This window comes from Rhipicephalus microplus, chromosome 4 (assembly GCF_043290135.1).
Source record: "Rhipicephalus microplus isolate Deutch F79 chromosome 4, USDA_Rmic, whole genome shotgun sequence".
NCBI classification, from domain to species: domain Eukaryota; kingdom Metazoa; phylum Arthropoda; class Arachnida; order Ixodida; family Ixodidae; genus Rhipicephalus; species Rhipicephalus microplus.
Genome location: NC_134703.1, coordinates 71,921,121 through 71,993,209, shown reverse-complemented (window position 1 = coordinate 71,993,209; position 72,089 = coordinate 71,921,121). Strand labels below are relative to the sequence as shown.

Genomic DNA, 72,089 nt, shown 5'->3' with positions numbered 1-72,089 from the left:
TATGTCCTGAATTTTTCCCATGTTTTCGGCACTACCCTTAGTTTGTTCATTACAGGCCCAGCGGATCGTTTCTCGTTATCACGCTATACGCATTGACCGGTTTCCTCTGTGTATCGTTTCCTCTCTTTGTATAAGAATTTCTATGCTTCTAACTCGCAGTTTCTGGGCACGTACGACGGTGCTCTAGTGGTTTAAGTGCTCGACTTTTGACCCGGAGGCTAACACAAAGAAATCCTAGTGCATGTTTATGTTGGCGGAAATACGTGAGGCCTCTTTATATAGATAGTTGCGCACGTTAGATAACCTCATGTGAGCAACATTTCTGCAACTGCATGAGACATGAGGATGTCATTCTATCAATATTATGACAAAGAACTTCTTTTACCGTGTACTTGAAGATATAAGGGGAAATTATGGAAAGTAAATACGTGCTAGTAAATGCACGCCCTGTCCTAAAAAAGCTTGAAACGATATTTGGTTTAGAGATGAAGAGTGCTCTGCAATCGAAACGCTATACTCCTAATAAGCTGGTATAAAGTGGAACACGGTGAGAGCGGAAACATTCACAATGTATAGCGTGCAATTCTATCCACGATTTTATATGCAACACAAATTGATTGATTGATATGTTGGATTTCACGTCCAGAAACAAACATATGACTATGAGAGACGCCGTAGTGCAGAGCTCCGCAACTTTCGACCACCGGGGGTTCTTTAACGTGGATCCCAATCTGAGCACACGAGCTTACAGCATTTTCACATCCATAGAAAATGCAGCCACCACAGCTGGAATTTGATCGCGCGACCTGCGGGTCGGCAGACGAGTACCCTAACCACTAGACGACTGTGGTGAGGCTGTGGCACAAAAGATGCTGTGTTGCATATAGGGCTTCGCAACAATCAATATCTATTTAGGGAAGCAAAATTTAGGTCGAAAACAGTTGTGTGGCACCATTCAAATTCACGTTAAATTTACTGAAGTGGCCCTAACTAATTTAGGAGGCTTCATATTGCGACAGAGCTCAAGAACACACACACAGACAGAAAAAAGAAAACAAAGAACAAAATACGTGGTACAGAATTTTTAACGGAATCCACCCCCCTCCCTCCTGCTTTCACTTGGCCGGTACTAATAGTATGGTAACAAAACTTCTATCAAATGTGCTGAGTTAGGTGTGTTTGTACTACATCAGTTATGATTGAAGCTGGCTTGATGCGTCAAATTAGGTAACCTTACGTGGTCCACAATAAATGAGGTTTCTCTATCTATTCTTTTGAAAGCAACAAGAGAGAATTTAACGTAAGTCGCAGTTTATAGAAACAGCTCACAAGAAATATTACAATTCGGTTTCTCTCAGCAGTAAAAAAAAATATTAAAGTCGTTTACTGATGGCGACGACCAAAACTCAGTTTTCTACCAAATAGTATATTACTTGAAGTCTGTGACATTCTCGGAATAAATGGCGACGAATTACCTATTTTAGTGAACACTTGGAGGTAAAGATAAACGACAAGTACGTCAAAAGACTCCACCATTTCTTCTGTTTATAGCTCAAAATACCGACTCACAAAGATGCCAAATAAGAGACAGGCGCAAATTCAAGACGAGAATCCATTTATTCTTTATGTAATTTTCGCGGAAGCGAGCATATTATCTGTACCCACTTCCTCTTTTGTACCAAGATGTTTTTCGTTACTTCTCTTAACGTTTTGAGCTTACAGCGTTCATCTAGCGCCACCTTCCACATACCTTTATTCCGGCATGTAATCACTGGCAGCTCGAGCATCTTTGACATTAGGCTGAGCTTGTTAGGTTTCAAATGCCTCCAAAAAATATGCAGATTGATAGAACTGATAACTACTTTTACGCTATCAATGTGTCCATTGAAGAACTGTAGGTTCCACAGTAATTAAAAAAAAAGTGATCAAATATTACAATTGGATATATTAAGGTTCTATTTATTGGACGAGCTTTACTTATTTAAAACAAATTGTACACGGTTTCACAAATGCAGAGGAAAGTTGGTGTCTGTGGAAATGTTAAACATTCTTGATCTTTGTAGGCGTTTATTTAAATAATTATGTGCTGTCAGAAAAGACATAACGTTAGCGGGAAAGAGCACTGTTCAGACGATGTTTAAGCTATGCGAAAAATTTGGCCACTAAACATCACTTTGATCCTGCAGAAATCATTAAAAAGTATACTTACAAGTGACGAATCACGCTTTAGGACTCATCGCTAGAAAAATAAAACGAAGTGAAGCCCTCAACCGCAAAAAACCGAACCGCACATATGAGGGTGTACCGGTAAACTCGAGGCTCATAGCTCAGTTTTTCAAGCACACGCACGTGCAAGAAAATAGAACCGGCGTTAGGCGTTTGTAATCGTATTCCTTGAAATCCGAAACCCCCAGGCCCCTTGTACGCACCCATAGAACACCTCAATCCAAGAATTCAAAAAAATAAACATACAGGTGACTATAATAGCAAAAAAGAAAAAAAAGCTGAAGGTTGTTTTCTTTTTTTTTGCCTTGTTGTCGAAGAGCGAAGAAAACACCGAGAAGCAAGAATTTACCAGGACTCGGTTGGGCAGGCGCAGAAGTTTTGTAGTCGTCTCCTAAATCCTTATTCTCCGAAGGGATTAGATTAAGACACACGAGGTGTGGAAGAAAGCGAGAGTATTCACATGCGAGTGTTTGTTGACTGAGCGGGCCTGAATGTCCGCAAGCGTCGAAAGCGACGAGCCATCAAGTAAATTGCCTTTGTATGGTAAGTGCTGTGCCTGCGGCAGTTTCTTTTCTTGTATACGTGATTCGCACAAAAGAAGCCGGCAGCGTCAGACATTCTCAAACGCACTAAAGGTATTGATTGATATGTGGGGTTTAACGTCCCAAAACCACTATATGATTATGAGAGACGCCGTAGTGGAGGGCTCCGGAAATTTAGACCACCTGGGGTTCTTTAACGTGCACCCAAATCTGAGCACACGGGCCTACAACATTTCCGCCTCCATCGGAAATGCAGCCGCCGCAGCCGGGATTCGAACCCGCGCCCTGCGGGTCAGCAGCCGAGTACCTTAGCCACTAGACCACCACGGCGGGGCAAAACGCACTAAAGGTAGGAGCTTGGTCACTGTTATGACAGGGAAGAAGTCGAAGATAAGCTGGCGTTGCACGCATTTTCAGCTAAGAATTTCTGGGGCTGACGGCAGCGCTATAGACATAAATTGGAGCAAATTGATGAAACTTTGCCGTGACATCTCGTATTTTCTTGTTAAGGAAATATTTTGCAATGGCTGAAGCTGTCCAGCAACGCTTGCTATAGATCTTACAATCTCGAAGGGAACCTTAAACACGGCCAATCTTGGGCTCGAAAAAGCTTAGCACGTACATGTACATATGCACAAGACATGAACTGTAGGTCACTGATATGAGAAATGTCTTGTTTTTCTGGGACCTTTTAGTAGCAAGAGTAGGTGATGGGATAATAAATGAAAATATTGGAGTGCCATTTTGCCAGTGCCATTTTGCCGAACCACCTTGCCTCGCAATTTAGCCGGTATGCACGTACTAAGTCTTAGATTGTTTCACTTGATATAGTTGTGGTAAACTAGAAATAATTTTATATTTAGTTAAGCGGGAGAAGGTGAACAAGGGCTCGGTCAAAACCAAACGAAGTTTGAAAGCGTGTGGCTGACAGCAAAATTTAAAAAAAAATTATGTGAAGAGGTAGGTCCTCTTCACATCAATTTAGTGCATGTTGCCAGCATGCCGCGGGGCATGCTGGCAACATGCACAGTTTACTGTCCGTTCAGCTATCAACATGCACAGTTTACGCACAGTTTACTGTCAGTGCAGCTATCACGACAATTTTTCTATGGTCCTAAGCCAAGCGATTTTTTTTTTACTCTCTTTATTGTGATAAACATTGGTGTGGTGTATATTTTTGTATTTTTAATTGTGAGAACGTAGTGATAGCTTAGCTAAACTGAAATTATATTTCCCTACTTTTCTGGCTCCAAAACGAAATAACGGCAGCCGGTTGGCTACTTTACTTTGGCGACGAAATCCTGAACCTTTTCCTTTGCCGACTCCGACCTCTAATACGACACTTTCTACGTCCTCGCAAATGGCACCCATTGCATCTGCTGGTTGTACCTTGGTTAATTTTCTAGCTCTTTTTCTCTTCGAGGATCTTGCAACCCTCATTGCTAAGCTGTTCATGCATCGCTGAGCCTTAGGTACTTAATAGGGAGCTTACTAACTGCTGCTGTTCACCCTTGAAACAGCGCACACACTCTCTCATAGTGTGTTTGAATAACTTTGTAATCTTACTGAGGGTAACAGCACAAAAAACGGGACGGAGAAAGAATAAACACATGACACGAGCGTAATGTTACAGTCAGCGCAGCGTCCCTAATCTCTGAAAGTTAATCAAAGTGCCTTACTCATAAATATGAATTCCATGAATGAAATTTTCAGCAAATATTACTTTAGCTTGGTGAAATCCAAAACAAGGACTCCGGCATCTTGATGCAATTTAATACAAACTAGTCACCGATGCATCAGAAGAAATAAAAACAGAGCGTAATGAAGCTACAAATGTTTGCACATATTTCTCATTGAATGAATGAATAAACTTTAGTTAAAGTCCGGCAGTTTTCACTGGGCGACATGGGAGAAAAGGGGATTAACCCTTTTCCCTTCCCATTCTCTGTCTATTATGATGGTGGTGCCTCAGGTGACCGCTCGAATTCCTTGGACATGGGTGGCATCTTCAGCTTGCCGGACGGCCCAAAGCTGGTCGGCAGCTCATCGCTGGTGAGTGCCGGTTCCCAGTGGCAGTGCAGCTGACACCGTAGATCGGCAACAGTGGCCGCAGCCGCGGCGGAGTTCAATTTTTTTTTTACTTCTTAGTGAGGTAAAAATTCATCACCGAAAGCGGACACTTTTCGGCAACGTCTTGTGGCTGTGTTCTCAAGCAAGACTGATAGTTTGGCTTGTTGGTGATACATTAAGGGCAGTAACAGCGCACAAACATTCGAGACGAAGAGAAGCAAAAAAAAAAAGTTACCTAAAGCGCAAAGAACCTGTGGCAGTAAATGAACCTAGAAAGTCTGTCTAGAAGTGTAGCCAAAAATCAGAGGTCACAACTGATTGATTGATATGTGGGGTTTAACGTCCCAAAACCACTATATGATTATCAGAGACGCCGTAGTGGAGGGCTCCGGAAATTTAGACCACCTGGGGTTCTTTAACGTGCACCCAAATCTGAGCACACGGGCCTACAACATTTCCGCCTCCATTGGAAATGCAGCCGCCGCAGCCGGGATTCGAACCCGCGCCCTGCGGGTCAGCAGCCGAGTACCTTAGCCACTAGACCACCGCGGCGGGGCCAGAGGTCACAACTGAAAGCTTTCTTATCGATAAAAACCCACAAACCGGAGCAGCCTCTTCGTACTATTGTTTTCAAAACAGGCACAAGGCAATTGATCGCATCAGCCCTTTTTGCAGAAGCAACTAGAAAAACTAAAAGCGCAGGATCCATTCATAATAAGGAACTTGCAGGTAATCGTTGAAGAATTACGTTGTGCAAAGTTTGAAGGATGCACGGCATTCAGTGTCGACGTAGTAGATTTATATTATTTCCTTCCACAGCGGTAGCTATTGAAATGTGTGAAAGAATGCGTTAGGGACCACAACTAGGAGCGAAATTTCCGAAACGAATGTGGTTTGAAGGTGGAAACGTTTATAGAGTTTTTGATGTTCTATTTGCAATCAACCTTCATTGTTTGGGAAGGGAAAACGACGGTTCAAAAAGCGGGGGTCTGTATTGTATCTAGGGTGGCACCAGTTCTCAGCGACATCTTTCTCAAAAAAGTTGATTCAAGACTCGAAAAGAAGTTGGAGGAGAAGGTGGCCCGTGTCGCCCGTTATGTGGATGATTACTTAATAGTAGGGCTAAAAAATGAGCACATTAATGTTAAAAATGTCCTGCAGATCTTTCAAAAAACTGGGATGGGGCTAAAATTCACCACCGAAATGCCTTCACAGCATACCTTACAGTTCCTAGACTTGAAGACAACTTTTGCTAATCACTACCCTTGTTGTGCGTATAACCTAAAATCAGTAAAACCGTTGCGTATTTACAAGTCTGGTCGTTAAAAAAAACGGCACCGTATCTTCATGTTTCACCGCAAATGTCGTCGAAAGACGTTTGGAGAGAGTTAAGAAAACGTCCATTTGATGTTTTGCGTGAGAAAATCGGTGGATTGTATTCTGGAGGCGCTGCGTTAGAGAGTCTCGATCCGTGCAGCAAAAGCGAACTAGCGCATTGGGGCACGTTAGACACGAGCGCTATCTGGCACTTGTATCCGAAAACGAAGGAAGGCGTGTGGTTGCTTGTCTTGGAGGCGATAAGGTATAAAACGCAAAGCGACGATAAGGTGCCACAACCGTATCGTCTTAGCGAAGTGTTGGAAACAGTTGCCTTTTCGAGCATCACGTGGCAATGTCAGCGCAGCCTGATAAATGCTATAGTCTTTAGAATTACTTATGTATCACTTCTCTAGTATAAAGCCACACATAGAAAATATTGACGTGTTGTTATGGTGCATCAGATATGCGCAATAATTGATTTTATATTTAACAATCGCACAAGTATGAACGCTGAAACTTGTGCAATATTGGTGGGCGCTGCGGATGGGGTTGGCCGGTTGGGGTATCGTTTGGTGCCGTTTGGGATATCGTTACGGCTGACAAACAGAAAAATGGACAGACAGACAGACGGACAGACAAACAGACAGACAGACAGACAGACAGAACAAAACTTTTGCGTCGAAGGTCGCCGAGAAAGGCTGTCGTCTTTAACAGTGAAGAAGAGCATCACTACGTCTAGCCTCGGGGCTCCGATTCAGAAATCGTGCAGGCACCAGGTAGAACAAAGCTTCTATGAGCAGGTGTGTCGCCTTCGGTCAGCCGGCTTTCCGACGCCTGTTATCACTTCTGTTTGCGAAGGTCCGATACATAAGATCAAGAAAGGGGAAAAAGTGTTCATGAACAAGCGAGGTAAAAAAAAAAATGTGCCACCATGCCCTACAAGTATAAATTAACCCATGGACTCAAAAGTGTGGCATCGCTATACATAGGTACTATTCTCAACAAGAAACAAATTAGGAACATTGTGCCCTATTGTGAACAAAAAGCATGATATGAAGAGATGCAGCTATAATAAGTACGGTGTAAAACACAGGCACATCTTACTACACTGCGTACTGGGGGTAGTGTACAAAATTCTCTTAACATGTATTGATTAATTTTTGCGGTTTAAGTTCTAAAACCACCATATGATTATAAGAGACGCCGTAGTTGAGGGCTCCGGAAACTTCGACTACCTGCGGTTCTTTAACGTTCACCCAAATCTGAGTACACAGGCCTACAACATTTCCGCCTCTATCGGAAATGCAGCCGCCACAGCCGGGATTTTATCCCGCGACCTGTGCGCCAGTAGCTTCTCTTAACATGTAAAAAGTGTATATCAGGCAAACAGGGCGTTGTCTCTATTACGGCTAAAAGAACACTCCGGAACCTTCAAGACCTGCACGTACGCAAATCTGCCCTCGCACTGCCACACGTGTGGATGCACGCTTTTGTTCAATTACATGACAGTGCTCTTCAAGCATAGTGATCAGGTGACAAGAGAACTTGCGCAAGCATTTTATATCAAAAAAAGAAGGGAAGTCCTGCATTAGTCAAACATCGGTATCCTTACACGAAAATGAAGAAATCCTATTCAGTAGCATGTTTGTTTGATTTGATTTTTGACTCACTTGTGCAGATACCCGCAGCGTGAAATTGTTAATAACATCGACATGATGCCTCGCTGGCCCCTCTGCACATGTTCTGTATGTTTATCTGATGTGTTCAGGTAATTTGTACAATACAATAAATCTTCGGTGAAGAGCCAGCGCTTGTTTGCTTCCCTTCTTTTCGTCCCGTGTGTTTGCGTGCTGTTACCGTCCATAATTGTTCTCACTCCATTTTCTAGTATTTATTATGAGACTCCCCGACCACCGTGCTCTTTTTCACAGACTTTCCTTCCACCCTCATTAAAAATAAATCGCAATGTTTTACTGTGCAACACCGATTGCCACAGGCACACCCACTCCCCCCTCCCCCTTTCGCTTGACCAAAGAACCTGAATCGACTACCTTATGAATGCCTAAAGACTACTCTAATTGAAACCATCGATTCAAAAATAGTTTTCCTCCTCAAGTTAAGGCCTTGTATACTACGCTATCTTTGGCTTGCTTTATTCATATCGTCCCTTTGATTCTCTGCCGAGTTAGTCTCTTACAAATTGCATTTTTTTTTATTTGAACGTTGCAGACAGTGCACATTTTATATGTTACTTTTTCTTTGTTAGTTGCGTACATGTTCCATATATCTAAAAATCACGGCAGAAAGAAAAGTACACAAATGAAAATATTTAAAAAAAGAAATGAAGAAGCGAGGAAAAACATCCCTCCTGGGATTGTTTGCTTTCATGGGTCCTATGTTTAATGGAGCGTGAACCCAAATCGAGAAGGTTCCGGCCAGATTGCACACCACTTTCTCCATCAACTCCTGTCATAGGAAGGGAATAGGTTTCCCGCACGAACTAGGCCAATGCGATCTTTCTAATAAGCCTCACTGCATTGACTCGTCTGTTACCCTGGCCTCTAGAACTAGTTGGCCCGCACATTTCCTGCGTGCAAACATATAAAGACGCCTTATTTGCAGCTTGCCCTCTACGCATCTATTTTCTTCCAAGGTCGTGTCTTATAGGCTGCTGTTCACAGCAACTACCTATATATTTTATTATCAGTGTAAGTGTGAGCCGTCGTATCATTTAAAGTATGACTTAGACATCCTCAATTCACACTGTAAAGCTTGAGTTAAAGTAACTGCATAGTAATAAAAGTTGGGGGATAGCTGAGCTTTCCCTTTAAGAGTTGAACGCGATTGCAATATTCTGTTTTTAAGGTGCACTTCAATAACTTAGTGCATTCTTTTTATTAGTTGTTGTTACTCTTGAAATTTTATTTATTTATTTGTTTATTTATTTATTTATTAGAGTACCCTCGGCGCCACAAAGCATTACAGAGGGTGGTTACACAATACATAATTGATAATAAAAACATAATTACAGGTTTTGTAACAAGACAGAAAAAAATAACAATGTAACAAGCATTGGACTCCAAAGTAAAGCATTAATGATGACAACAAAATTATAGGGCACATAAAAGCATAACAAGGAGAAGAAGGCAGAGTTAGAGGTGATGATAGCAACAACATTAGTAAGATGATTCCATTGCGAACTTGTGCGGGTGGGAACAAGTGTTCCTAAACGACTCAGTTCTGCACTTGTATTCTCTAACTTAGTTAGAATGGTCAAGTCGTGTTTAGTGTAAAGTGGTCGAAATGTGTACTTATCTCTATATATACCTATTTTGGAATTAAATATTTTAGGGAAAATTTTTAATCTTAATTTGTCCTTCGCTTTTCCAGAGTTTCCCACCCTAAACTCTCTTTCGCAAGGGATACGTTAAAGTGCCATCTATAATTATAGACACCTTACGGCTAAACTTTGTACCCTTTGTGTCTTGGTGTCCTGTTTTAACCACGGACCCCAAGCTGTGCAAACATACTTGATTATAGACCAGATGTTTATTTGATACAGTAGTTGTTTTGTTTCTATCGGAAAGGGTGTTGCGTTCCTACGTATTCTCTCATTGGTGTATTGTGGTTGCCATTTAAGTTTTAATTAAACTCGTTAGTTATCTGATTCCTTGTAAATGACATCTTTATCATCTAATCATAATATATGACCATTTTTCAAACGTCGCGCCATAAACGACCTCTCCAAATTGTCTTGCAATGAAGCACAATCGTTTGTACCATGAATGATTCTGTACAACACGCAATCATCTTCAAATAATTGCACAGAAGACGAGAGACCATCACTGATATCGTTTTAAAAATTAGAACAACTAAGGGTCCAGAACAGAGCCTTGCACAACTTCATATGTCACATCCAACCTCGTGAGAGCTTGTGTTAACAATAACCCTCCGACTACGTGCACCTAGGTAATGTTTATCCAAGTAATAACTGACGTGTTTTTGTTATACAATTCCAGTTTTTCTATCAACCAGGAGTGGGGTACGAGATCAAAACCTTTCTTGAAACCTAAGGAGACCGCGTCTACTACAAGTTTGTTATCAAGAGCGCTTGATATTTCGTGCCCAGTTCTGTTAGTTGCGTCACACAAGAGTGACGCAACTAGAGAACTAATTGTATATTACTGCGATGTGATCGATAAAGTGGAAAGTGGCTTGTGTGAGTGAAGCTTTCACACATCATGCCACAATTAACACGGAATTCAGCCATATATTGCTGCATTCCGTGCAATGTGTAGCACAATTTAGAGAACGAACAGTTGTGCGCGCGAATTCTTTTCAAATTTTCATTGCATCCACTGCGTGGTCTTCAAAGAATACGCGTAGTAACGAGTGTACCTTTACAAATATGTGGCCGGCTTCAAGCCACAAAGTCACGTGTTCACATTGTGATAATGGCGTGTTATGACGCCCGATAACAATGCACGCTTATACCACACAATGTTACTGTGATATTACATGCTGTATTAGGAATCCTGTATACTGAACTCGTGTGTTTGTAAAACGTGAACGTAATTTTCACTGGATTGGCAAACAGAAATATTATGGACCACCTCCCGAAGAGAAACCTGATGGGTTCCGCAGCAACAGCAATGTACACGGCGTTGACCTGATTGAAACAGGCGTCAACGTGGGTGCGGGAAGAACGGCTTGAAGGGAAACTAAATGTAGCGTTTACTCGAGCAAACTTTTGTTTGAAATGCGAAGACACGGGAGGCGGGTTGGGTTTCGTGTAAGTTTCATCTCAGATAAACGAGCCGAAATAGCGTTTCCACTCGACGTGTGGTCGAGAGTTGCGGGCGGCCGAGAGGGTGAAGTGAGTGAGAAGTGTGTTGCGAGTGGGCGGTGGAGCCGGCAGCCACGGGCGCTGCGGCGAGCGTGTTGCGGGGGACGGAGAGAATACCTGCCAGGGAAGCTTTCGAGGAAAGCATGACGTCAACACACAGCTGCGGCGTAACCTACTTGGCACCGCTCCAACACCTGCGCTCAGGGCCACGTTGCGGCGCATTCATACGGACACACATACGTATGGCGTTACAAATGTGAGTGAATGAGCTGCTTCGCATCTAAAAAAGTTTTCTTAACAGCATTTCTAAAAAGACTCCTGGCTGTGGGGTAGAACACCTGCTTGTTACGTGAAGGATCTGGGTTCGTTTCTCACTCGGACCTCGAAATTGTTAATGTTTTTTTTTTTCATTTATCTCTAATTTTTGGTTTAGCTCAAAATGATTTTTCGCTTACAACCAACGACCCCGGCTCCGGCACCATTTCTGGTACCGATGCCGGAATTTCTGTTAAACGAGCTCTTACCCGTTATCGTGTCAATATTAGGGGCAAAGCTCCTTAAGGCGTGGGTCTGTACATCCTCCGATGTACGTAGCCACCAGTGGCACATACCCGCTCTAGAGCGAGTATGTACAACAGAGGATGCGAGTTGGGATATGTCGGTACTTGAAGTGTTCACTAAATGGACGTGCGGACAGACGGACAGACAGACTAGCAGACGGATGGACGAATGGATGGATGCGCAGAGCGGGTATGTGCCACTGGGGATGCGAAATGCGTGATGGCGGTACTTCCAGTGTTCACTATAGATGGACGCACGAACGGACGGACAGGCAGACGAGAAGACGGCCGGACTGATGGATGGACGCGCGGACGTAAGGACGGATAGACGCACGAACGGGTGGACAGACAGATGGACGAACTTACGGATGGACGCATGGACACACAGATGGACGCATGGATGGGCGCATAGATGGTCGCGCGGACGGACGGAAGCACGGGAGGGCTGACAGATGCTTCGCCCCACTCATCACCATTCACTCCGTGGATATGCTGTGATTTTTTCATGTATCTGTTTAGCCGATCATATCATAATTGAAAATGAACAATATTCACACTTCAAGAAACCCATAACGTAGTTTTATCTCCCGCAAATAAACTAATGCGCTCTTTTGCCGCTTGACAGCGATGTTTAAATAAAACACAGGCATTCCAGGCTGCTTAACCATGCCTGCACACACTTCACGCGTAGTGTGCGTGTGTAAATGTGTATGTATGTGCAATGCATGCGTGTATACGTGTGTGGCTCGATGCACACTCGTTTCAGTGCTATCTGAGTTTTATGGACTTCTATAAGTAAATGCATTTCGTATGTTCAAGTACCTTCATACATCCACATTTTTTAGCCTGGAATAAAAGAATTTGTTATAGAAAGGTGTTTTATGCCGAGATCTGCGTGCTTTTTGAGAGGCTCTACGAAGCGGTAACATCAGACGAATATTCGCTGCGTTAAGTTGTGTTTATTAGTGCCAAATTTTCGGAGAACGGCCAAAATCTTTTTTTTTCGGCAACAATTGCCTTAAAGAAGGCAGCTGTGAAGAGAATGACGATCTAGCACGACTGCCGCTTTAATAGGTCATAGGAGAAAGCACGTGATGGGAAGCAATGATTTCTACTCCGTCTGCGCGGCGTTCTTCTTTTCAGACCTCTCACTTTCCCAAAATGAATGCAGTAATGTTTTTTTTTTGCGTAGGAAAAAGTCATTTTGTTATAAGGTATCACAATGCCCCGTGTTCGGTGCGTCTAGTGTTCCGGCTTTTTTTTTAATGTAGCTATACATATTACGTTGAACACAGTCGTGTTTGAAGAGAATTCAGTATAAAAGATAATTTCATTTGCCCGTGTTCGCCACTGTTGTGCTAGGCTGTACAACCAAGCAATAACTCCGCTTCGTTTGTAGCTACTTCTTCAAATAAAAAAAAGACTGACATTTGTTGTATATAGGTTTCACCATCTCTGATAATGCTTTATTAAACGCTCTAAGGTCGGCGCGACAAGTGGCTTTCATCCACTCATTGTCATCGGGTCAGAATTAAATTACTTTGTAATGAAGATGCACAGTTCTTCACCATGAGTTACTTTTCGATGCTTGTCCCGCTGCGGTGAACTAGTGGCTAGGGTACTCGGCTGTTGACCCTCAGTTCGCAGAATCAAACCCGGCTGCGGCGCCCTTATTTTCAATGGAGGCGAAAATGCTGTAGGCGGGTGTTCTCAGATTTGGGTGCACGTTAAAGAACCCCAGGTGGTTGAAATTTCTGAAGTCCTCCACTACGGCGTCTCTCATATGCATGTGGTGGTTTTGGGACGTTCAGTGTCACATATCAATCAGGCAAATCAAATCAAATTTTGATGCTTAAAAAACATCAGTTTTGATGCTGTGATTTGTCACAAAGATATAAGTTAGCACACATAATAGCCCAATAAGTAGCCATATAATGTAGAAGCTATTTATGTGCTTTTGTAGGCACAAAGACGTACTAGGTACAGGCAAAGCATTCACGACTATACTTATTCCAGGCTTTGCCCGGGGTAACAGCAGCAATGACAGTTGCGTAGATAAACTGCAATTAAGAAAAATTTTATTCGAGACCACTAAGAGACCTGAGTTTCACTTGTCGTGATGGAGAAAAAGACAATCTACTGGCTAAATCTAGCTGTATTTTTTAAAGACGGTAGTCTTTCTTGGGGACGTTCGACGCAAACATTTTGTCTGTCTGTCTGTCTGTCTGTCTGTCTGTCTGTCTGTCTGTCTCTCTGCATATTTGTCTGTTTGTCCACCCTTAACGGTACCCTTAGCGGCACTAAACGATACACCAAACGGCCGACCAAATCCAAAGCGCCCACCAATCTCCCTCAGGATTCAGCGTTCATACTTGTATGGTTGTCAATTAAAAAAGGAATTATTGCACATATCGGAGGCACCATAACAACACGTCAATATTTTGTATGTGTGCCTTTATACTAGAGAAGTCGCACATAAGTAGTTCTAAGGACCATAGCGTTAATCAGTCTGCGCTCACAATGCAACGCGATGCTCGAAAAGTCAAGTGTTTCCAACGCATTTCTAAGACTACATGGTGGTGACACCTGCCCGTCGACCTGCCTTCTACACCATATCACCTCCGAGACGGGCGCGCACGCCGCGCGCTTCGTTTTCTAAAATAACTGCCGGATAGCGCTCATGTTTCACGTGACTTGATGTGCCTTGATGACGTGACTTGATGTGCTCGTTCGCCTCCGCTGCACACCCGAGGCACTCTAACGCAGCGCCTCCAGTATACCATTCACCAATTTTCTTGCGCAGAACATCAAATAAACGTTTTGTTCACTCTCTCCACACGCAAGACTATCGTCTTTCGACGACGTTCGCAGTGTAACGGGCAGATACAAAGCCATTTGTTTTATATTAGCGCCGTCCTCTCTGTGTGCTTCACGCACGACACAAATGTAGACAACACAGCGGAATGAAAAAAGACGCTTTGCCAAAGCGCTCAAAACTGGATCAAAATGCTCGTAAAATTGACATTTTGCGCTGGTGCCACGAACCAATGTGCCTAGGTATAAATAGCACTGCCAAAAAAAAAAAACGTCAATACACTGATGTAGCTGCAGGGCTACGTTCGTTACAAAGGTGAAATCGATAGACATCTGCTACTAGTCTGCTATAAAGCTTGTCGTGGCTCATTGAAGAAAGGCTGCTGTTTCTCCTTCAGAACCATTACTATATTGATTTCTCATTTGTCATTGATATAAAGAGAGACCTGTGGCAGAGTTAGGCATACGGCTTGGCCTGGCTGCGGCCCAAGCGCTACGAGCCAGATCGATGGAACTGTGTATATTGTAGTGTGTTGTCCGTAACGACGCCTTACCAGACCAATAAACGGCATTGTAACGCATGCAGGACAGCTTATGATCCGCAGGAAATTCGGCGCTCACGTTAAAGAACAGCTGTCAGTTTCATCGAAGTAGAACCCATGGTGCCTGCGCTGATGTGTGTATCATAAGCGAGTTTCACTAGCGTATCCCTACAGGTTCGATAAACCCGGTTCTGTTGCTTGCCGACTCATAATGGTACGTACGAATCGTTTAAAACCTGATGTGGGAGCGAATAGGCAGAAACCAACACTGATGTTAGACAACTAACAACACTACAACAGGTGCTAAACAAGTACCAACTCAACTTTTGCTGTAATACGTTTATTTGCGATCTGTGCAGTGTGGTTGGTTGGTGAGGGTTGTTGCAGCACGTTTGTCTAAGTTTATCTGATTCCCTGCTGTGTGGTGTGTGCCTTCATATTACCAACTATCAAGCTAGAGATAGTCAAACGAAATGGAAAGGCAGGGAGGTTAACCAAACGAAGTTAGGTTGGCTCTCTACACAAGGGGGGCAAGGACATATAATCAATAAGACGGAGAGAATGATGAAAAAGAATGCTCGTGTGATATTTAGGCAAGACTACATTTCTGAATAATTACGTTCTTTTTTATGCTTTTTGAAATCAAAACAGTAAGCAATAAGATTATCTGTGGGCCTGCTCTGCTATAGAAATCGTGTGAGTGGAGACTACGCAGAAGCAGCATTATTTATCCCAGTAATGTATTCATAAGTGTTAAATGTGTTTTATTCTTGCAGATTATGTTAATTTCAACCTTGTGGTGGGAATATTTTACTGAAAAAGTGCAGAAAGATCCAAAATGAAAATTTACATTACGCGTGCAGGGCACACTGTTCGATCATGACGCCCTACTGGTGGCGTAATCGCAAAAGCTACCAACGCTCTCCCTTTGCTTTGCTGGAAAGACGACACACTGCCCCATTCCAGCACACCACACACTTGATTTACTCACGTAATCTGCAGCATGATCTCTTAATGGAGTTTGCTGCTCCGGTATATACATCACAAAAAAAAACACCTGTCTTACGGCCCTTACACAAAAGGGTAGTTCATGAGACATTCTTGCTAGTACCGTTTCGTCATAATTTTATTATCACAATTGTTTGTCGCTCATTTTCATTGCACACATTTTATGTGGCTCTTATAATTTTAACGCCCTAAATGTTTTACCACCCTATAAGCCGCTGATATCAAAAAGCGCAAACAACGTTCCCGGCACCGACGGAGGTCTAGGAATATTGCTGCCGAATCTGGACCATCATAAAACGCAACGGACCAAGACACATTGTATGTCCAAACCACTAGCAACGAGTACCACAGATTCTGTTTGGTTTTATTTGCTGTTATTAAATGAAAGTTAAATACAACAAAACAACGCGCGTTAACATTGAACAGAAGTTCTGCAAAGAGGTCAGAATCATGCAAAATAGAGTGGTTTTTTCACACTCATTCTATGCGTTCTAAACGCAACGTGCGACAATTAAATCAAATATTTGTTGCTCGCATAGCTTGAAAGCCATTCAGCGTTCCAGTGCTCATCAATATTCCACAAAAATATGTGGTATCACACAACAGGCGCGCTATATTCATGCAACGAGAACATGGCATTACCGATGATGACAAATGCGTGTCAAAAATGAAAACAGCTCATGACTTGTCCCAAATTCTGGAACGTCCTATACTTACTGTTTCTTTGTTTAGTACTTGCTTCATTTTGACCCTAATAGTCCATTTTCAGTGTTCCTTAAAAGAAATAGAAGAATTTCGCTTCAAAAAGGGCAAAAAAAGAGTGGTTCGTACAGTGTGGCCACTCCCCCTTGTGAGTATGAGCCAAGATATTCTAGGCGACAAGACAAGACAAGAGTGGTTCAAAGTTCTGCTCATGACTCCTCTCTTTGTTGCTGTCTTGCCCTAAGCTTTCTATAAATGTTCTCGGTGTCTCGCTTGGCTGATTTCGCAACGCGTGGTTTTATGCACGTCCACTGTGTTTTCGGTCCGCTTTTGGCTGTATTAAATGTCCTTTATTTTTCAGTGTGATGGTGTTGTAACTGTGCACTTGAAGTTGAATGCGCGCCTCGGAGCTTGCATACGAGGCCTCGTCCAAACGCGTCGAGTGTCGCCTATGCGACCAGTAAGTTCACAGTTGTCGTGCCATCTACTCTGACTAACGTAAAATTTAGAGGAAGGCGAAGCGAATAGAAATGTGGCTCGCTTTGTGCTTGGCGAGTGAGCACATTCAATTGTGACGCCCTACATAAGATGATATTTGACGAATGTTTACGGGAATCTTGAACGCGAAGATCATTCCCATCGTGCGTGAGCCTCGGCGTTTGAACTACACAGTGGGGCACAGCTACGTCTCCTTGTTACATCTGTTTGAGCTATTGTCAGCTACGCTTAATTCACAATCACGCCTGAATCCTCAACTGCGTCTCTCATAATCATAGAGTGGTTTTGGGACGTTAAACCCCACATATCATCATCTGAATCCTCAACTTCGATTTGGAGAATTTAATTGATTTATTCGACAAACTTCTTGCTGGCGCCGGTATTGTAAGAAAAATTATATTTGGGTAATTATTATCATCCTTATCTTAGCGCAACACTTCAACTTTTACGCAAAATATTTTGGTGAAGGAAGTAGCATGCATTGTAGCTCAGCTCAGCGGCACTAAAATATGTTGCACCACTTCCATGTCCCTGACAGTTATTTCAAAGGCAATGGTTCATAAATTGACAAGATTGTTCGGTGGGCCCACAAACATATTATGAACTCACATAGCCTAGGTAAGTTCTGTTTATGACACAGGATCCTGCATTGTAGAAAACTCTTTGCAATTTCTTGTGCAGTAAAATTAACCACCTTTTCTTTTGCAAGTTTGCAAGATGTAGTTGTCTTGTAAGTATTTACCTCTGCTCTGTGTTGAATAGTTACTTTTTATTTTTCTAACTATAAAAAACAGTTCTTTGTATATAGTTATAGTTTTATCGACCACCTGATACGTATAGCAGTGCATGGGAGTCATTTTAACAAGCGCATATCACAAATCTATACCCTTCCCGGCAATCATTACATAGATGATAAAGCTCACTAACAGATTCTAATTGAAGGTAACGAAGCGCAAATTCACTAGTTAAAACAAAGTTTTAAAATACGGGGAACCGAAAAATATACGGGTGATTCGGTATACAAAGCATAAGCCTACTTTTCTTTCGTTCGAATTTATGCACTTACCTAACAATTGGAAAGCTTGCGAACTTTAGGACATACAACTTTTGGCCGATTTCTGCAAACACGCACTAGGTTTTGCGCTAAAATGCGACTGGCTAAACAGAGGTGTAGCCAGAAATTTCCATCGGAAATGAGGGCAGGGGGAGGGTTGAACCAACTTTGATGTGTATTATTGTGTGTGTTTTTTCTACCTATATACACATCTGAAAGACTGAAAAAATTTGAGGGGTATGATCCCTTATCCACTCCGTTCTTACTGCGATTGTGAAGCAAGACTTCCACTCGAAAGAAATGCCTCTGAACATTGCTTTGGAAGTTTTCCTTCAAGCGCTTAGTTTTTCGCTGGCAATGAGTTTACCACGTTTAAAACTTGGTTAGAACTGCTTACGTTAAAAAAGCTGCAAGAAAGTTTAGCACGCCCATACTTTTTGCTTCGTAGTTCTTTGTTTGTCATGATGGGCATTAAGGAATGTGCGCTCCGGCTTTCAAAGAGAGGCATTGCTCAACAATAGATCACATTTTTGTTACACTTCATGCAGATTCAGCGCGTATAGTTGACAGTGTCGTGGATACGTGAACTCGCTCGGGTAGATAGTAAAGAAGAAAGAATAGTCCAGACCGGCTGCAATTTTGGAGATGTGTTGTTTTCTTCGCAGAAAAAGTATGAAGCGTATGCAGTAATAAGGGGCCTTTGGAAGTTGGCACTTTTTTTTGCGACTACATTTGATTGACTTCGTACTTTTGCTTGGCTGACGCTCTTACCTCATTTGAAGACAGACGTAGTAAAGTCTGGGTAAAGTAACGCCTGTAATGAATGTCCCCAAGGAACTTGCTGCATTGGCTTGCTCGTTAAAAATGTTCCCTGCATTTCTCCTGCAAACTAAGTGGAGATGTTGCGACAGTTAAATAGTTACATTTATAATTTTTAGTGCAGCGCTCTCATTTTCATCTTCTTCAATATATTTTCTTTAATCTAACCTATCTTCAAAAATCCTATTTGTGGTAGCGGGTTTAAGTGTGCCAAAGTCCTCCGTCGGGACATTCATGGTAATGTGCACTCCACTTGGTTCCCCTTTCAAAAGTCTCTCTAAGAAGTATATCAGAGTTTGCAAGAAAGAACCACTCATATTCGTTTTTCTTGTGCTATCACGGGCTTCTCGTCATACGTGGATACTTGATTATTTTGATATACTAAATTATTTTAACACCTATATATTAAGTGAACGATTATATAGGATATAGTAACGAGTGTCACCAAACAACACGTCACCTAGTATTTTTATTGCACCAACGGTCCTTGTTGTTAAATCCTATTAGGACGAGGAGAAGTAATAGTTTTGTTTGAGTACAGGTCATAATATTTAGAGTGGTGTTTTTTTTTCTACGTTCCAGGAAAACATAGTCATCCGCTGCTTGCATAGTACATATTGCCAGTTTTCGCTTGTTGTCTTGTCAGCAAGCCACCCGACACAGCACTAGTGCCAAAGGGGTTCATTTGTCAGTTGTCTGAGAGACGCGGTTACATTTAATGGGATTGATACATCCTCAATTGTTAGCAAGAACAAAAAAAATGAATGGATGTATACACCTAACATTGATTAAAAGAATTTGATATAAGGAACAATAAATAAAAAGGATTCTCGCAGTATTTACATACATAGCACTTTAAAAGCTATGATCTTGATGTATTACTGAAATTACTCATCGAAAAAATCCACTTTACTCATCACCCTCCAAAGAGCTCGATATCAGCGTAGTCAACACTTGTTCAACTGAGCTAGTTCTTCTTCAGAAATTTCGTCTTTATTATAACATTATTACCGAAATCGTAAATAACGTGGTCGTTCTATTTTTTATATGTCTCAACAGGGCCACCATCATCACCGACCGTGAGTTTATAAGTCCAAAAGGCAGCGGAAACGGTGCAGCAAGATCTACATCGTTGACCACAAGGTATAGCTTACTGAAGAAGTCATCGTAGGGGATGAGTGCGGTGCCGTCTCCACTTGTGTTTTCGGTAATGGCTGGATGGCCCGAAAGTTAAACTTAACCGTAGGCCACCACGTGCATAAGATAATGTGCGTCTTATCACGCTTTTGGCCAAACGTCAAGCGATGTCCAATTATCTCGTAACCAAACCCTCGAAAAGGAAAAGCCGTCTTGACAAGCAGACAGCGTCACCTGGTTTTTGTGCCGTCTCCTTCTCGTCGCAATACCGCATCTGCCTCGGGGCTTTCCCGAAGAACAACGCTTGATAAGAACCGTACATCTCCGGTCACCCTGTAGAGTGGGTCAGACCCCACTCTGTACTCGTAATATCAGCTAGATGCTTTATTTACCTTCTTCACTTTTGCCCCATACTGTTACTTTCATCCCGCATTCCTTTTGTGGAAGTTTTTTTTACGACAGTAATTTGTGCATGAGCAAGAAGCGTAAGTGCCCGAGGGCAGTGCTCTAATGTTGTTGTTATAGCATTTATTACTTGGTTCTTTTTTCTCCCAAGTACTTCTTCTCTTTGTTTAAAGGACAAAAATTCTTCGGGTGACCAGGTCCTAGTCTTCAACGTGGGCCGATGGCTTTCCTTAATAGGTCCCTTCAAGGCACTCTTAAAGTAGTGCAAATGTTCTCAGTGGGTAATGCTAAATGTTTTAAGTCAATTGTATGGAACGAAAAAGACAAAGTTGTGTGCCTCCTGCATTGACCTAATCGCCACAGTAGTACACATTTGATTTTGCCAATGTCCATTTCTTTCAGAGGGCTCACAGCTGCTCCTACCTAGCTAAAAACTATATTTTCATAGCAGTATAGCTGTTAATAATCAAACTTATTCGATTCACAGGGGTAACACTTACGTTTGAACGCGCCGCGTGCGAAAGCCAACATATAAGATACAAAGCAGATCATTGAATGGCAAACCTAAAGCCGATGAATTGACACTGAAATTTCGCACGTACGCGTACACTACTTTGAGGAAGTATTGACATGAATTTTATGAACTTACGCGAATAAATTGCATTTGGGTGAAGCGGAACTGATGTAGGAAGGTGGAGGAGACTACACACATTGGCGCCAATTTTGTGGCCTTTTATGAAAGGTATCACAGAGTAGCCTTAATTACGTTCCTACAACTGAAAAAGAAGGCACGTTGATTTGAGGTTGCTGAATATTACGTCGAGGACGAAGAGTATAAGTAATAACGTTAGAAGAACGTGAGGGAAAGCTATGCTCCTAAGGTAAGCGCTAATATTGCGTGTAATTATGAGGACTCACGTTTCCTGTCACCCCAGCCTAACTCATTCTTGATCGCGCTCAGTATTTTAGGTGTGCAAATGAAGCATTTCAAGTATGCCAACGTATTTCAGATATGCAAATGAAAATTCTGCACCTACAAAATAATCCCCAGCATGAACCAACAAGCCCGATAGCACACTTTAATGAGCCAATGAAGCAGTAAGAATGCAATGCGACTCCTCAGAAACTTTAGTAGAAAAAAACTTAATATACAGCATTTATTTAAATTCTATGTTTGAGCCTTTTCTTTAAAATATATGTCACATTCTCTGGCCAAAGCATCATTGAAGCAACATGAAATTTTGTTCCAGGCATTCAACTCTTTATACTTGGACGTTAAGGAACCCTAGTCACCCGTAGCAGCACAAGCACTTGAAACACTTAAAATTGAAAGATTAAAAACCCTATATGTTCTTTTCACAGTCTCTAGATCAAAAATTCTGGCACATGTAGGGAGTTGTTGGTTGTAAATACTGGTGTGAAACGAACACTCATGTATTAAGGGCCAGGACTCAACCATGCTGCCTACGGTTCGCGCTGTTTCAACGCATGTATGTACAACCACAATTTCGGTGATATATATATATATATATATATATATATATATATATATATATATATATATATATATATATATATATATATATATATATATATACCAAAAAGTGGAGGATGGGCAAAATAAAAACTTTTTATTTTCATACGTTTCAGCTGGGGACCAGCCTTCATCAGGCCGCTGAAACGTAGGAAAAATAAAAAGTTTTCGTTTTGCCCGTCCTCCACTTTTTGGTATTTTTTCACTAAATCTAAGGACACCTTCTTTCACACACACACACACACACACATATATATATATATATATATATATATATATATATATATATATATATATATATATATATATATATATATATATATATATATATATATATATATAAATATATATATATATATATATATATATATATATATATATATATATATATATATATATATATATATATATATTACGGAATTTTTGCCTCCAAGCAGAGATACCTTTAAGAAGACAATGCAGTAGACACCACTAAGCCCACCATATTCGCACATTCATTCAGTGCACACAATGATGTTGATCGACTTCTCGTAATACTTGGCTTGAAATAGGAAAAATGCGCCATAAGCTGGTTATGTTGTTACCAACCAAAATGCTGGTAATGGCAGTCTGCTTCACATGAAACCAAGCTTAAAAGACGTGAAATGTAATCAGCTGATGACGACGCCCAAGGGCCACCAAAAAGTTTGTCAGTCGTACAGCTTCCGTTATTGGCCTCATGAGGCGCACTTTCAACGCCAAAATTATTTAACACCTGTGTGAGCACCCCATCTTTTCAACCTTTCTGCAGTGCAGAGCATTCAATTTAGTGTTCTGTATTGTGTCATTCTATACACCAAACCTGGCTAAAGGAACAGAAAGTGTACGAAGTATTCTTCCTAGCTGATGTTACGTGCATTGCTAGCAAGGTCTCTCAGCTTTTTATGCCTCTGTGCCTTATATTCCTGCTTGTCTTCTGAGCCATAATTCACGGAAACAGGTGCTGAGCTGTCAGCAGTACTCCATAAACGTAAATAAAGGGCTTCCGAAATGCACGGCTCAGTTCAGTGCCTGTTTTCTAAATAGGGCTTGTATACCACCATATGCCTGTGGAATTTACGCTGATCGGTTCATATTGTGCAGGAGTTCACCTAGCGGAGTGGCCAGACAACATATTATCAATGCAGAATTATGCTCTACAAATCTGATGTACGCTGCCGTTTTGGTTTTCTTTTTGCTTTTCGTACTGGGAATGTTGTTCTAATACGTATGATCCATATCACTCGTTCACTGTCACTCTACCCAAACTTGAATTTAGTACACGCAGATATGCCGCGCAACCATTATGTTTCCGGAGGGGCAAAACATTAGTGTTCTTGAGGCGAGTTATGATTTGTATGTCCCTGTTGTCTACCTTATTTTAGGGGCGAAGCTACTTAGAGTAGAGCCATGTCCCCTGTCCGTCGGCGTGACACGCTAGTACTAGAATCGCCCGGTAGAGGGCGTGGTGATGCCAACGCACGCTCTTGGCACGTGCTGCAGTCTGGCACGTGCAGCAGTCTTGGCACGTGCTGCAGTCTCGGCGCGCGGCTCTCTTTCGACAGCGGCGGTCATGGAGCGCGCAGCGCGGCAACGCAGTACAGAGTATCGGGCTCGCAGAGCGGCTGCAGCACGGCAGCGCAGACAAGCGGATCCAGACTTGCAGGCTCGCGAAGCTGCAACGAAACGGCAGCACCGGCAAAGTACGGGAGAATTCACGGTTAATGATCCCCCGGAGCTTCGCCCACTCGTAATCATTCCCTTCGTGGACATGCAGAAATTTTTTTTAAGCACCTACATCCCCTCCCCGCTACATTTGTTGAGTTTGTGTATACAACTGACAATTACGAATCTGTCTGCAAAAGTTTACTTGTACAGATAAATGCATCATAAAATGCATGAGGTCATCTCTATTTCAAGCACAGTATTGCTAGCCTGCTTCTAAAGTGGCCCCCACATTCATAGTGTCCTGCTTACGCGAGCCTGTACAGCTGTGGTCGTTTGGGTCCACTGGCAGAACAGCCAAAGTAGCTTCATTATTCACGGCTCAGAGTTAATGAGGCTCATGCTTTTGTTTGGCAAAAAAAGCGAAGGCTTGCAAGGAAAGAAAGATACATAAAAGGAGGACACTTCTCTAGATATTCTTCCTTTGCTTTCAAGCTTTTGCTCTTCAATTTTAAACGTAAAACCAAGTAGCCAAAAAATTAACTGTTTCGATTCACGCTTTCGCTTTTGATTACATGCATGAAGCTACCTATTATCTACTTATAATGCTGTAGCGAAATGATCTTGAGATTCCTAACTATTAATAAACAGGTTTTCATCCACGGCGGATGTAATCGACGTTCGAGGCTCGAGGTTCTGTTCGAAATAGGTGAAGGCAGCTTTCATTATATCTTAAGGGCAAGCTGTTTGGCACTTCTTTGCTTATAACACAGATTCTACTACTGCCATTAAAATTTCATACTATATTTACACAGGTCGTATGGAACTTTAAGAAAGTTTAATCATAGATAAGCTTTGATTGGGGTGTGTTTACATTTACACGCACACGCACACACACACACACACACACACACACACACACACACACACACATATATATATATATATATATATATATATATATATATATATATATATATATATTTATATATATATATAAAGTAATGAATTTGAATAACGGATGTTCTGCTGGTAATGAAGAAGACGAGGATGATCGGTGGCTTTAGTAGTAGCTCGCGCACGCCGCTCGCCATTAGCCAGACCTGCCTGAAAAAGCACATTTTGCCAAGCTGCGTCTGAACCTTTCTCGACGTACAACACCTCTATTTTAAGTGGTGGACGAGCCGGGGTTCCCATCAACCTGGAACTTCGCAATCGGACGCTGCCCTCACTGTTCATCATGACTGCTTCTGGCCCTTCTCAAGCTGCCATACCAACGACAGTCTACTGTACTGGCGCGTTTCGGCAACGCGACCCACCAATTTTTCACGGCAACGACGAACAAGACGTCGAGGACTGGCTAGACGAGTACGAACGTAAGCGCTTTCAACAAGTGGAACGCCGGCGACCAGCTCACAAACGTGCGCTTTGACCTCGCTGATGTGGCCAGACTCTGGTTCAAGAACCACGAAGGCGAAATCGCCAACTGGTCCGCCTTTAAGACCACCATCGGCTGCGGTCTTCGGTCGTCCCGCCGTGCGCCGGCTTCGCGCGGAACAGCATCTCCGTAGTCGAGTTCAGCACAGAGACGAGACCTTTACAAGTTACATTGAAGATGTCTTGTCTCTTTGCAAGCGCGTCGATGAATCTCTAACCGAACGCGACAAAATCAAGCACATCATCAAAGGAGTTGACGACGATACCTTCCAGATGCTCGTCGCTAGGAGTCCACAGACCGTCACCGATGTTGTCCAGCTCTGTCAAGAGAGTACGACGAGTTGCGTAAGCAGCGTGTCTCGACGCGCAGGGCCGCTGAAGATACGGCTGAAGTTTCCGCCCTCGTGCACGACATCGCTGCTGATCACACCGTCTTACTGCCCCACATCAAACGATTCATTCGTGAAGAAGTTGCGCGTCAGCTTTCTCTTGTGTCTGAAGCATCCGCGCCAGTGACCTCGTTAGACCCACGTCTACGCCAGGTCATTGAGACACAGGTCACGCAGGCACTGCCTCCATCGCCATCTGTCCCTACGCCGCTGACCTACGCTGCCGTCGTTGCTAGACCCCCAGCCCCACCTGTCTCTGTCGCATACCGGGGCACCGAGTCCTCCTACCCTACGACGCTGCCTACATACACTGCACCCCATCCCATTTTGCCCTCTGCACCTTCTGTCGTTAACCCATGGCGCACCTGGCGCAGCGTTAACCCACGGCGCAGCGATGGCCATGAAATGCCAGGCACATTAAAGTCTCCCATGCAAATTAGGTTACCTGAAGAAAAGCCTTTTTGTGGTATAAAACTACTGCGTACTGTTAACTGATCTAGTGATGAACCTGGGGGACGATAAAATACACCGACAATTATAGAAGAGTTCGCGATGTGAACCTTGCACCAGACGGTTTCAATATCTGCAGGTGACTTTAATACAGAAAAACTTAAATCAGACCTCAAGAAGATGGCAACGCTGCCACCTTGGCCATGCAATCGATCAATACGAACAACATTGAACCCTGGTGGAGTAATTTCAGAATCATATATGTCGCCATGAAGCCAGGTTTCCGTCACGCCAATAATGTGAGGACAATAGGTAGCAAGCAAGTGTACAAAATCAGGAAGTTTATTTGTGAGACTTCTGGCATTTATATTGAGATTACACACCTTATCATGATTCGGTCATTTTGTAAGAGTGGGGCGTTTAGAAGACTGTTTGGTGGATTTTACTAATGAGTTGGAAACACAATCCCAGTCATACCGCGCATTATCTACATATACATGATCATACCTTAATTGCACAGTGAAACCGTCATTCCTAAAGGATGCAGTGGCGTCCCATAGTTTTTGGCGAATAATCCGTATGTGTTCAGAGAAGTCCTCCGTTATACGCATGTTAGAACCCTTCACCTTAAAGCCATTCTTTAGCACCTTAATCTTTTCGCGGAAGTCAAGAAGTTTAAGAATGACCGGGCGAGGTTTACTACCAAAGTATCTACCGATCTTGTGGAATCGTCCGATCTGCGGAGATTCAACTTTAAGTATGTCTGAAAAAAACTTCGACAGACTGGCCTGTAAAGAATCGCTATTTTCATCTTCCGATTCCTCCAGACCGTATATGATAATGTTGTTTCTGCGCGAACGATTTTCTAAATCATCATTTCGAGAAGAAAGCTTGTTGACTGTAGAAGACAGCTTTTCAATTTGGCAACGCAGTTCGTCGTAGAATGCAGCATTGTGAGAAGGTGGAGTCTCCTCTAGAACAGTTAAGCGTGTTTCGATAGCCTCAAACCTGGAGTTGACAGAGTTACGCAATTCCGCGACATCTTGTTCTATTTTCTTCTGGCCAGATAGAATTTGAGAAAACATTTCTGAAACAGACCATTCATTGTCGGCATCAGAACTTGATGGATTATTAGAATCCGTTCGAGTAGGAGAACCTGTGCGCGATGTAAGGCCTGAGTTAGCCAAATTAGCCCGAGTTAGCCTTTGCGGAGGTCCCGGGTTTAACTCCACATCGCCGCTTAGTAAGAGACTACACAGGCCATGTACAATATCAGTATATGATGAAGTAAGCATAAATGAGCAAATGTGGGGACAAGGTACCAGCATCAAAAATCGATCGTCAGAACGAAGGCAATAGGCATTGCTTAGGTAACGTACCTGCACAAGGAACAGACAGCGATTAAGCATTGTGCTGGTGCTGCTGTCACCTTCCCCACTGAAGCGGTGCAGTTGCGGCGGCGCTTTTATATCCTTGACCACCGACGTCACATCGGTGGGCGTTTTCAGAAGTACGCTGTCATGGATGATGTCATCGAAGAAGGTTGCCGGCATGCTGATGAACGAACCATGGCTTTGCTCCGAGAGAAGGACAGGGTAGTCGGCGCGCACGCAAGCCGAAACTTGCGCGTGTCGATCAGCAACCGGTGAAACATCAAAAACCGTCGAAGATGTGGCTACCAAGGGAGCTGCCAGGCCAGCGCAAAACTGCACAAGGAACAGACAGCGATTAAGCATTAATAGAGATTAATAGAAAGGTTGAGCGGAGCTTCGCTGTCATGCCAAAAGCTTCCAAAAAGTGCAGCTGTTTCCAATCCTCGGTAAGTTAGTTGCGGAATGCCGCAGTGCAGCACACTTTCACATGCAAGCAATACATGCCAAAGATGTGCACGTCAGCTCATTAACTGAATGAGAGTTATGTAGGGTGGGATTTGAATTCTGCAGAGAAAGCTTTTTTTTTTCAAAACTGCCTAGTTACAGGATTCTCACAGTTACAAGATCGCAGACCTGCACGTCCATGTAAGAAAGTCGCTCGCGATGAGGAAAAAAACTTGCTGAAGGAGACAGGTTTATTAAAATCGATGTTTCTTTCATCACACGCTATCAGCGAAGTTACAGCAAAGGTTACAGCAGAACCACAAAATATCCCCGCTTTATTTCCAACTGGTGTGATGTGATACGCTTGAGGTTCAAAACTGCAAGATAAGAATGTATGGTTAATAATTACTCTACAGATATCTTGCGGTGGTAGCTAGATGCAACCGACTGCGAACAACTGCAGCATAACAAGTTACAACAGGTGAAGCCGAAGCACCGCGACATGGTACGGCGCTTGCTGGCGCCAGTATCTGTATACCCGTTATGGCCGACCATCGCTTCCACGTTTTTTTTTGTGCTCTATTAAGAGTAGTTATTTGCGTACATGCTGATGCAGGTAATCTGAAATGAACCCGATGTTTGTTTGTTTTTTACTGTGTGCGCAGCATATAAACTCCAAGGCAGTTTAGTTTCCTCTTCTGGTTAACGTGATTAGATTATTTGAGAGGTGTCAAATATGTTTATTTCCTACAGTGCCTATAGAAAAGCATTTAAATAGAAACAGGAGCAATTAAAAGGTAAAAGAGATCTTTGAAAGTAAATATTCTATATGAGGCATTTCCTCTGCACTTGGGTTACATTCACGTTTGGAAGTGGAAGTATCAATTTCTATGTTTTATTTTTGTCTGAGGACCGCTTTCTAACTGTACAATTGGCTGCCATTATTTTCTTTCATTTCATTGATCTCAGAGTTATGGTCATGTCTGAAAGAATTGAGTTCAATAGCGTTAAATATTTTTAATGAATACAAGCAGATGTGCAATCGTATTTCTTGTTCCTAGCCGTGTCTTGACATGACACTATTAGCAGCAATGGGTAAAAAAGGGAAGTTTATTGTACACTTAACCTGTACGAACACGAACGAAACATCGAAAACAAGTAAACACAGTGTATACATTTTTCAAATGAGCACCAAATTCTAATTGTTCACTAGGTATTCAAATGTTACAAGTCAAAGGAAAATTAAAATGAATCAAGTTAATCACATTTTACAGGATAACACTTATGCATGCGTACTAGGTGGGCGCATGGATATTACGGGACAACTGGAAACCTCAGCTGTCCCTCTCTTACTTTGAAGAAACGTGTGTGCCATCGTCGATAGAAGACGTCTTCGCCGTGCGTTTTCAGCTGCTGATCTAGGTAATTCCACACAATGAGCCATATTTTCTGTAGTGCCGGATAGGCGCCTCTATGCGGCTTGTGCCGTACTTCCGCTAAACAGCGTCGCCGCCACTGTACGTACAAGGTTACTGTAAAGACAAGTCTTGTAAACAGCCCACGTTTTGTTCCCATGCGGGCCGTGCGAAAGCCAAAGAGGCGTTGTACCATGTGCCAGGCGCCCCTCGCCACAGAGCACTTAAACAGAGCATGTTGGGCCGTCTCTCCTTTGCCGCAGTTTAGGCAGCTGTCATTTGGAACAACTCCCCAATGTGCTAACCGGTCACGCGTAGGCAATGCCCTCCATGTTCTCAACCAATCAAATTCGCACACCTGATTAGGTACGCGATTGCAACGCCATCGTTTCCATTTTTCTTGCAGGATGCTGTTTCTTCCTGTTTGCTCAGTGTGCTACTTGTCACCAATTCGCTTATTTCCTGCGATGAACCATCTTCCAGACTGCATGAACCTATTGATTCCACGGTTCATTTTAAGCCACTGGAAACTCTGTAAAACTTCAGCGAAATTTCTACTCATGGTCCAATGTGCGGATTGGCCGTGAAAGTACCTTTTAGTGTACTGCTCCAGTACATCAAGAGCCTGTACCCGGGGTAGTTGCTGTAATCGAAGAGCTTCTGTGTTGTTTTTGCAGCCAGCGCTCTCGTGAATGTTGGTATGTTTGGAAGACTCACGCCTCCACGGTTTGTGGGAAGCTGTAAAAATTTCCTTTGTACTTTTGATAGTTTTACTCCCCAGAGGAAGGCTCCCGCAATGGAGGCGAGGCGTCCTGTTACACGGCGAGGTAGAAGGGCAATGTGTGCTATCTAAAACGCAAAAGTGCATGCCTGTGTCCTGATGACTGTTGCTTTTGCCGCTAGTGATGGGTTAAAATGGGTGGCTGCTGCTATGACATCGGTGGATCTCCTAAGCACGTCATCCCAGTTTTTGTTTTTTTTTAAACATCTCCTTCCTCAAAGTAAACGTTTAACACCTTAATAGCTTGAACGTATTCTAATGGCGAATTCCATTGGGAGAGCAGGTGCACTCAAAAGCACGCTCAAAGTGCTCTCTTCCGAGGCGGCGTGTTTCAGTGGTCGAACAGGAGTAGGAGCACTGTCATCCATTGGTAGAGCGAGAGCGCTTTTGCTGCGCCGAGAGCAGCCAGGAGCAGTTCTGTCTGCTCCCTCTTAAAAAGCGGAGTGAGTGGAAAACGCAGGAAACCACGTGTTTGGAACGTCATGTCCGGACATACCCTCTCAGCAATCCTCCTCACTTGTTTACATTTTGCGGCGTCGTGTCGGGCGGTTATGGCGGCAGCGAAGCGTGCGTGGTGCTCGGGCTCGAACGATTTTAACGTCGTAGCGGCAGATTCTGGCAGTGAACGTCCACCTTGCCTGCCTTCAGATTCACGGATGGCGGAGGCAGCAAAACGTCGTCGTCTTGCCGAAGTATTTGACGAGCTAGACGATGTCAGCAGCGATAGCTGCTGGAGCTCTACGTCCGAGTCGAGTTCAAGCAGCAGCGACGATGACGACGAAGTGTATGCAGCAGCGTTTCAGCAGCTCTTTTCTCTGCCAGAGCGAAGGCCGAAAGTGGAAGCATATGTTACAAAGACGGTGGCTAGCTACTCCGACGAGGAGGTGAGTCATTCGGCTTCTGTTTTAATTAGGTTGCTTAAAGGCCTGTTTTCTTCCAGTTCAAAAGAAATTTCCGCGTCACGCGGCCGGTCGTGGACTTCTTGGCAGCAGAATTCGCCAAGTCACCGCACTGCCCTCAGAACAGTGATCATGGTGGCCTGCCTGCCAAGTCGGCTGAAGAACACATTCTCTCCTTTCTTTGGTGAGTGTCCGTACGTTTAGGAATGCCGCTGTCATCAGGTCACTGCATAATCCGTTTTATAGTGGGTTAGAGGCATATGAAATATTGCAAATAAATGTACCTAATTCGCAGCATGTCATTGGACCACCTTGCTTTAAACTTGTTAAATGCTACTAGCGAGTGTCGAACGTAATAGAGTTATAGTATTTTGTGAAATGCTTTCGTAGTTTGTACACCTACACACTGAGCTTCACAAAATTCTCGTTACTAGAATCAGTGGCAAAGCATAATTCATGATGCATCATTACAAACAACCATGAAAACTTTTGCTCACGAAGCATTTCAAATCGGCTGTGTCAGCAGGTTCACAGTGAGCTTCATCTCCACACTTATAAATGTAATGCGCGAATTAAAATTAGAATTTGTTATTTAGATAGTGCTTCTACTAATCAAATATTTTGAGTTTCTAAGGTGTCACCCAAAAAGGTGGAATCGTGTTTTCTGACTTCAGTTGTCTTGCTAATTTGCTTCATTGACAGCGACAGCATTGTTAACACCATTATTCAGTCATTGACAGCAACAGCAAGCTTAATTCCATTATTTAATTAGAGTATCCTCTCCTTTTCAGGTATGCAGCCAACAAAGCATGCATTAGAGATGTCGCTGGCCGCTTTGAAGTCGCAGAAAGCACTCACCACAGAATGATGGGCCGAGTAACTGCATTCCTGCTCGACATAGCACCGAATGTAATCAAGTTCCCCAGTGACCTGCAGAAGCTTGCTGTGGATTTTGAGAAGGTAACTATGCTTTTGTAAACATGCTATTTAAGGTATAAACTACAGTTTTTTTCACACCAATGTCATACAGCTCTACACAACTCAAGGGACCAGACTAAGAGGAATTACACCTACTCAAACCACAATAAGGACTGAAAGCAACTGATATGCAGGATCAGAACTGCAAATGAACAGAAAATGTAAAAATGCAAGAGATATGAAAGAGCACCACACAGTCAAGCCTCCTTCATGTGTATTACAAATGCTGTCAGCAATCGGACATTTTTCTTGAGTAGTTTTGACCATGTGATGCTGTTTCATATCTCTTCTATTTTCCCATCTTCTGCTTAGTGATGTACATCTAGTACTTGTCCTGCATGTACAGTGAATAAACCTAGAGTTCAGTTACTTGTGCACTCTGTATGTACTCTGTATGTGTCATTAATTCCCCTTCGTGCGGTCCCATGTGTTCTTTACCGCTCTACTATTACAATTATGAATTAGTTAGTGCCAGAATGCACCTTTTAAATAAGTTATTACAATTATTTTTCCCAGATGCTTCACAATTAAATAGCCAGTTAATTTCAATCATGTGTACCGGTAGTGTATTGCACTCGCCGTTATGAGCTTCAAGTCTCCAGTTTGTTTTAAACTTTTCCGCATGTTATTGGCACCTTTCATTACCCTTAGTGCCATGCTTATTTGACTATGTGTGTGCACATTTTTTTCTCTTGCAGCTGTCGGGATTCCCAGACACAATTGGGTGTGTTGACGGAAGCTACATGCCTATCAGGTGCCCAGCCAGGAAAGTGCGATCTGTTTATATAAACCGGCACCATTACCTATCCTTGACACTTCAAGGTGTTTGTGACAACAAGAAGAGGTTTCTTGATGCCAGCACTGGCTACCCAAGCAAAATTCATGACGCACGCATTTTCCGTCGGTCCAGGATTTCAAGTGTTTTGCCACAACTGTGCTCTAGCAAGTACCATATAGTGGGGGATGCTGCATATCCTTTCCGGGAGTACCTGATGACACCAATTCGAGACTATGGGAATCTTGACAGCATCAAAAAAACCTTCAATGCAAGACTCTCCGGGACAAGGGTGCTTATTGAAAATACTTTTGGCGATTTAAAAAATCGTTTCAGACAACTGCACAGGTTGGATATGTGGACAGTGGATAACATGTCCAAGTTTATCATTTCATGCTGTGTGCTTCACAACCTCTGCATTGATTGTGGAGATTTGCCAGAGAACCTGTCACGAGACCTGTCACTTACCTCACAAACAACAAATGTAGACTCAAGCTCTTCTGCAGTTCAAGTAAGCAGCAGTAGTGTAGCCCAACAGGATAGCCTATTACGTGGCTTGGCTAGCATCAAGAGAGATCACTTGATGATAAAAATGGGGTTGCAGAACCAGCAGCCATGAAACAAGGAATTCCTTTACGTGTTATGCAGTTGTGAGCAAATATATGCTTACCAAAGGCCCACCTGAAAAGCTGAACTCGTTAAAACACCTTCAAGGTTGGGAAAAATTGTCCTTACCACACACCTGTTGGCCCATTTGCATTTTCTCAAGGTAGTGTATTGTGCCAAACTAGAAAATAAAAGACATTGAAACTAAGTAATCGCTTTGGGTAGTACGTTTATTTATTTAAAACTACCACTTTATTTTGGAAGTCCAAAGGCCTGACGGAGAATCTCCATTTTTTCTTCATGCATTTTGCGCCGCTCTTCACGAAGCACCTGTCGCTCGGCCTGCCTTTCAGCTCTTCGATTTTCTTTTTCTTGACGTCTGGCCGCCTTTTGAGCCTCCTTTTCTTCTTGCAGTGCCCTCATTTCAGTAAAAAACAACTGCATGTGTGCCAGGCGTGCAGTTCCTACCCGTGGCTTCGTGTCGGGATTTGAGGACTGCGTCTTATTTTCCTCAGTGGTGTTGGCAGGTGACAACACGGCCGGAGATTCGGGCGAGGCTTTGAATGTAGCCCCTGAGGCGTCTCGCTCTACCTCCGGTTCAATGCTGTCATCAATGCTTTCAATTTTTTTCACCTCGTCGTCAAAAGGCACAGGGGTGGGTGAAGCACCAGACCTTTTGTTATGGTCGGAAGACGCCTTCCGACGCCTAATTACTGTTTTGTACCTATTTTCACACTGTTCTGGGGTTTTGGCTATGCCAAGCACAGCCTCGATGTCCATCGATATTTGTTTAAAGGCTTGCTTCCTGTTTTTGAATTTTTTAAATGGGCCAATCTGAGGGAAATATTTGAGGTAGTACTCTAGGAGCAGCCTTGTTTGCCCCTCTGTCCATTCAGCAGCTAGAATAAGAAAGAACCAACACATAAATGGTTTATTGGGAAACTGTCGGTCATTGTGCAGGCATTACTTATAATTGAATAATTTAACACACAGCACGGTCACTTGAGCTTAATTATCAATCAGCAAGCATTAATCAACAAAACAAGCATTTGCGCAGACTAGCAAACATACATAAGTGATAAGTTCTGGTATTGTGCATGTAAATGCAATATGCAAATTGTGCCAGTCTTCCAGTAATTGTAGTGGTCTGCTTTCCATGCTCTCTTTTTTTTTTGTCATTTAAGGATCACTCCTACAAGTACACTTTTACACGCTCTGATGCATGCTTGTTAGATTTACCCAAGAACACTTGCTGAGGCAATTGTAGACACTCAGTGTTAATATACTTGCCTCCACCTCCTCTCCTGGAGCCTGATGGCTTGCTTTGAGCACCAGTCTCCCCGTCAGCTGATCTTGATGCAGTGGGAGCTGGCAGGTGCAGAGTATCTGTGCCATCTAAAAAATATAAATGAGCAGTAAATGTAGTGCCTCGCAATAATGTTAATACTAATACTTACCACCTCCTGTTTCAACGCATGGCAATCTGAGCTCCATGCGCATTTCTTCGCTCCCTCGCCTTGGCACATCGCCAGCCATATTTGTACGCAGAACTGCATCTGTTTTCACACAATGATGGAAATGTAATCAAATCAGTTATATAATGAAAATGGTTTCTCAAGTAGTCAGCTACATTATGCAAACTCGGATGCCTTACACTCGAAGGTAAGCGGATTAGAGCAAGCAAAAAACAAATTCTAAAAAAGTCAATTCATCATGTTACAGGGCTGCATGAAACACTGCACAAATCACTGATAATTAAAAAAAAATATCGCTTATCATACGTAGCATCTCGACCCTGCGATAAGAAATCGTGCTTCCGAGGAGATGTATGGCTTCACCGTATCACGTGGGATGCTGATCTGCCGTCTGGAGACATTAGCCACTTAAAAATCAGAAATAAAAATAAATTGTTACTGCGTGCAATACTTAGCTGCACCCACGTGACACTTGCTACACGCCACTTCGCAGTTACTTTTCTTAAAACGCTGCGAATCATTCTGTTGCTGATGGAGGGGTCTGCAATGTAAGTTTGTTTTGAATTAAGGATTAATTACTCATGCAAGGAAACTTGGCAACAGGATAGTGTACTGCAGTACTTCTAGAATTGTTTACGTTTTGTTAACTGCTGATGACAGCAGCAGCTGGTAACTGCATGAACAGTCTGATAAAGCTGTCATATCCACGGTGTTTTTCTGATATGATAAAGAATAGTGGGCTTAGGTCCACGCGCGCAAGAATGCATTGCATGCTGCATGCGCGACAAGTGCGCTGAAACAAATAAAAAGCAATCAAATTCACTTTACCTTCCGTACTAGATGGTGCCTGGTGTTGAATTAAAGACAGTAGGATGCGCTGAGCTTCCGAGTCCATCATGTAGTAGTATACGAAGCAGCAGCTTTGCAGGATAGCGCGCAAGCGAGTGCGCTGTACCAACCACTGCCACACGTGCTTTCCTTGCCCGTCCGGATCAGACCGCACGTGTTTTGCAGCAGAGGACGCTGGGATGCACAACCTTTCTCCTCACTCGCCTTTTTATTCCCTCACACCTGCTCTGCGGAGGTGTGCCGCATTCCAGTGGCAGGTCGAGTGACGCGGCTCTCAGTGCTCTGCCCCCTACTCCTCTCTGCTCGGCACCCTTACTCCTGTTCTCTCAATGGAATTCGCCATAAGTCTCCTGGCAACAGTTCTCTGAAGCCTGCAATGTTTATTTAATATAATGAATATTTTTACCGCACCCTTGGAAGTCAAAAACAACTAGTGGAACGTATCATTAGGCAGACCGTGATTATTGCACTGGACAAGACCCATTTTTTGCAGGCTCCGTATTTACATGTCTCATTTTCAGGTTACGAGAGTGATGTCATACGCATATCTAATAATGCGCAGCACATCGTCTTTATGTCCATGACGTAACGAATGTTAAAAAAGAAACTGAATATAATTAATTGTGTAGTAGAAATAATCACCACAAATATTTTAGTATTGCGTTGGCTGCCCAAAAGCCATACTGTTTCTTATGCGTTTGCCTGAATAAGAACGGTAGCACAAGGTATCGTGTCACCAGAGCATGAAGAGACACACGCACAACCCTACTGTGTAATATCATTGTATTTCTAATATGCCGTGATGTCACGAAGTAAGAATGCCTAGTGCCCAACCTACAAACACATGGGACGGCTTTATGCTCTCCCATAGTAGAGTACCTCATACTCTAAATCGTTAAAACTTTTTCTAAACAAGCACCTCCTTCAACGTTAAAACAGCAAGCTATTTATATCTATCACTTACCACTATTGACGGGCATCTCGAGGGGAGGGGACTATTGTGTTTGCCGGATTACCATCAAGATGGCGAATGAGTGTGCGTTACCACATCGTCACGGCTGGTCACAATGAATGACACACGCTCTCATTTGTCACGCTTATTCGCCCCGCACAAAGGAGGAGGGTAGACACTTTTGCGCCCGTGTCTCGCGTTGGAGAGGATCGTACGTCTTGGCTGGCTATGGTCTTTCACTAGAACGATCGCGTTGTAGGTACCGAGTGCGCAATGGTCACTGCACTCATTTCACAGTCTCTGTTTGCAAATAAGCGCGCTTTTCAGACGCAGCGAAGTAACAACTGGGACACTTATTCCGGTTCATCTGTACATGGGAGTACGTTTTGTGTGTCATTTGTACGTAAGAAACGCGGGGCACCTTTCAATCTGCTTCCATTCGGCGTGGGTTTTTTCGATTTCTCGCTATCGCGTTTATTGCTTCGCCTTTGCGGCAAAGCTTTCGCTTTTTTCTTAACGATCACTTGCCCCGCCGTGGTGGTCTAGTGACTAAGGTACTGGGCTGCTGACCCACAGGTCGCGGGATCAAATCCCGGCGGTGGCGGCTGCATTTTCGATGGAGGCGAAAATGCTGAGGCCCGTGTGCTCAGATTTGGGAGCACATTAAAGAACCCCAGGTGGTTGAAATTTCCGCAGCCCTCCACTACGGCGTCTCTCATAATCATATGGTGGTTTTGGCACGTTAAACTCCACATCAATCATTGAAATTAACGATCACGCGTTAAAATTCGTCTTGTGTCTTCTCGCCGATGTGCCACAGGTAATGGACAACAATCACCTGTGGCACATACACACATACCAGTGGTACATACTCGCACGCGGGTCTGAGCCACTAATTTTAGTTCTTGCCAATTTTAGGGGTGATACCGAGAGCACACTAGGCGCAAGCGGCTAGACAGATTGATACGTTGATAGACACCAAACCTGCTTGCTGTACGCAACAAAATGCTTCGAACTTTCAAGTTCTGGAAAAAAGACAAGTGTTAGGTTTTACAACGATGAAGACTGCAATACTGTGCCAGAAAAAAAAGTGAGTGCTGGGTTGTAGAAGCCACGCTGCCATGACGTGGGAGCCAGAAGCTACTGAAGGAGAAGCCATTCGCTGAGAGAAAATTGCGTGCCACAGTGACGTCAGCGGAAATGAGCAGCGAGAGGATGTCCGGAAAGAATGTCGCTGCAAAGCGAACTATAGCAAATTCTGTCATAATAAACTCTCCCCTCTTCCACTTTCTTTCAGCGCTGCACCCTTCGCAGAAACGCACAATTTCGCAAAGTACGTCTGACGCTTTTTCAGGTGGCTTCTTTGGCAAACGCTGTTATGAAAACTGCCTTCATTCCCGGCTCTATTCTTAACGAACTTACTCGGTAGGAATCAACACTGGCTTTTCAACGCTGGCTTTTCACCACCTGTTTGTACCGTCATAATACAGATCAGGACACAAAATGAGCGACTAACGACTGTGAACGAATGAACGAATGGTGTACATAGAGATGGGGAGAGGAATGCGTCCTTTGAAGATGGAAAGAAAAACAAAAACTATGTCTGGCTGGTAATTTTTTCTTGGCGGGCTGTGATTCATTTATGTTTTTTTTTTCGTTGAGTTTATAGCCTGGCCTGCTTCATTGACCAGTTCAGCTGATTTTTTCCGGGCGTTTTTTTTTTGTTTTCATTGAGTGAGCCATTGGCGGTGAAAAAGAATTCTTTGAAGGTTGATAAGGCACGTCAACGAAAGGCTCCATTTCGTGTCAATGGCAGCGACCTGGATGTGGTTTGATTGTGGAGGTTGGTGGAAGATGCTACATTGCAGAGAACGAGACGCAGAGGCAGGCTTCCCTGCGTACTTTTTCGTTGCCACCTTAAAATACCTCATAATGCGAAGAAGAAAAATGGCAGAGAACCGTTAGGCTGTCTATGAGTTGCGTTCTGCCAGTGCCACTGCTTCTCTGTCATGCTGCTAGGCTTCTGCACTTGAGTTGTCATACATGCTTTCTGCTACAAAGCCTGCTTCACCAGTGCGAAGCTGCGACTACCCATGAACCGACGAGATGACGCCTAGCGAGAATGACGGCCGTTTTCAATTAAACTACCGACCGCTTTCGTGTTAAAATCTATTTGGGCAGCAAATGTCAATTATATTGACCCGCTGTTACTAAATGAACATAGGTTCTCAAATATTAACAATATCTATTACAAGAGCTGTCATGAACAGCTCCTCAAATTGGAAACCCATTAACTTTTCGGAAACAGCATTTTTGAATACTAACTGACAACAATGAGGCAAGCATAGGGTATGTTTTTTTTGTCATAAGTGTAATGTAAATTTGAAGAATAAACACGTCCGGCGCTCTACCAACAGAGATAGTGCGGCGGCCATCCCCCCGTTCATATTATGAAGTATATGTGGGCATTTAAACGTTGATGCATTAGTGAGTGCTGCTTGTAGCCATGACGGCTCCGATCGGCAGCGGCAGTAGTCTAAACATGTGTAGAAAAATATATAATGGAAATCTGGCTTTGTGTATAAAGTTTTCGGCTAAGCGTAGGGTTTAGTACACTTTTCTTCTTTACCACAAACTTTAGAAGTCAATCCTATTTTCTTGCAATTTAGCTGACGAAACACCTGCGGAGCCATTAGCGATTCACTACGTGGCATATTTGTGTTACCTTTATGCAAATTTTGTTATTGTCATATCAGCAAACTACAAGCAGAACTAACAAAGTGAACAGCTCGCTACTTGATATTTAGCCACCATTCTTCTCATTGAATAGGAATATTAATGATTGCTGAACCTGGAATGTAGCGTTTCAAAAGGAGAAAGCAGGGAAATTTAAAAGCACGCTTTTCTTTGTCAATAACAATAGTAACGAGAGCTAAGAGACAATAATGCCAAGGCAAGTATATGGTGTATTATTTGTTGCAAATGTAAAGTAAATGAGTTGAAAGAAAAGTGCACGAGAAGATAAGTTGCCACCTGAAGGGTCCACAGTTTAAGCCTTCGAATCTATTCGTCCACATTATTTCCTTCACATTATTATGATAAATACTAGAAAGAGCATACGGTTTACTTTTCTTGGCATCACTATCTGTAAGTTCTCAGTAATATTTCCTGATCACTGTACTTCCTGTGGAATTCATTGTCTGTGAAAAAAGATTAGCCGATGCTACATAAAAATGCGAGAATTTTCTAAACTGCATATAACTAAATATTACAGAAAAGCAAACAGCACTTATTGATGCAGTGTCGTGGCTATAAAAAAGAAAAACGTAAAAAAATATTGAAAACATTTCAATATAGAAGAAGACACTTAAACGTAACGGGAAAAACAAAAAAGTAACAACTGTAGTGAGTACTAAAACAGCCTCGAAAATAATATAAACGGCACCCCAGGGGGCCATCAGTTATGGTAATGAGCTGTGGGAAAGGTGGAGAGGAGGGTGGGATGTAGGCACATACTGGATGAGTGAGATCGTAAAAAGACAAGCCGCAAGATGGTGGGAGGGAGCGTATACCACGCGAGAACGAAAATAAATAGCGGATATAGGAAGATGATGTAGGGATGAAAGCGGGCGTCCATTGCGCTGCGTGCAGGGACCATGTCCGGGAAAACCATGACACCAAATTATGAAGCCAAGGCCTAGCACCGGAAAGGGCGAAAATTAGCGTAGGAACTAGGAGTCATTATTTCGCCTTTAGGTTGGCTCTTCTCTCAGGCGAATGCTTGCAACGCTTGCAACTGCTGCAGAAGCAGCGACGAAGACAGTGTAAGCCTGTGAATGAAGTTTCAAAGTGTCAACGCACCTGGAGTGTTAGTGCAACTTGGCAGTGGTGGCCTTGGAAGAGGAAAGAAAGAATTTCACTGATGGTTGCTATACTGCCTAGTGTGAATATAGTGCACAACTGCTTATGTGTTTTGACTTAAACGTTGATGCATCTGTTGATGCATTTTCTGTTTTGATTTTGCAATAGTTGAGGCAGGAAATATGTGAAAGATGTGTACAGTTTCATACCACACCGTGAGTAGCGTTACTTCACGCAGAACAACCTCGCGCAGCCCAGTCCACAAACCACCAGAGACAGAGCATAGCACATCATCCTCGCTAAGCGGGTCGCTTCCTCAAGGCCCAAAAGGCAGCGTGTGAGCGCTTTCCAGAACAGCTGGTTCAGAAAAGCCTCCGTTTATGCAGTGCTTTATTTCCATGTGTGGCACCGGTGGACGCCTCCACCGCGTACCAAAGCGATGACGTCATCGACGACCACATGCCAGCGTCCCCTACTAACACCTCTAGAAAACTGTGGCACCGCAGGTAGCTGCTGTGAAGCCTGGTGTCTCACCGCTATCGTTCGCCCATCTCCGAGTCTCCTCTCTTTCATCGTCTTTCAGGCTCTGCTGCACGTCTTGTCCCATCTATTTTGTCCTCTTTTGCTCTGCTGGATACGACGAAGACGACAACGCTCGACGCAGGTAAAGGCGCCTCAAACCTGCGTTCCTAATTTAATATATTTTTTTCATTATCTGTGGTCATCGCTAAACCGCGATATTATTATGAGGAACGCCACAGTGGAGGACTTTGAAAATTTTGACCATCCCGTGCGCTTTAACGTGCACTGGTATCGCATAACACACGGGCCTCTACTACTTTGCCTTTATCGAAATGTGACCCGCTCGGCTGGGATCGAACCCGCGACCTTCAGGTCAGTAGCCAAGCCCCCTAACCTCTACACTGCCATGGCGGAAACTTGCGCTCTAAAAAAAGCACCAAGTAAGAACTATGTCAATAGGCACATGCATTCCATTGTATAGAATTAGCCATTGCGACTAGCGTAGTGTATATTTTGCTTTTTTTTTCTCTAAGTTCGAGTGATACAATACCAGATATCCAAGGGCGCGATTCTCCTACGAGTGTTTTTTTTTTTTTACCCGTCGTGTTAGCTTACTTCATCACGTACCGCAGAGTAAAACTCGAGAGTGCGGGTTCGATACTCGGTGGCGGCGGTCTCATTTCGGTTGAGGGGAAATACAAAGTCTACCCGTTTGCATACATTTAGGTGCATGCTAAATGTCCCCAGAGAGTCGAAATTTTGCGCCGCATGACTATATCCCGACTTCGGCTCGTAAAAGGCAAGCAATTATACTGCTATAGCGAAATTATTGGCTTGCACATACGCGAAAACAAATGCCTTGACGCTAGAACTATTTGCATAACAAAACTACTAACAAGTGTTTCCAATAAGAACACATATGCCATACGGCAGAAGTTGGATCAAAGTATGAGGCTGGGGAAAACATTCATGGGCTCTCGAGAGGGAAAGGTGGTATTCTGAGATGCACCCCTAAGGGGCTGATCCTTAACAATGCTACGCCCCGCCGCGGTGGTCTAGTGGCTAAGGTACTCGGCTGCTGACCCGCAAAGCGCGGGTTCAAATCCCGGCTGCGGCGGCTGCATTTCCGATGGAGGCGGAAATGTTGTAGGCCCGTGTGCTCAGATTTGGGTGCATGTTAAAGAACCCCAAGTGGTCTAAATTTCCGGAGCCCTCCACTACGGCGTCTCTCATAATCATATAGTGGTTTTGGGACGTTAAACCCCACATATCAATCACCTTAACAATGCTACGCGTTGGTTTATTTTTCGGCACTTCATTAGCGATGACCGCCACGCGGCCGCCCCTATCGTAAGACTTGTTTGGCCTGTAAGTTGTGGCAGCCGAGGAGAGTAGTTGCATGGTTCTCTCAGTTTGTCAGCGGATGATAGAACGGCCGGGTTGAAGGGTCAGACCCATACCTCGTGATAGGTGTCTGACGACCCCGCAACAAAATTAAGATAGCTTTCAGTAAAACAGGGATTAAAACATTAACTAGTTGCCGGACACCACAATGCATTGGCGAGAAGTCGTAGTAACAGTCACGCATTAGCATTCCTGAGGCCTTTGCATGGGCAGGTGTAAAAAATGGCTACGTTTGATGGTTCTTTTTCAAAGTATAGGGAGGTAAATGCTCGACGCTCCGTAAGTCAGGATATATCGACGCGATACCGTTAGAGAGCTCATGTCACAGAAATTCAGCCGTCGGTGTCGGCACCGTTGGTTGTGAGCGAAACATCGAGAAAGAATCAAACAAAATAAAGGAGATAATTCTCAGTCCCATTGACAATCAAACCCGGGCTGTTCGTGTGGCAAGCAGGTGTCCTACCACAATGCTACGAAGTTAGCTTGCAGCTGCTTCGGGAAAAAACACTAAATGCCTTGTAGTGGAAGGGGTCTCCTTAACGCATTTCGTTCGACAGGTGCCACGACGAAAACGAGCCCATTCGGTGATTTGTAGGTGCATTTTGGAGGCCATCAAACTACGTCGAAAGAGGCCGCGATAGTGCAGCCATCGCCGCTAAATACACACAGAGACTTTCAAACAGCTCTAAAAATGAACAACTAGGTTCATCTAGCGGAAGACATATCGTGCATTTCCAGAGGCGTTGATCAAGCAAACAGCAAACGCTACATACTGTGCTGCCATCTATGAGGCATTGTCCAAAATGGCAAGTGTGCAGCGTATATCTTGGAGGTCATGCGACCCTTGCTTTAGATCAAAAACTTGTATGTACTATCAGCGTCAAATGAAACCCGAACAGCGGCAAGCCTTCGCGATAATATAGTGCGTGCCATTCACTTATCATTACAGCCAGGCACGCATATATACACAAATCTGCCGAACAGGATGCACGCGCCTGCCAATGGTGATAACTGAATAGCACGCACTACACTATCACCAAAGCTTGCCGCTGTTCGGGTTTCATTTAACGCTAATAGTACCATTCGCGCGCGCGCGCGCGCACGTTTGTATGCGTGTGTGTGTCTGTATCTGTGTGCCATCTGTGAAACATTGTGAAAAACGTGTCTCGACTGCAGCAAAGTGCCGTTCTAGCAGAGGGAAGTGACCACACTGCGCAGTCACTGCATTACTATAAATACGCCGCGCGCGCGTGCGCGCGCGTGAGTGAGTGAGTGAGTGTGTGTGTGTTTGTGTGTGTGTGTGTGTGTGTGTGTGTGTGTGTAACAAAACTTAATAATAAGTATGCACTTAGTGGTTGAAGGACGCACGAGGGGCTGGATTTTGCTTTCGCGTTCTACTGTTAAAGGCCCCCCAATTTCTTTCCTTTATCTTAAGTAGCTAAATTGTGTGACTTTTTTACTATAAAAAACAAGCAAATTCACACACAGTGTTTTGTCTCAACATTGGCAAAATCCGCGAATAATTTTGTCATACAGGGTAAAACAGATTTCAGTTTCATGTTTTGTAATTCTAAAAAAATGTGGCAGTGCGTTTATTTTAGTTTAAAGTGCTATTCCGGTATTGCAAAAGCTGTTTACGCATTCCGAAGCGTAAACCGAAGGGTCACTGAGAAGCATTCGTAAACGCATTCCGAAGGGTCATTGAGAAGCTGCACAATTAACCGTTATGTTAATCATAATACAAATCACCTCTCTAGTTCGGTGCACCACCAGTATTATTCCAGATATTGAGTTCAAATACTGCAGACGTAAGGACGCACTTCCCGAGGTTCCAAGCAGAACAAAACAGATAATTAAGACGTCAGCATTTTAACGCTATCAACGCCTTCTGAGTACAGAGAAAGACACGCCTGTAATTACGCCTTCACAGTATTCGTACCATTGTCGCGTTTGAAAAATGCCCACTACGCGTACACAAACACACCAGCGCACGCATTAACGAACGCCAAAGTACCATCGACGTTGCATACAGGATGGCGCAACAATGTGTGAAGAAGTCGCGCTGCGCCAGTGCCGCCTGAGCGGCAAAAAAGTGCTTCTCCAGCAGGCGCCACTTTTTTTTGTGTTGTTGTTGTTGCGACAGTTCCTGCTTCTGTGTCACTGCGTCTCGCTCTTCAGAATCTGCCATGTCTATGGTTTACAATTCAAATAGAATCTCTCTTCCACGCTGCCTGGGAAGCCCAGCTCCTTTCGGTGGTGTCGCCAGCACGCGTTGCATGTAGACCTGCACGTGTCGTCAGATCTGTTTAATATTCTGGAAGAACATTCGAAGAAAACTGCCGTGAAGAGAGAGAGAGAAAGACGTGAACAATATGGGGAAAGCAGAAATAACTATCATAGGGGGGTCATATTTCTACACAAATCTCTTAGAAGAAAAGACGCCATACACCTCCGTAAAATTCAAACAAGAGTTTATACAAATTTATTAGACTGCACAAAATTCGTCCAACTTTTTATGGGCGCGATTGTCCATGTTGTCTCTACTCGCCACCGACCCTTCACCATATCTCGTGGAGCTGTGTTTAACGGCCAAATGAACTCAATCGCTTACAGCGTATGCATACAATAGAAAACTCTTTCGAGCAGTGGGAGGCACTCCTCGCTAGCTCGGACCCGGAGGTGCAACTAGCACTCCTGGACCACGACCGGATGGTGGCGGAAGCCTGTTGAGCCTTGGACATGGGGCCTTCTTCATATAGCTCCCAAATCTCTTTTTTTTACCCCAACAAAGTTATTTCTCTCCCTCTCTCTCTCTCTAATACGGGGGCATCAATGCCTGTAAAATGTTGTAAGCAGTTGATTCGTCAGTGTGCGTTAATCTACGTTCTGATCGCTTAAAATGAACTTTCCGACGAGATCGCATTTGTTGTCATACCCCAAGCTGCCTCGTAAATAAGTGGCCGAAAATACGGTTTTCAAGTTCATTCATAAAGCACCAGCCATAGATAAGCAGTCACTACGGAATACAAAGAACAACTCTCTCTACATTTTGCAACAATCTTACACATATAGACTCTTCAAGCTTACGATGTTTATTCTTTTTATAACTTATCCTTTTCATGTTTAGATCATGTAATTATTCTGAATTCTTATATTGCACCTATTTGTATTGCCATATTTTTGTATACGATACTTTTATTTTTAGATGGGAAGCTTCTTATGATCGAGCGCAATCTGGTGTGTGGCGTGACCACTCGCAGTGCGCAAGTGCATCCCCTCCCCCGCTCTCTTCTCTTCAATGCTTACCGCTCTCACACCTCGCAACGCCGACGCAGGCAGCGTCTGCTAGCGAGTTTCTTGATTGTAAACACAGACTGCTCACGCTGTACAACCGTTCACTGGCAACTCCGTATATATATTCACAAAATCTGGATCTCCAAGGTAGTGCCTGGGGTAGATATCTCCTCTGCGTTATTGTATAATACAAATTCGTAGCGAGTGCGTTGACTAAAAGTGGACTGTGGGTCTCTGTATTCAATGGGAGTAATCTGTCCCTTTTTGCTTAATAATGCAGTGATCGGCAAGTTGCAGTAGGAAACACCGGTCCATCCAGCGTGCATCTTAAACGAATTTCAGTGCGACTAAAACAGGGGCTAGAAAGAAAAGACAAACTACAGCGCTGACTCGCAACTAAAGTTTATTCCTAAAAGAAGCGGAGTATATGACATCTGGAAAAAGTACATCTGAAGCATGCTGCGTGCGTTGCACTTTCCCAGGTTTCTCTTTTGCCTGATACCGATGAATGCTAGCGTCAACGCCACCGTCAGTGTAAGCGTCAGCGCCCGCTACTTCGCAACTACACATACGTCGTTTTATTTCATATTTATTTTATTTTATTTTACTAGTGATACCTACATCTCCCAAGTGGCTATTAGTGTAGAAGTGTGAGAAAAAAAAGTTTACAGTAAAAACTGGCACACAATTTCGCAGTCGAAAATGTCATAAATTTGCGAAGCAGCGCTTGCGCATTCACAAAAAGCAAACATCTTGTGGTGACAAACAAAAAGCATCGGCTGGAATATCAACAACACACGAATTCTGATCCAAAATAGTAGAACAAAAAAATGACCAAAGACACCAGTGCGAAAGCCTTACACTATAAAATAAATTGAGTGTTTGAGGTGTGTTTCTGCTACACAACACTAATCGTTATCTACTTCGAGTACTTTCCTCGCGCCATCACCACACTTCCGGTAGTTCGCGGTCACAAATGGCGCGCGCATTATCAGTGTGACAAAACATTCCCAACTGGAAAGTGGCCAGCGCCGGGTTTTCAAAAAAAAAAAAGAAAATGCGAGCAAGCCACATGACGATTATTATTGTGAGTTTTGAGGTTTACCGTCCCAAAACCAACATGTGAATATGAGAGGCGTCGTAGTGGAGGACTCCGGAAATTTCGACCACCTGAGGTTTTCTAACGAGCACCCAAATCTGAGCACACTGGCCTATACAACATTTCCACCTCCATCGGAAGTGCAGCTGCCGCAGCCAGTTTTCGATCCCGCGACCTGCGGGTCAGCAGCCGAGTACCTTAGCCACTAGACCACCGCGGCGGGATATGCACATATTTCGCATAACATCGATTCCCAATGTACGTGGAATCTGGCAAATTGAATACAACGTTATCAATGTCGATATGCAACAGAGAGAGAGAGAGAGAGAACTTTATTCATAGGGGTTGCCAATATGGAGTCAAGAGCTCGATGGGTGAGGCAGCGAATCCAGGGCTCCACTGGCTACTGCCACCTGGTAACGTGATTCGGGGCACCAAAAAAACACCCAAATTTGGTGGATGGTTTAGGCAACCACAGGCCACTAGGAGAACAAAATTAAGCTCTTGCGTGATGACTTACGCAATAGAAAAACTACGGGATATCATACAAAAAATATGACAATGCTAAAGCTTCATATTGTTCACAATGTCATGTTGAAGTCTCGACAACCGAAGGCAAGCATCAACGTTATATATTAGACTCTATTTCAGCTACCTTTTCTTTGCAAAGAGCCACTATATATTGGGGTATGATGTGTGATGCCTTTACAGGTCAGTGCGGAATTCCGAGACCCTACATCGAGTGTCAAAGCAGCCGCAGGTAATTCATTGCTCTTGAACTCATTAACCGAGGGTACCTCGGCATTCATGACCTCATTACCTGATCGATAACTTCTGTTGCAGCGGCAGTTGTGGAGGAACTTCCTGACCGCACTTGCTGACCAGTAGAAGAATAATGAGATTGCGGGATTGTGGTTTCCGAAGCGATGGTGGCAGAGTTCTTTTGCTCCACACGAAGATTTCAGCGACACAGCAACCCCTCGTAGATGCAGAACTTGATCCCATGCTGCTCTGCTTTGCCTTATTAGAATGGTTTCTCTGAGAACGTACAGGATTTCATAGTAAATCGTTACGTGTACGCACTTGTTCTGGGTCTTCCCACCATCTAGTTTCTAAATGCACGTTAAAGCTAAAATGCGCATTTCACTGGCATCCTATAAACTTCTGGGTGAAAGCTTAGCTGAAACTGCTTCCTTTCACTCGAGTGCGCCTGCAATATTATCAACTATATTTTTGTAAACAAAGTGTGGCACACACCTTTTGTTCGCAAGGCAAGACATCATTTTAATGAACGAAGGAGTACTTTTTTCGAGATATAGCTTCTTTGTTAGACGGGACTAAATGAATCCAACAGGAATGAAATCAAGAAAATTGCAGGAAACCCTAACTGTTATCTTTTTATGTAATAACTATCGTATCAAGTAAAACAAAATTGTCAGAAACTCGTCCTTTCAATTAGATTGGAACCCCTTTCCTAACACATCACAAAGAGCATTGAAGGCGTAACTCGCCGGTTGAAACTCGAAGAAAGAGAAATAAAGATTTCGTCTTTCTTTCTCTCTCTCTATCGGCCCCGCTGCGATGGTCTAGTGGTTAAGGTACTCGGATGCTGACCCGCAGATCGCGGGATAGAATTCCGGCTTTGGCGGGTGCATTTTCAGTGGAGATGAAAATGCTGTAGGTTCATGTGCCCAGATTTGTGTGCAAATTAAAGAACCCCAGGTGGTCAAAATTTCTGAAGCCCTTCAATACAGCGTCTCTCATTCTCATATGGTGGTTTTGGGACGTTAAACTCCATATATCAATTAATCAATCAATCACTTATTAACTCCCTTACTCAATCAATCAATAAATTTTTCTGTCTCTCTCTTTTGGGTTCAGTTTCTCACAATAAAAAATGGAACATTTTTGCTTACTTTTATTCATCTTAAGTTGCGTCATGTTTATTACAACCCAGAGAACAAATATAGTATGATCTACGTTCTTTCTTCCAGGTACCTGTTGCATTAAACTGACTGCCTCTAAATAGTCACTTAAAATCAACTGAAGGCTCCACCAATCTATTAATTTACTTATCTGTTGCGTAATGAAGCGGCACCATCCCACTGCCCTGTGATCTAATAAATGAAAGTTGTCCATAATGACGACCTACTCTGAAGGAATATCTTTTACCAGTTCATATCTTCCTAATCTCCTAACAAATACACTCTAGGAAAAAAAAAACGAGTGCGTGGAACTATTTTCAAAAAAGTTCTGTTTTGACTCTCTCTAAAGAGATACGCTGACTGTCCTGATGGGTCAGTGTCGAGGTGCTCGAGGAGAGTACACTGACTTTCTAGGGAAGAACAAATGCTTTTTATCTGAAGTATCACACTAGCACTGCTGAGGGAACCAGAAGACTCTTGTAGGTTGTTGTTTCACAACGTAAACCCCATTACGCTACCGGTATACAGAATATTTTTACCTAGTACACATTGCTGGTATAACCTCTACAAGCCGCCACCACGATGCATGCATACCAACTGCACAATGCAAAGAATCGCAATGCTTCAAACCTTCTTCAGACAGTTCTTAAGAATGCGTTGAGAATGATGTACATAAGGCATCATGAGAGCACTTCAAATTGAGGCAGTGGTTATTCACTACCATGAAAGAATGGACTGGGCGCATAACACGAGTGAGACCATGAAACAAAAATAAATGCTGGGATGCAGCAATGTTCTGAAAGTCAGCATGCACGCAACATATCGAACAAACAAACAGTGCGAAAATAGCGCTTTGTACGTGTACTTTTTCGTTTGATCTCTCGTTTTTCGCGAAGTTTTTTTTTTTCACTATGTCGTACCAACACGTCCAAGCGCTTTAGGTGAATGCAACTGTCCAAAGGCAATAACCTTCCACCAGCACGCTTTTGAGAACGTGCAGTGCTCATATCCTGAGTGATTTTAAAGCCCCAAGAAAATATATACAAAGTCGTCGCCGTTCCTTCAACATCAGCGCTCCGCACATCGAACTCTTATATGGGCCATCAAGTACAGGAGTGCGGCGGTCAAGCGAAGTCTGTATGGTACAATAGCGACGGGTGAAATGTCTCCCGCTTCAACGCACAACGAACTGAGGTTCACGCCCTTTTCGAACAGCTATGAACTTAACGCGCATGGAAATTGATCATGTCAAGTAAGGGAATAAGAAACAAAAACCTACGATTGGCGTTGATATACAGTCATGTGATTGTGCTACTTTCAATTGAGCGCGAAAAAAAAATTTCACAGTGTAACTTTGTTCTGACATGGAACCTCCTTTTTGCTGAGCCGTTTATGTGTGGAGATAAAAATGAATCGTGAGAAATCAGACTTCACTGGGTGCAAAGAAAAATATAGAGTTAGTGGAAGTGAGCAGTTAATGAAATGGGCCGGGAGAGTAAATCGAGCGCGTGCTGGTCTTCGAACTGACTCCAGATAAAAAGACTCAGAGCTCACAAAAGTATATTTTTTAAAGAATGTACATAGTTCCTGTTCTTATGAAGACGGTTTCTTTTGAAGATGCTTTCACCAAGGTAAAACTATATCACGAAACACAATATAAATTGCACTCTCTAACTCTTGATCATGCACGAGGTGCACTTTTCTTTTATTACGTGAGAAACAGTGTGAACAACGCCACAAAATTTCTTACCGGCCGTTTTGGCATTATGCTATGCTAGTTTTCAGCGCAACATTATCACGTGTTTCACGTGGTTTGGTGACTTCTGGCTGGTCTCTTCATGTTGGGGCGAATGAAGCAGCATCTGCCAATAAAGTATGAAAACTAAATCAGGTGCCGCAAACATGAAACACGTGGATTCCCGGGTGTGCTCTTAAGCTTTGTTTTTCTCAGATCATTTAAAATGAACAAGGTGGCTCCTAAAGGTCAGACACAAGTCAGTAATGACAGCGTATGCGCGAAGTCGCTAGAAAGGACTTGGATATCTTAAACAAACGTTTTGAATAATAGGTAAGTGCATTCGAATTACGTTATGTAATTCTAAAGCTGTAAGTTTTAGACCCTTAAAGCAGGCACAACAACTTAGGTATAAGCCTTGGCGGAAACTGTGACGACGGTATAGGCAGTAATAATGTCTCAGTGCGTGACTGTATAGTGCTTTTCGAGGGTATATAGCAGTCGTTATACAACTCTAAAAGCTCTGCTCAAATATTTTACATCCGATGTTACTTTATACGCCGGTATGATTTAGGCACAATGTATAAAGATGTTTGTTTACTTCCTAACAAGAATATAACTAAAATTTGAAGTGGGCATATAATAAAAACCCACAACATCGTAAACATTTTTCAACCAGTCTTTTTATGGTTTAGACAATGCGGCCATTTACGTGCGAGCTTCAACGACATATTGAGAACAATTTGATAGTATGTTCTTGTTAACATTCAACTGTATTGTCACCTATGAACACAAGTGTTGAAGATTGGGCGAGTTTGTTTGTGAAACTTGAACTTGTATAGCGCGTTATAATAAAGAATAAGCAGCCAAGCAGACCGACGGAAGACGACAGCCCGCGCTGTCTTGTTGTGTCAGTATGCTGAGCCATTTATTCTTCACTGTAACGCGCTTTACAAGTTGAAGTTCGTCATAGCATAACTTTTTAACATTAACATTGTAAGAAGCTATATCTAATCTTGCATAATTATGTCACAGAAAAATTTTATTTGACTGACCAGGGAAAACTTTTAAAACTCTTTTGTTTCATCATTGTCCTCCTAGTTCTATTTTAGTATGAAGCCACTGCCACCGCCAGAAACAACAGTACGTTGCACCAAAGAGCTTTAGTCCAAGATATTAGCCCCTTTTCTTATGCAAAAGTCACATGAGCTCGAGAATCACGTTATTCCGAAATATAGCGTAGGCGAGAATGGTTATGTATTGAAAGGCGACAGAATAAATTATCCAGAGCAGCACTCGCTGACGGGAAAACAGAAAAAAGTGTGATGGGTACATGAGCCTTTATCATGCAGGACGCTTCAGACTTCAGGCTTGTTTGTGACGTGTGCGCTAGCCTACAAACCATAAACAAAAGCTGTCTGTCACCAAGGGTCCTATTCAAAGAAATGAATACATTACACTGCAGTATCCATGTTCACTTTCATATTTAGGGCTTTCTGCTTCACCGGTACGAGTTATGAAAATATTACAATAAACCGCGGATATCACACAATTAGGAAACTAAATAGATTTTCCACCTTTGTAAAACACCTTCTGCGGTCAACTTCTCAGATAGATAGATAGATAGATAGATAGATAGATAGATAGATAGATAGATAGATAGATAGATAGATAGATAGATAGATAGATAGATAGATAGATAGATAGATAGATAGATAGATAGATAGTTAGATAGATAGATAGATAGATGCCAAAAGTGCTTGCACTGCGCAAGAAACCACTTCGCAATTCAATAACACTTTACTAGCGCATTGGCATACCGAGACAGCACTGCTCCTGCTCTCAACCGTGGTTTGAGCCAACGAAATCAGGTGCGGCCACGACTGGCCGGCTCCATTAAAGTGCCAGGCCGATAAGTTAGCGGTGGTTTTTTAGCCCGCGCTCTCTACAACATGCTCAGTCACGCACACCGACTAGTTCACGGCTGCCATGAAACTGTGTTGTTTGAAAAGTCGTTAACGGTTTAAGCTACTTGGTACTCTATTATGACAATGGACGCACCGTTTCGGTGGATTCAGCTAGTCGCGACCGCAGTGGATTTCGTTGGCTTAAACTATAAACGCGGCGTGATCATTGCGTGTGATGTACTAGTCACGTGGTTTCTTATGTATATTTCGTTGGTTTTCCTGGCAGCTTAAAAAAGATTCACGCGAGAAAAAATGCCTTTTTTTGTTTTAAATAATGCAATAAGAGTTTATGAAAACACCCCTAAACATTGCAAATTGTATTTTATTGACTAAAGTGAATGTTTATTAACATAAATGGATAACCCTGACTAAACAATTTCTCAATGAGAAAGCAAAAATGATGTTTAGTGCGCAAAGTCGCTGTCAGCAATATGCAACTAATTTCAATCGCCTCCTTTCGTTATTTTGAACCCTTAACCAGAGACAGCTGGGACACCATGTGAGTGAGTGAGTCAAACAACTTTAATTAGGGCCAGTATTTGAACAAAAGTATATGAATCTAAACATAAATATATGTATATATCATTATAATATGCAAGCTATGCTCATACTGAGCCAAGGTATGAGCTAAATAAGCGTAGATTCTAAGGAAACCTCTAGCTTTTGCGTCCTGTATCTCGCGTCTCCGTGGAAGTTGTGAACTGTAAGTGAAGAGCGTACAATTCTATTCACCGCCCTTCAAATGTTACGCGCACTTTACTTCAAAATCCGTGTTCCTTCACCGCAGTTTTCGTGAAGCGTCTTTTCGTTTCAAAGTAACCACCTTCCTTGGACAGTACGCAGAAGGCGCGAAGTACTTTCATGCTCTTTTGCGCTTTTCACTGTTCTATTTTTGTCTATTTGTGATTGTTGATGAGGACAGAAATGACACAACATGAACAAAAGTTTCCGGTCATTTTCCATAAATTTCTATTTACCTTTCAAATTCGTGGCTTGCCGTAACCGTTCAACAAATCTTCATACGAGTTTGTCTCGGTTTTCTTCAAGATCCAATGCGTCAGATTCTTAGACATAGCATTCTTTCACCCGACTTCACTGGCTATATATACATACATACATATATATATATATATATATATATATATATATATATATATATATATATATATATATATATATATATATATATATATATATATATATATATACATATATATACATATATATATATACATATATATATATATATATATATATATATATGTATATATATATATATATATATATATATATATATATATATTGTAAGAATACTGTTAAACGCCACGCCGGGGTGATGAAACCGTTTAATGGGCCGAACAGCAGCGAGACAGCAGCCAGCGGTTTCAGCAGCAGCTGTAGTAGCACGAGCCTCTGCCACAACAAACGTCTTCTGGTCGTCTCTAGCAAGCCCGTATTTTTGTCACTACATTGACTCCCCGGTGCAAAAAGAGCCATCCTGGCGACCTATGGCACAGACACGACTGGTGGGTCGTAGTGAAGTTTTAGACGGTCGACGTGCTCAGTTTCACGCCCGCGGCGCCGTTGATCTGTAGGCGGCTGAATAGGTTCAACCATGTAGTTGACTGGTGATGTCTGGCGCAAGATCCTGTACGGACCGTCATACTTGGGTGTGAACTTTGAGCAAAGGCCTGGGGCAGACGATGGCACGCGGAGCCACACAATTGTTCCGGGCGCGTATGACGATGGAGATGAGCGTTGGTCATGGGAGTCCTTCTGGCGAGCCTGATCGTGCGTAGTAAGCGCACATGCGAGCTGCCGACATTCTTCGGCATATGTGGTGGCTTCGGCCAAAGTCGTCAATGCTTAAGGGTCTGGGTGGTACAGAAGGATAGTGTCCAAGAACGATGAAGGTTCCCGACCATAAAGAAGAAAGAACGAGGAGAATCCAGTTGTGGATTGAATTGCGGTGTTGTAAGCGTACGTAACGAATGGCAGTACGCGGTCCCAGTTCGTATGGTCATCGCAAACATACATAGAGAGCGTGTAGCCCAGCGTGCGATTAAATCGCTCGGTCAACCCGTTGGTTTGGGGGTGATATGCGGTGGTTGTTCGATGCACGATGTTGCATTCGCGTAGGAGGCCTTCTACAACTTCCGACAAGAAGGAACGCCCACGGTCACTAAGGAGCTCACTGGGTGCACCATGCCGAAGGACGAGGTTGTGCAGAATGAACAAGCCGACTTCACGCGCAGTGGCCTCGGGAAGCGGCGAAGTTTTGGCGTAACGCGTAAAAGGTGGTCCACGGCTACGGTGACCCAGCGGCTTCCATTTGGTGTGTATAGTAGGGGACCGTACAAGTCGATTCCGATGCGGCCGAAAGGCCGAGAAGGACACGGCAGTGGCTGGAGTGGTCATGTGGTTGTGCGAGGGGAGCTCTTCCGGCGTTGGCACAAGTTACATGAACGGACGTACTGCCTAACAAAGCGGTACATTCCGCGCCAGTAATATCGAATTCGTAGGCGTGCATACGTCTTCACTACACCTGCGTTGGTGCATTGCGGATCCGCATGGAAGGAGGCACAGACGTCAGAACGTAGGTGGCGAGGTATTACCAGCAACCATTTGCGGCCATCAGATAGGTAGTTTCGCCGGTACAGAAGACCATCACGGATGGTAAAATAGCGAGCAGTTCGTCGAAGTAAACGGTTGTCGGTACTTGGGTACTTGGAGACGTCTGAGACATGTACTCTAAGAGAGACGCTATCCATGGATCCTGGTGTTGCTCAGAGGACATGTTGACATGTTCAAGTGAAGAACATTCGTAGCGGGAAACAGACGCTGTAACATAATCGTGGGGAAGTGGCGACCGAGAAAGAGCGTCGGCGTCCGAATGCTTGCGGCCTGACCGATAAATTACACGAATGTCGTAATCTTGGAGACGTAGTGCCCAGCGAGCTAGGCAACCAGATGGGTCTTTTAATGACGACAACCAACACAATGCGTGGTGATCAGTCACGACGCCAAATGGGCGGCCATATACGTAAGGTCGGAATTTCGTGATTGCCCAGACAATGGCAAGGCATTCTTTCTCGGTGACTGAATAGTTCTTTTCCGCTTTAGTAAGGGTGCGACTAGCGTAAGATACAACATGCTCATCAAGCCAGATATACGCTGAGCAAGAATAGCGCCGAGGCCTACTCTACTAGCGTCGGTATGGAATTCGGTTGGAGCGTCTGCATCAAAGTGGCGTAAGATAGGTGGTGATGTCAGAAGATGCCGTAACGAGGCGAATTTTTCATCGCATGCTGGGGACCACGCCGAGATGTCTTGGTTGTCGGCAAGTAACTGCGTCAGGGGTTCGATGATGGTGGCGAAATTGCGCACGAAACGGCGAAAGTATGAGCAGAGGCCAATGAAGTTGCGGAGTTTTTTTAGTGAAGCTGGCCTGGGAAAGTCGGCGACAGCGCTAAGCTTGGCTGGATCAGGACGAACACCATGCTTGCTAACAACATGCCCTAATGTGGTAAGCTGGTGGGCAGCGAAGTGGCATTTGTTCAAATTCAGCTGCAGTCCAGCGTCCGAAAGACAAGTCAGGACGCTTGCGAGGCGGCTGAGGTGAGAGTTGAAGTCCTTCGAGAAAACGACAACGTCATTCAAATAGCACAGGCATGTGTTCCATTTAAAGCCTCTAAGGATGTTGTCCATGAGACGCTCGAAGGTGGCAGGCGCATTACAGAGGCCGAATGGCATCACGTTAAATTCATGCAATCCGTCAAGCGTTACAAACGCAGTCTTGGGGCAGTCGGCTTCATTCATAGAAACCTGCCAGTAGCGCGATCGAAGGTCTAAAGAAGAAAAAAACTCTGCTCCTTGTAGGCAATCGAGGGCGTCATCGATTCTTGGCAGCGGATAAACATCTTTTCTTGTGATCTTATTAAGACGCCTGTAATCAACGCAAAATCTGATGCTACCATCCTTCTTTTTTAACAGCACAATCGGAGATGCCCAAGAGCTGTTTGAAGGTTGTATTGCGCCACGTCGAAGCATATCGTTCACCTGATGATCAATGGCACGGCGTTCAGCGTGAGAAACTCGATATGGGCGCTAGTGCAAAGGTGCATGGCTACCGGTGTCCATTTGGTGAACGATTGCAGATGTGCGACCCAAAGAAGGTTGGTTATGATCAAATGACATCTTGAAGCGATCTAGCAGAGCCAGGCGTTGGGTGCGCTGAGCAGCGGGAAGTTTAGGGTCAATCGATGGGAAAAAAAGCCTCCGGAGATGAAGTGGGAGGGGTATCAGAAATAATGGTGTTTAAGTGAGATAATGGCAAGTCGTCAGGTAGGTGACTGGACGATACAGAATCAATTTCCTCAAGGTGACCGAGGACTTCGCCACGGAATAATACGGCTGGGGAAGCAAGTGAGATCGTTATATAAATGGAGCCACGGGAGTTTTCTACAGTGACAACTGCGAACAGGAGAAGGAAGCTTTTGCGAGAGTCAAAGGCGTCGGAGGTGCAAAAGAGGGCGGTGACAGAGGGCGCGTCGTCGCAGAAGAGAGGCACAAGAGCACAGGATAGAGGAGGTATGTGAGCGTCCGCGGCCAAGGTGACTCGGGAACATAGCGGCTTGAGAAGTCTTTCAGACGTCGGCGCTTCACACAGGGGCAGTTGAGACATCGTAGACAACTCTAGTTCGGCACGCGCACAGTGAATGACGGCATGATGAGCGCAGAGGAAGTCCCAGCCTAAGATGATATCATGCGAACATGGGGAAAACACAACGAATTCGACTACATACAAAATATTTTGGATGACCAGTCGAGCTGTGCACGCCGCAGAAGGTTGAATGTGATGCGCAGTGGCCGTGCGGAGAGAGACATCGGAAAGTGGCAGTGTAAGCTTCTTCAACTTGCGGCACAGTTCTCTACTTAGCACAGACGCGGCAGCACCAGTATCAACGAGCGCTTGCACCGGTACACCATCAATATGCACAGTTATTTCATTAGCAGGTAGAAACGGAGGCCTTGAAAGTTTCGATATATACGCAGTTCTTGCCTCGGGAACTGCGATGGTCAGTTTTTCGTTTGGGTGGGTGCTGATCGAGGAAGCATAGGAGAAATCGAACGGCGCCGTGGTGAGGACGACCGATCCTTGTCGAAGCCGCGGCGACGTGGCGGCGACTGTTCCGACGTGGGGGGGGGGGACGAAGACGACTGTGGTGGCTCTGAACGATAGCCGTAAGTCGCCTCACCAGCAGTTGCGTTATAATCCCGACGACGGCAGTAGCGTGCTACATGACCGGGAAATGGCAGAAATAGCAAATCGGCCTGTTGTCCTTAATGCGCCAAGGGTTAGTTGATGGTAGCGCAGGGTGGCGAACAGGAGGTGGGTGGGGACGGACAGGGGGACTTGCTGCGTAGATGGGACGGGGCTGAATTGAATTGAATTGAAGTTTATTTCTTTCTGATACAGAAAGAGGAGTAAGAGCTAAAGGCCATATTGCCTGACAGAGGCTCCTACTCCTATGCGCATTCGGCATGCGTGTACATGTTTGCATGCGATGCAAGTATACAAACAATAGAGCAACCAGAAAAATCAAAACATGCATGTACATAATTGTCACTGCAAATAAAGCATTACAGATAGACATCATACGTAAAAACTCTTCATGAAAACAAACATATCATACAGACACTCCAAGATTATATACGTATACGCATTAAATTGTGAACTTTCAAGAGAGAGAGAGAGAGAGAGAGATAAAGATGCAAGGAAAGGCAGGGAGGTTAACCAGACACACACCCGGTTTGCTACCCTGCACTGGGGAAGGGATAAAGAGGAGAAAAGAGGTTGCAGAGAGATGAGAAGGTACACACAATCACGAGCACACTCGGGGAGCACACACAGTCTACAGGCAGTCGCTCAGGTTTGTTGACTTTAGGCAAATTAGCAGTGCTTTAGTTGCTTTCTGCGCAACTGAGGCAGATTCCCAAGGTTCTAGTATCTTCTGCACACAAAATGGTTAAGGGTCAAGTTGATTCAAAACTATCTGGAGCTGGCATCGCTGTGTGTCGTAGCAAACGCAGCTGCACAGGACGTGTTCGATGGTCTCTTCAGCTCCGCAGTAGTGCCATGTAGGAGTGTCTGCCATACCAATGCGAAAAGAGTACACCTTTGTAAATGCTACACCCAACCAAAGGCGGCATAACAGTGTCGCATCGGAGCGGGAAAGTTGTGATGGTAGCTTTAGCTTGAGCGAAAAATCCAGTTCATAAAATTGACACTTTTGGAAGTTGGTAGACGACCAGAACGTGCGTGTGATATCTCGAGTCAGCAGGTAAAGTTGTCTTGCTGCATCATTCCTTGATAGAGGAATCGGGACTACACGGGTTCCTTCAAGGGCTGAGCGGGCTGCATCATCGGCTAATTGATCTCCAGTAATACCGATATGTCCAGGGAGCCATTGATATATAATATCATGCCCTTGTGCTAGAGCTTCATGATGGCAATGTCTTATTTCTTGTACCAATTGGTCATGACTCCTCCTACACATGGCAGACTGCAAACTCTGAAGCGCTGCCTTCGAATCACAGAATATGACCCATTTTCCTGGACGTTCTTGAACGAGATATTGTAGAGCAGCCGTTATAGCAGCAAGCTCTGATGCCGTAGATGTAGTCATATGCGACAACTTAAACTTTATTGTCATTGCTGCAGCCGGAATTACAGCGGCACCTGATGAGCTGCTGGACGAGATGGACCCATCAGTGTATATCTGCGTTCGGTCTAAGTACAACTCATGTAATAATTTCAGCGTTGCTTGCTTCAATGCTACTCTGGAGTGATTGCTTTTCTTTTTGATTCCCGGAATTTCTAGACGTACTTGCGGCTGGTCGAGGCACCACAAAGGACATGCCATTCTCGCAGCTGGCGTATATCCTGATGGAATGCTGTTTAGGTGCTTGGGTATGACGTCTGAAAACGTAGCACGTGGTCTTCTGGAGAGTACAAGGGCCAAGTGGTGGTCGGGAACACGGCTAGCATGTCGAATGTGCACTCTGAGGCAATCCACAACTCTATATGTCCTGACCGGATGGTCTTTGGCAAGCATGATTGTGGCATAAGTAGAAGCGCATCGGGGCAGTCCTAGGCAGATACGCAGTGCCTGACCCTGCAAACTCTTCAGTGAGTGAGTATTGGATTTGCAAGTGTTAGTCAGTACCGGCAAGCTGTAGCGCAATAGACCCAGAAATAGGGCCCTGTACAGCTGTAGCATAGAGGCCACAGAAGTTCCCCATGCTTTCCCGCACATGAATTTCAAATTGAATTCAAGTGAACTTTCAAATTGTAGCACAAACTGTATATGCGGTACACATAGAAAATTAGACAGATATATTTTATTGATAAGTTATCGTGGAATGTAACAGAAAGTTCTTTATAAATTTTTTAAAGCGGGGTGCATGAAAATCTATATGATGTTCAACAATGTTCAATAGCCGGGGTATACTTGATACTCAAGGTCCTGACGCCCGTAGTTAGTTCGCATAAGTGGTGGCATTCTCGTTTGGTGGCGTAATTGATATTGTCACGGGGTCGTGACGCGGCCAAAGACAGAAAACTTCGTGTTGGGATTTAACTGTTTATTTGGGCGAACCTGTGCCCGGTAAAGGGAAAGTCTAATTACAGCAGCAGTCTTGCGCAGATAGCAGTCTCGGACTGATAGCGGCGAACGCAGCGTCGGCCTTCGATCAACAACTGACAAGCGGCGAAGCGCGTCGGCATTTATACTCTTGCCGTCGAATGTTCTAGCGTTATTGCTGGTGGTGGCGTAGGTTCCAGAACAATCTGTACCATTCGCACAGTGGGCGTGATCTTATCGAAATGATCTACTACAGTCCGGAACCTTCTAGAAAACTGCAGGCGCGGTTTGCGCTGAGAATCGTGCGGTGTTTTCGGACGATAACAAAAACTTGGGAAATGGAACGTGGCATTGCCCCCCTCTGAAAAAAAGGCATCGTCCCGATGCTTTAACTAAAGATGAAAGTACAATAATAATGCAAGAAAGTACAATGAATAAATTACGATACAACAATAATACAAAAAAACACTAGTTCAGTTTGTTAACGCGCATGAAACGGCTTGAGGCGCGCGACATGGACGACTTCAGGTCGCGATCGGCGTCGTTGAGAGTTCGTGATGCCGTCGGGGACAACCTCGTAATCAAGCTGGCCGAGCCGTCGAACTACCCTGTACGGTCCGAAGTATCGTCGCAGAAGCTTTTCACTTAGTCCACGTCGGCGTATCGGCGTCCACACCCAAACACGTTCACCGGGCTGGTATTCCACGAAGCGTCGTCGAAGGTTGTAACGGTGGCTGTCGGTCGTCTGTTGATTCTTGATACGGAGACGCGCAAGTTGTCGGGCTTCTTCGGCGCGTTGAAGGTACTCGCTCACATCGAGGTTTTCTTCGTCTGTGACGTTGGGTAACATGGCATCGAGCGTCGTTGCCGGGCTCCTTCCGTAGACCAATTTGTATGGAGATATCTGCGTCGTCTCCTGCACCGCCATGTTGTATGCGAAGGTCACATACGGAAGAATGGTGTCCCACGTCTTGCGTTCGACATCGACGTACATTGACAGCATGTCGGCGATCGTCTTGTTAAGCCGCTCGGTGAGGCCGTTGGTCTGTGGGTGGTACGCTGTCGTCCGGCGGTGGTTTGTTTGGCTGTATGCCAAGATCGCTTGAGTTAAGTCGGCAGTGAATGCCGTTCCTCTGTCGGTGATAAGGACCTCCGGGGCGCCGTGACGTAGGACAATATTTTCGACGAAAAACTTAGCTACCTCGGATGCACTGCCTTTTGGCAGGGCTTTTGTCTCGGCGTAGCGGGTGAGGTAGTCGGTAGCTACCACGATCCACTTGTTTCCGAAAGCCGACGTCGGGAACGGCCCCAGTAGGTCCATACCAATCTGCTGGAAAGGTCGGCAAGGTGGATCAATTGGCTGCAGAAGTCCCGCTGGCCTTGTCGGCGGTGTCTTGCGTCGCTGACAGTCCCGGCATGTCCTCACATAACGAGTGACGTCGGTGGTAAGACGTGGCCAGTAGTACCTTTCTTGTATCCTCGCGAGCGTGCGGGAAACACCGAGGTGCCCTGCCGTCGGATCGTCGTGCAGGGCCTGCAGGAGTTCTGGTCGCAGAGCTGAAGGCACCACAAGGAGGTACTTAGCTCGAAGCGGTGAAAAGTTTTTCTTTTGTAGAAGACCGTTTCGTAGAAAGAACGACGCAAGTGCGCGCTTGAATACCTTCGGGACTTCGGCGGTCCTGCCTTCGAGGTATTCTATTAGGGCTTTAAGTTCCGGGTCGGCCCGCTGTCGTTCAGCGAAGTCGTCGGTAGTTATTGTTCCCAAGAAGTAGTCGTCATCCGAGTCGTCGGGTAGCGGTTGGTCGACAGGCGCACGAGAGAGACAGTCAGCGTCGGAGTGTTTTTTGCCGGACTTGTAAATGACAGTAATGTCATATTCTTGAAGTCTCAGGCTCCATCGTGCGAGGCGACCTGAAGGGTCCTTCAAGGTGGCTAGCCAACACAAGGCGTGGTGGTCGCTCACAACTTTGAAGGGCCTGCCGTAGAGGTAGGGGCGAAATTTCGACGTAGCCCAGATGATGGCGAGGCACTCCTTTTCTGTTGTGGAATAATTTGCTTCTGCTTTGGATAGCGATCGGCTGGCGTAACTAATAACCCTTTCAAGTCCGTCAGCCTTCTGCACAAGAACGGCGCCAAGACCTACGCTGCTTGCGTCAGTATGTATTTCTGTCTCGGCAAATTCGTCGAAATGGGCAAGTAACGGAGGCGTCTGGAGGCGATGTTTAAGCTCCTGGAAAGCGTGTTCCTGTGGCGTTTCCCACTTGAACTCCGAGTCGGCCTTGGTAAGGTTAGTGAGAGGATCGGCGATGCGGGCGAAGTTTTTCACGAACCGCCTATAATAGGCGCACAGGCCCAGAAATCGGCGCACGGCCTTCTTGTCAGTGGGCGGCGGGAAATCGGCGATGGCGGCTGTTTTCCGTGGATCGGGACGAACTCCAGACTTGCTGATAACGTGCCCCAGAAACAAGAGCTCCTCATACGCAAATCTGCACTTTTCTGGCTTCAGTGTGAGTCCGGACGTCTTGATGGCTTGAAGTACAGCTTCAAGGCGCCGAAGATGCTCGTCGAAACTCGAGGAAAACACGACGACGTCGTCCAAGTACACAAGGCAAGTCTGCCACTTCAATCCTGCCAGTACTGTATCCATAACGCGTTGAAAAGTTGCAGGCGCTGAGCAAAGGCCGAAGGGCATCACCTTAAACTCGAAAAGGCCGTCCGGTGTTATAAACGCCGTCTTCTCTCGGTCTCGTTCGTCGACTTCGATTTGCCAATAGCCAGTCTTGAGGTCCATTGACGAGAAGTACTTGGCGTTGTGGAGCCGATCAAGGGCGTCGTCTATTCGTGGGAGAGGATACACGTCCTTTCTTGTGATTTTGTTCAGGCGGCGATAATCGACGCAGAAACGTAGGGTCCCATCCTTTTTCTTCACTAACACCACGGGGGATGCCCACGGACTCTTGGACGGCTGGATAATGTCATCTCGCAGCATTTCATCAACTTGTCTCTTCATTGCCTCACGTTCTCGCGTCGAAACCCTGTACGGACTCTGACGAAGTGGTCTGGCATTTTCTTCGGTTATGATTCGATGTTTCGTGATTGGGGTCTGCCGAATTTTCGATGACGACGAAAAGCAATCTTCGTATTGCAGGAGCAGGGCCTTGAGCTGTTCTTGCTTATCGTTCGGAAGTCTGGGATTGACGTCGAAAGCTATGGGAGGGGCTTGGTTCCTCTGAGCAGGTTCCGCAGAATCGGCGAGGGCGAAAGCACTGGTGGCTTCGACAATTTCTTCGATGTATGCGACCGTTGTTCCTTTGTTCACATGTTTGTACTCATTGCTGAAATTCGTGAGCAGAACCGTTGCTTTGCCTCCTCGCAGCTCTGCAATTCCTCTTGCGACGCAAATATTTCGGGTGACCAACAGATGCTGACAGCCTTCAACGACGCCTTCCAAGTCAGGTGATTTAGGAGCGCCGACTGAAATAATGACGCTTGAGCGAGGCGGAATGGTGACTTGTTCTTCCAGCACATTCAAGGCATGGTGTCCTGACGGCGTGCGCGGCGGTAGTGTTTCTTCTGTGGATAACGTTATCGACCTTGTTTTTAGGTTGATGACAGCGCCATGGAGGCATAAGAAGTCCATGCCAAGGATGACATCTCTCGAGCAACGCTGTAGGACTACGAAGTCTGTAGGATAAATACGGCCGTTAATGGTGACTCTCGCTGTGCAGATTCCTGCAGGCGTTACGAGATGACCTCCGGCTGTGCGGATTTCAGGGCCTTTCCAAGCTGTCCTAACTTTCTTTAACTTCGCGGCGAACGACCCACTGATGACAGAATAGTCGGCTCCAGTATCGACGAGAGCAGTCACACTGTGGCCGTCGATAAGAACGTCGAGGTCGCTAGTTCGCCGTCTCGCATTACAGTTAGGGCGTGGCGTCGGGTCACGGCTGCGTCGGCTTGTTCCGCTGCTTCCATGTTGCGTCGTCCGGCCACCTTCGGTAAGTGAGCTTTTGCCTTCAGGGCTTTGCCTGGTTGGGGTTGTGTTCAAAAAGCTCCGTCGCGTCGGCGTCGTCGTCGGAGGATCTTCGGTAGTTCGTCGCACAGCAACCGCACCTCCATCGGTTGCTGCCCTTAGTTTCCCGGATACGGGCTAGGAGACCGGCCCCGCGTTGGGCCAGAGTACTGCCGGGGGTGTGGTGACATGCGGCGGCTGGGCGACGGCGAACGGGAAGGACTTCGTGGTGTCCATTGAGTTCCTGCCAGGTAGTCGGCGATGTCACGTGGCCGATCTCCTGGCTGCGGACGCGGTGCATTGACGGTGAAGCCACGGAGTCCCATCTGTCGGTACTGGCAACGGCGGTATGTGTGCCCGGCCTCGCCGCAGTGGTAGCAGAGCGGGCGGTTGTCAGGTGCACGCCAAACGTCCGTTTTTCTCGGTGCACTGCGCTGGCCCGCTGGGGAACGGTAGGACGTCGGTTGGGGTGGTGGCGGCGGTGGCGTCTGGCGACGGAAGTGTGACGGGGCGGCGTTTTGGCGTGGACGGGGAGGAGCGCTGTGGCGCACTGCAGCGGCGTAGCTCATAGTTTCTGGCTCGGGCGGCGGTGTTTCGGGAATTCGAAGCGATTGCCGGACTTCTTCTCGCACAATGTCGGCGATTGAATCCACTTGAGGCTGCGCCGAAGGAAACAGTTTGCGCAGCTCTTCCCGCACGATCGCTCGGATCGTTTCACGCAGGTCGTCGGAGTCACTGGCTTGAGCAGCAGCGCATTCTGGAGTCAGGCGACGATTATACTGTCTGGTGCGCATGTCCAGCGTTTTTTCGATGGTGGTCGCCTCGGAAACAAATTCTTGGACGGTGTTCGGTGGGTTCCTCATTAGTCCCGCGAAGAGCTCCTGTTTGACCCCTCGCATGAGGAAACGAACTTTCTTTTCCTCAGGCATGTCTGGATCAGCGTGACGGAATAGGCGGGTCATCTCCTCTGTGAAAATTCCAACCTTTTCGTTTGGTAGCTGAACCCGGGTCTCGAGTAGAGCAGCGGCCCTCTCTTTGCGAGCGACGCTTGCGAACGTTTGAAGAAATGCGCCGCAAAAGACATCCCACGTTCGGAGCGTGGACTCCCGATTCTCTATCCAGGTCCTTGCGGTGTCTTCCAGGTAGAAGTACACACGACGGAGCTTTTCTTCGTTGTCCCAGTGGTTGAGGGCGGCCACACGGTCGTATGTTTCTAGCCAGGTTTCCGGGTCTTCAAACGATGAGCCATGGAACGTTGGTGGTTCCCTGGGTTGATGAATGACGATCGCGGGCTGGGACGCTCCGGTTGTCATTGTCGCTGCAGTCGAGGTCATAGTCTTGGTCTTCCGCGCCTTGTCTTGTAGCAGGCCGTACTCCGGTGGGAGACCTTGCTGTCGGCGGCTCGTTCGCTGCTCTTGGTTGGCGCCGGTGTCTTCTCCGCGAAGGGGGCTGGGTTCACGGCTTGACGGGGGCGTCCGGTACATGAACGAAGCAGCACCTCCACCAGATGTCACGGGGTCGTGACGCGGCCAAAGACAGAAAACTTCGTGTTGGGATTTAACTGTTTATTTGGGCGAACCTGTGCCCGGTAAAGGGAAAGTCTAATTACAGCAGCAGTCTTGCGCAGATAGCAGTCTCGGACTGATAGCGGCGAACGCAGCGTCGGCCTTCGATCAACAACTGACAAGCGGCGAAGCGCGTCGGCATTTATACTCTTGCCGTCGAATGTTCTAGCGTTATCGCTGGTGGTGGCGTAGGTTCCAGAACAATCTGTACCATTCGCACAGTGGGCGTGATCTTATCGAAATGATCTACTACAGTCCGGAACCTTCTAGAAAACTGCAGGCGCGGTTTGCGCTGAGAATCGTGCGGTGTTTTCGGACGATAACAAAAACTTGGGAAATGGAACGTGGCAATATCGAGGGGAAGAAACGGGCAGGCTTCTAACATGGAGCCTGTGCTTTTTTATGTGCAAAAGTAATCTCTAATAGTAGATTTGATTAGTTCGAATTAACGAGTGTTTCTCAAAATGATTGTGTGTGGGTAAATCTCGCGGTCTACCGTGATAGTTTTCGAAAATTCGCATTGCCCTTTTTTTCAGTTTTATTAATTTGTTGTAATTTTTTGCAGTTGTTGTTCCCCATGATAATGCGCAATAGCTCAGTTTTGAGTGAAAGAGGGCGTAGTACATTGCCTTCTTTAGTGTTAGTGGTATAGGACTACTAATTCTATACATAGAGCCTACTACTTTACTGAGGTCGCTGCTGAGTTTATTGATATGATTGTCCCAAGAGAGGTTTTCTTGAAACCATATCCCCAAAACCTTTTTCGTTGATACCTGTTCTATCTGCTCTCCTTTAAATAAAACAGTAATATTGACAAGCATTGGCTTATTTATCGGTTTAAATATTATAAACTTAGTTTTGCTGACATTTAGTTGAAGTTTGTTCAACTTCAGCCAGTCAGATAATAAATCTGAATAATCAATTATTTCTTTTTCAATCTGTTGTAGGGATGAATTTGAAAAGAAAAGATTAGTGTCATCCGTATACATTACTATGTTCGGTGTAGGTGAAATGCTTGGGAGGTCATTGATATATATGTTAAATATTACCGGGCCAAGTATTGATCCCTGCGGTACGCTAGTCTGTACTCTAAGATATGGAGAGGTCACCTGATTAGGTGAAACATACTGAAAACGATCCGTTAAGTAGCTTCGCATGAGATCTAACGTTGTACCGCGTATCCCATAGCTATGAAGTTTAGATAACAGTATTTAATGATTCACACTGTCGAACGCTTTACGGAGGTCAAGGAATAAACCAACCGTGCATAAACGATTTTCAATGTTTTGTAGTATTTGGTGTTTTATTTTGAGGAGTGCATCCTCACATGATTTATTTTTTCCAATATCCATACTGAGATGTTCTAATTATAGCATACTTATTTAAAAAACCTTCCAGTCGTGAAATAATAACAGCCTCAAAAAGTTTTGAGAAGAGTGGTAGTATTGAAATAGGTCGGAAATTGTTTGAACAATTGTCTGCACCCCCTTTGTGAATTGGAGAGATACGGGCTATTTCAAGTTTGCTTGGAAAAATTCCGCTTTCGAACATTCTATCGATAATGTGGGCTAGGAGTGTAGATATGATATCCGATACATATTTTATGGGAGATGCCAGTATACCGTCAAATCCTGCAGCTGTCTAGCAAGATTCGTGGCGTTCGGTAGCGACGGCGGTGATCGTCTGGCGGCTGCAGCGTAAGTGAGAGGGGTGGAAATAAGCGAAGGATGGTATGTAGGAGACAGGGCATCGGAACCTTGCTCTTCGATTGTCTTGCGGAGCGTTGGGGTCAGCGTGTGCGCACTGGTCGGGACGTTCGACACAAGAGACAATTGGCGCGCCACCTCTTCTCGGACAAACTGCTGAATTTGCTGCATTAAGGTACTTTGTTAGGATGAAACAGCGCCAATGGTTAACGCAGATGTAGAGCTCGTGTCGAGGTTTAGACGTCGAGTAGAAATGCGCTCTCTCCGCAGCTCGTCAAAACTCTGACAGTGTTGAATAAGCTGGGCGATTGTTTGCGGGTTTTTTGCAATAAGCATGTAGAAGGCGTCGTCTTTGATACCTTTCATGATGTGCCGTATTTTGTCAGTGTCAGACATGTGGGAATTGATACGATGGCAGAGGTCCGGAATATCCTCAATATACGAAGTAAAGGTCTCGCCAGAGCGCTGTGCGCGGCCGCGCAAGCGCTGTTCGGCGTGGAGCTTGCGAACAGCGGGTTGGCCAAAGACTTCTGCAAAGCGCGTCTTGAAAGTTGACCAAGAGGGCATTTCCGCTTTGTGGTTGTTAAACCACAGTTCTGCCACACCCGCCAGTTAGAAATGAGGGTAAGTGAGCTTGTCGGTGTCATCCCACTTATTGTGGGCGCTTACCGCTTCATACTGGGACAGCCAGTCTTCGGCGTCTTGGGCGTCGGTCGCGTTGAAAATTAATGGATCTCGCTGTCCTGGCATTCCAGAACAGGTGACGGATGGGATTATGACTGCAGGTGGCTGGGTCATGTCGTCAGGCATTGGCGAAGCGGGATTTCAGGTAGAGTCCGGGAACGGAGTTCCAGTTGGAAACAACCAGCACCTCCACCAGATGTAAGAATGCTGTTAGACGCCACGCCGGGGTGATGCAACCGTTTAATGCGCCGAACAGCAGCGAGACAGCAGCCAGTGGTTTCAGCAGCAGCTGTAGTAGCCCGAGCCTCTGCCACAACAAACGTCTTCTTCGTCGTCTCTAGCAAGCCCGTATTTTCGTCACTACAATATATATATATATATATATATTGTGAGCATTATTTATGCGTCCTATCTTTTCATCTGTACATACTCATCATCACCAGTCAAGTTTAGGTTGTGGGGCACATACTCGAGTCAATAAAGGAGAGTCTTGAGTGTACTCGACGCCATCTTACAAGTGGTGGAGAGTGCTGCCCGGTTCCTGTGTCCTTTCGCGTTCTCGGACACCCCAGCGTCTTCTAGAATACATCCCTGGAGCTCCATTCAGGCTACCGCTTAAAACGACCTGGGTCCGGTAATGTCGCAAGCCGCCCAGCCCAGTGTGCCAGCTTCGCCACCGCTCCCACCGCCAAGAAACCCTTCTCACCTGGTCACCAGCCCTCAAAAGGACCGCCGCTGTTCGCAGGGCTTCCGGGTGAAGACGTTGAAGACTGGCTCGAGGAGTATGACCGCGTGAGTGTTATCAACAACTGGGATGAGCCTTCAAAACTCACCCACGTTGCATTCTTCTTGAGCGGCGTCGCAAAAACGTGGTTTTTCAACCACGCCACCGATTTTCCGACATAGCCCGCCTTTACACATCAGCTCCGCCAGATTTTTGCCAACCCGTCAATGCACTCGGATATCGCCAAAAAGAGGCTTGGTGCACGTGTTCAACGCCTTGGCGAGTCTTACACTTCTTACATAGAAGATGTTCTCGCCCTTTGCCGCCGCATCGACAACTATATGGCGGAAAACGACCATGTGCGCCACCTGCTAAAAGGAATTGTGACTGTCGCCTTTAATGCGCTTGTGGTGCGAAATCCCCAAACCGTAGCCGATGTTGTCGCTACCTGTCAGCGCCTTAAGGAGCTTCAGACCACTCGGGTACAACCTGACATGTCTGATCTGAGCTCAAGTCATGATACAACAGAGCTGCGTGCATTGATCCGCTCTATCATCCGCGAGAAACTTCATGCACAGGCTTCACCTCGCCACCTCGATATACGAACGATGCCACCCGCTACAAGTTTACGCGACGTCGTGAGGGAGGAACTGGCCTTGATGACTGGTACACCAGTTCCGAGTTCACATCCCATGCCCATTCCAAGTTATGCTCACGTTGCTGCAACGACACCTACGCCTCACCAAAGCTTGGCCTCGATGACTGTCACACCCATCCCGAGCTCATATCCTGTGACTATGCCAACGTATCCTAAGGTTGCTGCATCCCAGCAAAGCCCAATGCAGCTACCAGTGCCCGAAGTGCATGGTTCGCTCAACTCACTCGCACCGCGACCATCTTCCCAGCCTTACAACGCCTGGCACAGTTCACGGCTGACTTGCTTCTATTGCGGCATCCGTGGTCATATTTTAAGGTTTTGCTGTTTGCCGATACCGTTAGCAAGACAAACGTCGTAGCTACGATAACCTTGAAAGGGACGACTTCTAGCCACTGGACCACCCTATCGCCGGCTGTATCCGAACAGCCCACGTCGGTTGCCGTCTCCGCAGAACTTTGTCCCAGTTGGCAGTTCCCGTTTCTCATGTCGTCGCTCACCTTCACCGATGCGGCATTCCTCTTCTCCTCTCCAACCTTCTACTTCAATTCCCGACCGCCAACGGAAAACTGAACAGTGCAATTTTGGGAGGAAAAGCTGCATCTTTCGAACTGCGTCAAACTCCTCCGGACCACCCATCGAATGTTTTATTGGTGTATGTTGAAGGTATACAGACAGAGGCACTGGTGGACACAGGCGCATCACTTTCCGTAATTCGTGCAGACTTTTTTGCCCGCTTAAAAAGATTAGGACGCCCTACGATGGTCCTCCTCTTCGTTGAGCAGATGGAGTCCCTATTCAGCCTTCAAGTGTTTGCACAGTCCGCGTTTTCATAGATGGCATCCTTCACCACATTCAGTTTCTTGTACTTCCTTTGTGCACACACACAGTAATTTTAGGATGGGACTTCCTTTCTTCGGCATCAGCTTTGATATCGTGCCGTCAGTGAGTCATTCAAATGTCAGCTACTGAGAGTTCATCCGATGTCGATGCATACAGCTTCCGTTTCGTTGCTGCCACTGATTGTTTCATTGTGCCAGGAGATTAACAACTCCTAACGATCGCTTCGGATACTATAGTTAATGGTGACGTCTTCATAGCTCCATCACTTCACTCCAAGCCTGCGGGGCTTACCATAGCACCCAGCCTTGTGCGGTTTAACGACGGTAAAGCATTGGTCACCGCCTTGAACCCAACTTTTTCGCCAGTGATGCTGCCCCAGGGCACTGCTGTGAGCTGCTTCGCTGACAGTGAGCCCTTTTCGCTGGTTCCCCTTCACGAAGAATCACCGCCTTTGTCTGCTACTACTAATATCAAGGCTACCAATGTTACCTTAAATGACACCATAAGTCCTTCTCTCACTGCCGAGCAAAAGAGAGGCCTCTTAGACCTTCTCTAAAAGCATAGTCTTTCGTTTGATGTACATTGTAATGTTCTGGCCGCACCTCCGTTGCAGAGCACAGCATCGAAACCGAAGGCAGCCCCATTGTACGCCGCCGCACATACCGTCTGTCTTCGACGGAACGGCAAATCATTGAGGAAAACTTCACTGACATGCTCAAACGGGATATTATTCGACCTTCATCCAGCTCCTGGTCGTCTGCTGTGGTGTTGTTCCGTAAAAAGAATGGCTCTGTCCACTTTTGTGTTGATTACAGAGCGCTCAATAAGATCACGAAAACAGATGTATATCCGTTGCCACGCATAGATGATGCCCTGGACTCCCTACAAGGCGCAGAATATTTATCCAGCCTCGACCTCCGATCCGGGTAATGGCAAATACCTATGCGCGAAGCAGACAAGGAGAAAACAGCGTTTGCGACGCCTGACGAGCTTTACGAATTTAACGTCATGCCTTTTGGCTTATGCAATGCTCCAGCAACATTCGAGCGCATGATAGATACTGTCTTACGTGGTTTCAAGTGGAAAACCTGTTTATGTTATTTAGACGATATCGTCATTTATGCTTCTACTTTTCCACAGCACCTTAAGCGTTTGGATGAAGTTCTAACGTGCATTTCGAACGCTGGCCTACAGCTCAATACAAAAAAGTGCCACTTCGCCAGCACAAGCATCAAAGTATTGGGTCACCTTGTCAGCAAAGACGGCGTTCGACCCGACACCGACAAGGTTGCTGCCGTAATTAGTTTTCCACGTCCGCGCAATCAAAAACAATTGCGAAGTTTCGTGGGCCTGGCGTCTTACTTCCGCCGCTTCATCCGTCCCTTTGCTGCCATTGCGGGGCCATCACACAAGCTTATGACGTCAGGAACGATTTTCACGTGGACTGACGAGTGCGAGTGTGCTTTCCAAGCCCTTAAGCGTGCTTTGACATCAGACCCCGTCCTCCGTCACTTCGTTGAGAGTGCACCCACTTCCTGCACACAGATGCCAGCAGCCACGGAATCGGTGCTGTCCTCTTCCAGCGCGATGACACTTCACGTAAGAGAGTAGTTGCGTATGCCAGCCGTGCACTAACACCTGTGGAGCAGAACTACTTGATAACAGAGCAGGAATGTCTCGCTGTCTTTTGGGCCATCCAGAAATTTCGACCTTATCTGTATGGACACCACTTCACTGTGGTTACCGACCACCATGACCCATGCTGGTTTTCCTCGCTGAAGAATTTGTCTGGGCGCCTCGGTCACTGGATACTGCGTTTACAAGTGTACACTTTTGACGTTGTGTATAGGTCCGGCAAACAGCA

The 72,089-nt window shown here is 45.0% G+C and overlaps 1 protein-coding gene and 1 long non-coding RNA gene across 2 annotated transcripts; one reads left to right on the top strand and one right to left on the bottom strand.

Annotated features, from left to right (window-relative positions):
• Nucleotides 1–20,060: 20,060 nt before the first annotated feature.
• On the top strand, nucleotides 20,061–48,586 carry LOC142813931 (uncharacterized). The gene is made up of 3 exons (XR_012894745.1): nucleotides 20,061–20,144; nucleotides 47,475–47,523; nucleotides 47,607–48,586. It is a non-coding gene; the product is annotated as an uncharacterized LOC142813931 (long non-coding RNA).
• LOC119166643 (uncharacterized) lies at nucleotides 33,520–35,824 on the bottom strand. Its single transcript, XM_037417959.2, has 4 exons — nucleotides 35,611–35,824; nucleotides 34,765–34,863; nucleotides 34,598–34,702; nucleotides 33,520–34,206 (listed from the first exon to the last, which is right to left on the bottom strand). Exons 1-4 carry the CDS (start codon nucleotides 35,678–35,680, stop codon nucleotides 33,560–33,562), a joined length of 921 nt encoding a protein of 306 aa, XP_037273856.1. The 5' UTR covers nucleotides 35,681–35,824; the 3' UTR covers nucleotides 33,520–33,559.
• Nucleotides 48,587–72,089: the final 23,503 nt, after the last annotated feature.

What these genes read in the sequence shown, in the direction of transcription:
- LOC119166643 (XM_037417959.2), bottom strand. Translation starts at nt 35,680, where the DNA reads ATGATGGACTCGGAAGCTCAGCGCATCCTACTGTCTTTAATTCAACAC. An exon ending in GGCACCATCTAGTACGGAAG is followed by an intron (nt 34,864 to 35,610) that starts GTAAAGTGAATT and finishes GTGTGAAAACAG; the next exon opens with ATGCAGTTCTGCGTACAAAT. An exon ending in ATGCGTTGAAACAGGAGGTG is followed by an intron (nt 34,703 to 34,764) that starts GTAAGTATTAGT and finishes TATATTTTTTAG; the next exon opens with ATGGCACAGATACTCTGCAC.